This window comes from Gallinula chloropus, assembly GCF_964237585.1.
Source record: "Gallinula chloropus genome assembly, chromosome: 2".
Lineage (NCBI taxonomy): Eukaryota > Metazoa > Chordata > Aves > Gruiformes > Rallidae > Gallinula > Gallinula chloropus.
Window position 1 is genome coordinate 16,486,827 of NC_140086.1, and position 72,089 is coordinate 16,558,915.

Below are 72,089 nucleotides of genomic sequence, written 5' to 3' on the forward strand. Positions count from 1 at the left end.
TCCCTCTTCGCCCTCAAAGGAGATTCAACCTACACAAGACGTGACTTGCCCTCTGGAAGTGCCTATTTCAGGTAATACAGCTATCTAAAGGTATGGGATAAGGTGTTGCCTGCAAATATCACATGCTACTGGCCTGTCCCAGATAGCTGAAATCAAGATTAATTTCCTAAACAGATGAGGAGTTCCCTCTTATGTTTTTACTACAGGTGGAATGGCAGAATGATTTAAAGTCTTCACTGTTAAATCAAAGCTCTATTGATAAGTAAAAACCAGAGCCTGCACCAAGCTTTCTGATAGCTGAGGAACAGAAAGCATTTGCTTTTATGCCACTTCACTGGAAAATGTCACAGTTTACAGTGATGCTAAGTATACTGCAATGAAGAAAGACAAGTGACATAAATCAGCTACTAATTTTACTGTGGATGAAGCAATTATTTTAAATAATTTGTGGTCAAGGTTGCTTGCCACTGCACTTTTATTCAAACTCATTTGAAGTAATGCTTTCTTAACCTCACTAAATAAAACTGGGAAAACCAGAAAGCAATAGATCTTCATTAGGGTCCCATGCATATGTGTCAGCCAAATCATTATCATTAGCAAATCCATCAGACATACCTAAGCTTGGTCCAGCATTTAGATCTAATAAGATCATTAACTGTTTCATTTACACTGTTATTGAAGTTCCCTGAACAACCTTTAGTGGGCCATCCTTCTGTCGATGAATCTTATATATTACCAGTTCAAGACTGAAGGCAACACTCTGCTTATGTCACTTGGATCCTTGAAAAGTCATATGCCAAAACTTTTTCAAGGATGACCCAGATTTCTACTTTTTTTTCTTTTATACAATAGCATATTTTAGGCAAGAAATGATATATTTGTGAACTAATCAGAGAAAAAGTGCTAAGGAAGTCTGAACACAGTCGTAAAATTGATAGATATGAAGAAAGAGGATGAAGAGAAAAATGTCTACAGTTTTTGAGTGGAGCAGAAGAATTGGTACTTGTTAAAGAAAGTAAATCTATCCTTCATATTTGCTCAGTGGAAGGAAAAGATACAATGTCTAGTACCAGGCCAGTCTGGTTAGGTCAGTAATTTTATAGCAACTGTAAAACTGGAAAAGAAATACACAGACAGTGAAATCCAGGTCAAGAAACTAAGGAGGAGTATAAAGGAATAGCACAAGTATGTAGGACAAAATGAGAAAAACCAACACACAAAATAAGATAAAGAGATATAAAGGGTAACATGAAAACACCGTATAACTTCCTTGGCAGTAAGAGGAGGAGCAGAGAAAGCGTTGGCCAGCTAATAAATGGGACAGGAAAGCTAATAACAAAACATGCCAAGAAGGCCAAAGTGTTTAATGCCTTTTATTGCTTCAGTCTTCATTAAAAAGCCTGACTCTAATCAGATGGTTGACACAGTTAACACCAGTCACAAAAGGGTAAGAACTCAGGCAAGAATAGGGATAGAAATGTTTAGAAACTGCTTAGATAAATTAGATTTTCTCAGATCAGTCAGGCCTGTAATTCACCCTAGGTTACTTAGGGAACTGGCTGAACAATCCTGAAGGCCATGGTAATTATCTTTGAGAATTTGGATGATGCTGGGCTAGAAACAGGATGACAGAGTGCCTATTAAAAAAAGAAAAAAAAAAGAAAAAAAAAGAGGACTCAGAGTCCCAGCTGACCTGACTTTCATTTCCCAGAAAGATCCTTGGACAAGGAATCAAAAGATGAGCAAGAGGGCAAAGCGATAGGTAGTTATCAATGTGATTTGTCAAGACCAGATCATATCAAACCAGCCTGTTTGTTTGTTTGTTTTTCCTATGACAGAGAAACAAGTCATGTGGACAGGCAAGAATTTAGTAAGGTTTTTTGACACCGCCTCAAATGGCATTTTCATAAGCACCCAGGGAATTGTGGTCTGAATCATGGGCCTCCAACTTTGCCGGGCTCAATGAACAATACTGAAAAACATGCTGCATTGCTTTCCATGTCAGCTTTGGTTCAAAGGTCTCATGACCAGTCTGCTGCCCATAAGTCCTGGCTTTGGGACCACTGATTCTTGACAAGGCTGCTGCAATATGCCCATGGTATGTCCTGGTGAATGACAGCCAAGAACTTGCTGTCAGCAGTTCAGGATTTATCAGGTAAGGCTCCCTAAAAGACTCTCCTGTGGTCCACATCCTTTGTTATCGTTACACTGACTTAACTGATGGACTAGGGAGCACATGTTATAAATCTGCATATGACTCGCAGCACTGACAAATTGCAAGTGTCTTGGAGGACAGGCCTGAGAAATAGGAGAAATGCTCCAAAAGAAACAGGATAGCACTGGAAATAAACTGGCATGTAGATATGGCTAAATGCCTCCCTGAATACTTGATGGGAAATGAGAGGAGAGGTAGCAAAGATCTGGGAATTGTAGTGGATCATGAGCTCAGCATGACTCAGTAATGGCATCCTGTTGTGAAAGAAGCAAACATTATTCTGGGATATATAAACAGCAGAGGTGTGTAAAATATATATGAGGTAATCGTTCCATTAGTATAGCCTCTGGTAGGGAGCAGATTCCAGTTTTGGGTACTGCACTTCAAGGGAGGTTGCAGAAAGTCCAGGGGAGAGAAACGAGCCCTGTCAGAGGCAGGTGTCAAGCAATGCCCATGTTTAATCTAGGCAGAGAAGGCTGGTGAGAATTGTGCCTGCCAGGCTTTGAATAAATAAAATGCTGCTTCAATGAGGTGGTAATAAACTTTTCTGTGTCTATTCATTGTGGATAATACAAGAAGTGATAAGCTTAACAAAGAATTAAGTTGGCTTTTATGGAAAGCTTTTTCTCTGGAATAGATTCTTTCAGAAGGAGTAGCATCCCTCTGATGGGGACCATTAACACCAGACTGGTAAAATTCCTGCCAGGAATGCTGCAGGTAGAGCTAGTCTTGCCTTGGACATATTGATGGATTATCCTAATTTTCTTTGTTTCTATGGTAATGGATGCTTTTAAAAAAATTCTGAGTTCAGATTGGTACATATTTACCATAAACAGTCTCTGTACTTGTAATGAATATGAACTATGAAGATGCAGTGTGTGATATTAAACTTGTTGACGCATAAATCAATGTGTAAGTCAAGCATATGTTTAGCCTAAGTACATTCACTTGTTTTGAAAAAACTCCCATTGTCTTGCATTTAAAAAGCCATCGTTGGGCAAAGGGTTGCCATGGACACAGGGTGCCTCTGCGCCTCTCCATCCTGAGTCCTCCACATCTGGAGGATGCATTGGCAGGAGTTGTCCTAAACAACTCCCTGGTCCTGGTCCCATAGGCTGGGGAGGTGGAGAGACCTGCCAGGTCCATATCTCTTGCCCTTTCTTGCAGACATAGCAGGCAACCTTTGAAAGGCCTGTGTGATAACAAAAGAGGTGGTAGCTGAAGTTAGCCACCTAAATGCAGGTGCCCAGGTATTTCTCTACACCCCACAGTGAGTCAGTCCAGCTTTGCCCTTTGTCAGTCCTGCTTTCATCTCAAGCCACCACCCAAGGTCCCACCAACTCCACTGGTGTTGGATCTCAAGCCTGCATGGGGGGAGCCCCCTCACCTCAGTGATCCAGCCAAATGGTAACCCCCAGAAACAGGATTAACCTGGGCCAGGGAGATGGGTCAGCTCCACCAGTACCTGGGTGAGCATTAGGTTCAGGTTGAAGAAGAGGGCGGAAACCTGAAGCCAGATGGAGGGAAAAGGACTGGATTGTTTTTTTCAGTAGCAGCTGGCACTTAAGTAAGGCTAAAGTAATGTACAACTGCAAATACCCTCATTTTGGCCTGGAAAAACAGACTTTGGTCTTGTACATGGCTAAAAAATGTGAGCCGGGAGCCATAACACCCAGCTCAGTAGGCAGGGTCATCTTGTTTTGCTTTTATTCCAGTGGATGATGCCAATGCTTCGTTGTTTATTTGGATTGTTTTTATCTTATCCAATGTATTTTGCTCTGGGCAAAGATACAAGCATCAAGTCAACAAAAGGACCTAGGTGTTGCAACACCAAGTGTTGGAGCCCTTAACTGTTAGGCACTGAGCCATTTAGTGGAATCCCAAGCCCCATCTGAAATACCCGGGCTCCTTAAACAAAGCATGGGGTTTAGCACAATGATTTATCTCTAGGCATCACATGGGAATGTGTCTCTGCCATTTAGCCATTTATTATTTCCCAGCCAGGAAAGTTGGAGCGGAGGAAACGGTGTCTCATGTGACTTGGGAGAACCTTACACCCACTGAATAACAAGCAGGGATGGGGGAAGGGGCGGAGGGAAGCCGAGCAGTTTGGAAACAGCCTAAAGGCAGAAATTTGACACAGAAACTCTTTGGCATGAATTCCTCAAGAACAGTTAGGCTGATGGAGAAGAGGGGTTCTTAAGTGATCTGTGAGCATAAGGCAGGGTGCTAAGCTATTTACATAATTTATTCATAACAGTTTGTTCAGCCAGCTCTACCAAGGACGTGGATGCTGGACGCTTTAAAAGTTCCCTGTGGAAGGAGTGAATCTGACTGTTCGAGCAGAGCCAAAGGCTACTGACATCTCCAGGGGCCTTTCTGTCTCCCTCTGTGAGTTTTGGGTCAAGCGCCAGAGCTGGTGCTGCTTGGTCCTGTGCACCAGTGTTGTACCTGTGCGGAGATGAAGCTGAGCCCTCCCACACCCAACCTGCTGCTGGACTTCTGTCATTTTCCTTTATTTTCATATCCACCCTCTGTGTTGTGGGTTAGCACCCCGAGCTCTTAGGCAGAGCTTGCTTTCGCTCTATGCCATCAGTGACTACGAAATGCTCTCAGACGCCTTTGACTGCCTGAGCCTATTCAGAGCAGTGCTGTTCTGGAGGCACACGGCAAAGATAAAACTGTTCCACACAGCTAAGTGAATCCCACATTGTGCTGGGAACAGGAGGGTCCCTCACTGCCCTGCCGCTCCCTCCCGCTTTCTCTTTTTTGCTATGCAAAGTCGCATGGAAATGAATTAGATGCTTGTACTGAGCATTTCAATGGGACTTCACATAATAAAACAGAAACTCAGTAATATTACCTGTCAGTGGGTCTCAGGGAAGCAAAAAGGTCCCTGCCAAATCCTGCTGAATCTTGAGCAATCCCTGCACTGCGTCGGCATGGCAACCCACAGATACAAATTCCATGCATCATTTGTTTGGGGACTAGCCTCTCTCCAACCTTCAGCCTGGAGCTCGACACTGGCCAAGTGTCTAGTTAATCTGAGTCACTGAATTGCTGGAAGGGACTATAGGGTTAAACTAGGATAACCTAAATAGGCTGATAAAAGGCTATTCAGTAAGAGATGCAAGTGCCCAGCATCTCCCAGGCTTTAGCCCACATGCTCTGGAGTCCTGAGCTGAACTTAATCTAAAAGAATAAAGGGTAGGCACTGGAAATTCCCCAAAAACTTGGAAAGATACCCAGTGTGATCTTAGTCTTTGCAAGAGCTGGAAAGATTTATTTTAGAAAGAGGTTCAGATGGTTAAATATTATTTGGAAGTGTGGTTTCATTTTGTATGTACAGTGTTTTTTTCTTAATTCCTTTCCTGTTCTATAATCTCCTCTGTTCCTTCAGTGTAATTAGCCTGTTGTTTTCAAAAGGCTGCTGATTGTGTCTCTTATGTATGTGTGAATTGAACTCATTATGCACTGACTTAGCTCCCTGGGCTGAGTGCGGGTGTTATGTATGCTGCCTGTGCGGCCCGCGCTGGAAGGAGCTTTGCAGGCTCCAAGATTTGGATGTGGTGGAGGGCTGAGGAATAGGATGACTTGCCAGACTCTTGGCTCAGCAGCAGCAAGCCTGGGAGCCCCGGCTGATGGCTCTGGAGTCACAGCCCCCTGTTCTGGAAGCATCAGTCTTCATCCCAGGCCAGTCCCATAATAGGCACTGATTTAAGCATAGGGGTCTGTCAGGGATGTACTTGGGGTAGGGTCTGAGGTCCAAGTGCTCAGCAGATGTACTCCTGTGTCTCTTGCTAGATTGTCTAAATGACGAATCCTTGCAGAGAGCTGATGTTTCCAGACTCTGCTCCACACCAAAGCCTTACCATAAAACCACTGGAAAAAAACCAGTTTCTGCTGCCAGCATAGCACAATTATCCTGGAATAATGGTTCCTCAGAACTTGTATCAGGACTTCAATGTTTTAAGTCCTGCTTTTGCGGATGTTCTATGGGAACAAGCTACAATTGGGCTTTTGAGGGGTTTTACAGCTCCGTAAGTCTTTGTGGCACAGTTGGTTGTCTCAGTCTTGCAGTCATGGGTTCCCAGAGCTGGCATTACTTCTCTGATGGAGCTTTGCCTAATGGCCATGCGGGCTGCCAGGTGACCTCAAGTCTGCCTTGAATCTTCTGAAACATTGATATCATTTGGATTCAGCAGATCACCATTTTTGGAAAAACTTGTGACTAACAGTTCTTCAGTGCAGTACCCTTTACTGGGAGAGAGTGTTCAAGGGAAATAAAAGCTTCCCATTTGACTTCTCAGTATACTTTGAGCAAAGTTCTGGGGGAGCTGCCTTGTCGAAGCACTGCCTCCTTGTCCTTTCCAGTTCACACAGTATGTGACCTACACCCTCGCAGTTCCCGTTAAATATAACAAGCGTTGTCAAATCACATTTCGCCTCCGCATTACGTATTTAATTCACAAGAGTGTAGAGAAGATGCCATTCCTTCATGCCTCTTTCATATCACAAAGTTCTTGACTCATGAAAAACTAGAAAGTATGGGCATGTGTTGTAAAATACTCTCAGAAATCTCCCTAATTTTCCTTCTGTGAAGTGGTCACTGGTGCAGTAAAGCTGCAGGAGTTTAGATCTAGATTATGTTCAGAACCAGGGAAGAAAGCAAAATAAAATTGCATTCCTTTTGTCTTCTACATACAGTCACTCACAGTAAATGTGTTTACTTGGTCTCTGCTTAGGGTAATGTGAATTTTGTCCTTCAAGATTGAGTATTCATTCATTTGTTGGAGAAAGTCGAAGTCAATGTTAATGAGATCGCTCCCCCCATGCAGGGAGGTACTGTTGCTGGGATGAATGTTATCAAACACAAGTGCCATCTATGGATGCCAGGCTCCTACTCCGTGTTGGCATGACAACTTTCAAACTGATACTTGTTTTAGTGGCTGAGCGATCAGCCAAAGTGACAATTTCTTCTTGAAGACAGCTTGACAATCTCGCAACTTCTATTGCTGTGTTACTACTGAAATGCACAGTATGAATCAGCACAGTCACTTCATATTTTCATAAGTGATAGTGATAAAGTATATTGCTATGTAAATACAGGGTATAAATTCTTCTCAGTCCTGCAGTACCAAGAGGAGGAAAATGATGGACAGCCACAAAGGGAAAATGTTTGCAGCATAATGGTCCCTGTTTTTACTTTATGGAGCTCATTCATAATACCTACAGAAATTAATGGCGTGGCAGGGGAAAGAGGGATGTGGACAGCAACTGCCATTCTTGTTATCATGTTGCCATATCAACCTTCAGTTTGATGATTAAATAATCAGTTTCTATAAATCTGAGTCACACCTTTTAGAAGGGAAGGGCTCTCAGGTTCTTGCTGAACAAGAATACAGTGGCACCTCTGGGCTCAGGATTGAACTATGCTTGACTTGCAACTAAATGCTGTTTTTGGAAGTGAATGCTTTTTTCTATGAGTAGGAAAAGGTAATTAAAAGGTTTCAGTTTACAATGACATTTCTGCTAGTAAATTTCACCTTTAACCTCAGAGTCTCAGTGCTTAAGAAGTTTCTCAGAAGAAGCTGAGTGTATGTGAACTTGGGAGGAAGGTGAGATCAGACCTGTCTTACAAGTATAGAGATCTATTACACTGGAGACTCACTCCTATTCTGCCTGATGTCTCTCGTACACTCACTGCAGCACCAGGTATCCATCCTGGGTTGTGACTAGAGTAGTTGCAGTGAGTTGGTCTGATATGCTGACCACCTTGTTGAGTGGAAGGTGCCAAGGAAGAGGAGAAGAAGCATGACATTGCAATCACAACCAGACTGAAACTCCCAGAGACCTTCCAGAGAAGGCATCATCTTCCAGCACAGCCAAAGGCATGGCCACTCCCTGACTCATGAGTGCATGCATGTGAGGGCATGCCCATGACTGCATATACAAAAGTGTTTCCATCACATGATCTGTTGTTCATTCCCAGTCTCATGGTCCAATGTGAATCATGCAGAAAACTATGAGGTGGTATGCTCAAGCCTTTGGGGAGGTGTGATCCAGCCAAAAGAGCATCAGTCTGGGACTTGGAATGGCTACACACATTTTCCTTTCTTGGCCATGGTCATCAGAGGGTGATTCAGCTGTCTAAAGTAATGCCCTCTGAAAGACTCCAGGGTATCCAAGCTATGCATGTAAAGCTGTCATGTCTGAGTCCCACAGCACACCCATAGTCCTCTTTCTGGATCAGCAACTGGAGGCCCAGTGTATACTTTAGAATATCTCAAATGCTGCAATTTGACACCTGTGCATATTAATTGAATTGGATCCTTAATATTTTTTCCCCCAGAAATTTAGGTACTGCTACAGTAACAAGACGACTGTAATTCTCAGTGGTTTAGAAGCTGTGTAGTCCTTTGAATATATTCCTAGCATTAGACATTGGTGAATGGAAGGATGTGGGGCATATGAGTATTGGCAAGAACCACAGATTCACAGAATGATGGGGGTTGGAAGGGAACTTGGGAGATCAGCTAGTCCAAGCCCCTTGCCAGAGCAGGATCACCTAGAGCAGGTTACACAGGACAGCATCCAGGTGGGTTTTGGATATCTCCAGAGAAGGAGACTCTACAGCCTCTCTAGGCAGCCTGTTCCAGTGCTCTGTCATGCTCAAAAGGAAGAAGCTCCTCCTCATGTTTAGGTGGAACTTCCTATATTCAAGTTTATGCCCACTGTCTCTTGTCCTGTCACTGGGCACACTGAACACCACTGACAGGACAAGAGGCAATTGGCATAAATTTGAGAGCCTTACAAATTTCTGTCTTGGCAGTGCTTGGGAAGCCTTGGCATGTGGAGGCACTGGCACTGCCTGCTGTTACTGAGAAAAGCACACTCTTTGAGCAGCTTCAGGCCAACTGGTTTGGGGTCCTGGTGCTTGTCTTAGCTAATGGAGCCTGCAGAAGGCTAGGAGGGTTCCAGCTCATGTCCAGCACCTAGATAGAATGCACTGAGTGTGTCTGAACTGATTGATTAGTCAACCTGGTGAGTTGTGCCATGTGGGTTTACCATTTGAGATACCTAATCACTCCAGTGTTTCTTGTCTGGGCTTCCCAAAGTTCAGACTTTTAAGGACCAGACACCTAATTTCAGCTGACTTGACAACAGAAGTCAGTTCGGTCATACAAAACAATATGGCAAACAATGTTTAGTGTATTTTGAAAGTGCTGTGGACCACACAGCCATAAGGAAGTGTCATAACTATAGCTGTTCTGCCACTGTGAAAATGTTATAGTATAACCTAATGCCCAGGGTAATGGCCAATGGCCCTCTTGAGCCTGTTCTAGCAATATTAAGCCTGCAGAGAAACTGCCTGTGTTACCTGTCCTAGTCAGTTTAAAGTCATCGCAAATCACAACACCTCATTCACTTTGCCATGTGGAACATCCCAGTCTGTCTGTGCTTTTGTGTGCTCGTGCAAACGAGGCATTAAAGTAGTTCTGTTCTTCAGAGGTACAGAGCAAGGACATGAAAGGCCACAGCACACTGAGAAACTGGAGTAATGAAGGCTGAAAGGGAAATGTCGGCTGAATGGTGCTTCAAGTTCAAAAGCTCATGTCCGGACTTGAGACCACTTTCAGAAATGATGATATATTCTTCCTGATGTGAGTTGCATTGGGCAGGACAGCGACCATTACACTTGTCTTTCAAACAGGAAAGAAAAAAATATAGTTTATAAATGGAAGTTTCTGAAGGCAGTCCTCAAATATGAGGAAGATCATGGAAATCTGACCAGCAGTAGAAGTCTGTCAGAACTGAGCATGCCATGGCCCATTCTTCAAACAGTATTGATGATGGTGTGCATAAACTCAGAAACTCTTGTGACATGTACATTGTCTCCCAGTGGGACTGGAGGAGTTGAAATCTGGAGCATTTAGAGAATATTCAGAGTTGAATGAACATAAATCTCAAGCCTGAAATTATTCAGATTGTAACCTGTGGAAGCTCGAAGGCTGAGACTATTATCAAAGGAAAGAACAAGGGATGAGAGATGGGATCTCTGTTGTGATGCAGCAAGCAAATACTTGCTCTGTCTTGTTAGCAATGACGTTCAGAAACTTCGCTAATAATAGCCCAGCCTTCATATCAATCCCCATGGACTGAGCTATCACCAGATCTGATTTGTGCACGAGATATTTAGAGCTGCAAGTACAAGTGATATGAGCCAAATGAAATGTAAAATGTGACAAACTGTCAGATTCCTCTTTTCCTATAATCACACCCTGGTAGAAGAATGACACCAGTAAGGTACTATTTCAGTCACCTAAGTACTGTCTCATGTACACTTACTTACAAGGATATTCGACCTGTGCAAAATAACTTTAGTCAGAGAGCTAATGGTTGTCATAATAAGACATTACGTTGTTGAACACGGGTGACGACAAACACTTCTGCTGAAATATCTGGCTTATACCTACATATGAGTAATCAGTTTTGGAAATGTCAGAAAGGATAAAGGAATGTGGTAAGGAAGAAAAAGTTAAATATCAATCACATCAAAACTCTGAGCCAAAACAAGTGAACAAACAACGTAACCAAAAACCCACAAGTGAGCTGTGTTCCCTTTGAATATGTGCCAAGACAAGAACGTGTCTGATAGTGCTGTTTGAGTGGTATCTCCTGTAGAGACAATTGAACTGCTCTTCAGAGAATGATCAGGGAAGATGAGGACCAGCTCCTTCCTCAGCTCTAAAGGGGACGTTGACAGAATTTTAGGTGTCTAATTCAAAACGGTGAGTCTGAAAACCCTGTTGCCTGGCATTAAAGTACTGAAGTACCAGGATTGCCTTGATTTTGATTTTATAGCTCCCCAGATGGTAACAATTGCTCTAATCTTGACAGAGCTGAGCAGCTCTGCACTGTGCTCTCATTAATCATGCTCACTGCAATCATTAAACAGTCACTGGATAGATAAAGTAGAGGCAGACTGTAGAGTAGTGACCAACACTCTGGACTCCTGCTCTCCACCAACACCACACAGTGGTGTCCAGCATGCTGTTACCTCTCCCTACCCCCAGGCTTCTAGTCTTGACACCCATATAGCCTCTGTGCTAGTGCAAACCACAAGGATATAAGGACTGAAGTCCCTGCAGCAGGCAAGGACCTGAAATCATGTGTCTGAGCTCTGAGAAACAGGCCCGGATATTGCCTCCACTTTGCCTCCCTTTTGAACCTCTTGGTTCAAAGGGACAGAGTGCGTGCTGCCCATGTCTACTGTGATGGCCTGGTGTCTGCTGCTGAGCGAGGATTCAAGGCCAAGGAGCCTTTGCTTCTTACAGAGGTTTGCCTCAGTTGCAGGTGCATACCTGAATTAAAGGGAGATGTCACTTTCCAGGTAGCACCTCCAGAACTCCTCTTGGCTAGGTGGACATCCAACAGTTGGACTGGATCCATGTACATCCCTGTGCTCTTGATGTAAAGGACCCTATTCCCAAAAGTGTCTGGGGTCAACCTGGCACATGTAGCTGCAAGTTCTCTCCAGCCAGCAAGCTGGTGAGATGGGAGGTGGTTCAGAGTGAGGTGCTGCTGGATGGGAACTGCTGGGTGAGCAAAGACCTCAGAGCCAGTCTGTGAGAGAGCAGATTACATTGCTGATGAGTCACATCCTTAAGATACTGGTGGGGCTGGAGCTGGGGTAAACTTGCATGGAGAGCAATGGGAAGAACAGAGGGAGTGGTTGGGAAAACTCCTTTCGTCAACTGTGTTCTGTGTACAGCACACTGTTTTATTCCAGTGTCTGTCTGTCTATCTATCTATCTATCTATCTATCTATCTATCTATCTATCTAATCTATCTAATCTGTATCTATAACCGGATTGCAATCCTGCAGTAAGTGCACCTGAAAAGATAATAGCTTTAATTTCCTGCCTGCTGTGCTTATTCAGCTCTTCCACAGAGTCAGAAAGGTTTAGCACTATGGTTAATAAAAGATAAACACATACAATTTAAGAAACATTTATAAAAAACAAAATAATATCAGATAGACTGCAACCATAGTCTCCCAGATACAGAATGCTTTCAAAGACACTAGTATGTTACCTGGCATGTTGTGATGTTCTTTCAACTTATTAATTTCACCTTCATTTTTTATTTTCTTTTGGAGTGATCAGCAAGTCCAGTCTGTTCGTGCACTGAACCCTGGTGAGGCCTTTCTGCTAGGACCATGCTCCTGAACCATCCTTATATTGGTTTGTTTGTTTGTTTGGTTGGTTGTTTTTTTTAAAAAACAAACAAACCCAGACTAAGTACCCCAAACCAACACATTCAGGGGTTTTTAATGTCAGGCAATAGGGAAAGTCTTCTGAGCTTGTTCAAAACTTGAAAACAATCTGACCTCAGTCTCCTACTACAGATATGTCTAGACTAGAATTTGCTCTCCTGTTGTAACTTGCACTTACTAGTTGTTTGCCAATTAGCTGCTAGAGTTGGTGAAGACATTTGCAATTGTAAAAGCTAATCTAAACATTCCAAGAAGATGTGTTGCAGCAGTCAGACATTCGTGGTTTACCTTTGGTTGTGCACTGAGATAACTCACAAATGTTTGCCTCATGCAGTGAGTACTCATGGGCTGTTTAGACTTTCATTTATAACCATATTAACCAGCTTGAGGTAATTGGCAATCAATTAAGTTGGGCAACACATCAAACCCCATGTAATACCCACGTATTCCAATTTCAAATTGAATTAAAAAGATTGGTTAGTATAGGCTCAGCTAAGTGGTCACAATGCTGAAGAATGGGAGATATATGGAATTCTTCACCCAGAAAAATGTGCTTGAGGAGTCCATGGGCAGAGGGAGAACAGCCTGCTGGATGGGTTCCCAGAGAGAAAGTGGGAACTGGCTGCTTGCTGGAAAACTGAGAAGAGAAATAGGATGCAAGCCTTCCCACAGCGGATAGCAAATGCCGATTATGGCATGGTGGTTTGAAGTAGATTAGAAATGGTATAACCCTCTCATGGAAAGAAAATAACTGGCCCTAACAGTCTGTTTCGTTTAATGGGAAAATTCAGAATAGGAACCGATGTCTTAAGGTAAAGGGGCCCAAAAAATCAGCATTGTTTTTTTCTACAGAGAGGGTGGTGAACCATAGGGTTGGCCGTTGGACTGGACACTAGGGGTAGTTGTGATGGCTGACATGTTTTGGGATGGCACAGCTTGACTACAATATGAGAACTGCTTTACCTCATTGACATTGAACAAATATTTCACAGTAAAACTACCAGCCAAACATAGCTGGTACTGATAATACCCAAATAAAATGGATCATAATGTACATACTGCTCCAATAAATGTTTATATTACAACAAATTGAGCATCCTCAGCCATTTGTTTTCATTCTATAGAGAACAATTAGAGGATAAGATGTTAAGAAGGATATACGAGGCAATAAATGGTTTTCACGGGTGCTTAAACACCAAAGGGAAGTGAAAATATTTGATAACTGCAGCCACCGTTTATGGAATCAAACAGTTCCTTCCTCTACTGTAGGTGCTGTCATTATTATATAACAAGTCACAGGGTGATTTACAAGACTAAAAAAAGCAGAAGAAAAGTGGGGTTTTCCTACCTGCTGAGATTCTGAAAGTCCCATGCCAAAGTCAGCTCAAAGGCAAAACTCACTTTTATCCCTCAAGAACATAAATTCTGAGAGACCAAATGAGTGGTGTGGGAGGCAAAGCATCCAGAGGAGACCCGAGGAGCTGAAAAAGTCCAGGGGGATTAGGCGTGGGAAATTATGAAAGTAAAATTAAGATAACGTCTCCCCTCCCACACTAATGCCCTGACCTCCCTGCACCCCAACTGATCTGGTCCTGTTTTCGGAGGGAAAGATTATAACCTGTCCCCTGGGGTCTTGTGCCCCGCAGCAACGGGAGAGGGGTTCCAACCTAATGTCAGACTGTGATCAAAGACGAAACCTGGGATGCAGGTTCCTGCATCCTTTGACCATGGCTTGGGCACTGCCCCATGAGCTACACTTTCTCCCTTTCCCTTCTCACAGCAGCTGGAGGAAAGAAAAAGAGGTCTACTGTCTTGGGAAAGTGAGGAACATCACCAGCTTGGCAGAGAGGAAGAGAGAAGAGGTCAGCATCACTGCTCTCTCCTACTGGGGCAGGGAGGCCAGGCAGGTAGCACTGGGGGGTGTGGGGGGCAAGGTTTGGCAGAGGAGCACAGTCCGTGGTCAAGCAGCAGCCCTAGGCAGCTGCCTGCTCTGCCATGCCTGCATCCTGATCCTGCCCTATATCCCTGCTTTCTCAGAAATAATTACCCAAAGACAGAGCTAAAATCAATTAGCTGATCAAGGGAGTGACCTGTGTGGAAATTTCAGTGATGTATCTGAACTTCGTCTATGTCAATAAAAGCTTCAGTCATAGCGCAAGTTGAGCCAAGAGTGAGGTACGTTTTCCCATAACTTCATGCATAGCCAATTCCTTAAAACTGAACAGCCATGTTCAGCCCACTTCAGGGTGTAGTCTTTTCCACCCTGACTACGTATTTCTATGGTAACTACTCTTACCAGACTGTGTACATCTGTGTATGTATGTGTGTGCGTAAATAAATACTAGATAAGGTACTAGTAAGTGGTGCTAGAACTGCGTCAATTCCTCCATCGTGGTACAGAATATCCCGTTACGTGCTGCCAGCGCTGTTCTCCATGCAGGTCTGCAGAGCACACATTTAGCAAAGGCTCAGAGTAAAGACGTGGTTTATTTTGACTTGAAGCCTTTGTTGTGGTCTACCAGCAGAAGACAGTCACTGCACCAGGCTGCCAGGGAACAGTTCACCCTCCATCACGATGCCGGCAGAGAAAACTGTATCTTCTCCAATGCCTAATGCACAAACCAGGCAGCGGTTGCAGTTTTGGGCAGAGAAATCAAGTCAGTCAATGTGGTCACCCTGTGTAATGCAATAAGGAAGAGCTGCTTCCTAATTTGTCAGCTTTTGGAGCTGGTATGTGAAGTAAGGCAGCTTTTCTGTCTCTAATAATTAAAAAATCATCAGGGAAAAAGACTTTTTCTCCTGTATTTCCATACTGCCTGGCCCCATGAATCCCGCTTCTCACAGGACGAGGTGGGAAATGAGCAGTGGAGCCAGGACATGTTTAACTGTATGGAATTCTTTTTTCATTTCTTGGATATTTTTTTTTAAACTTTCTTTGCTTTTCTTGCTTCACATTTTCCAAAGCATAATGGCCTGAGAAGTAACAGGCTCTGTCATGCCTTTAAGGATGCTAGAAACTTTCCACTCGCCTCAGAAGTCCGTGTCTTAAGGAACGAGCCTCAGACAACAAGATCCAAAAAACACTGGCTTCTATAATACGGAGGTTGGGCAGAATTTGTCACTGATGTAGGGGCTTACACCTCACAGCGAGTGCAACCCCATGTGCAGCAGTCCACCTAACCTATTCACCTTTCTGAGAAGGGGGATACACTAAGATGCAGCAGAGAACTTCTTCAGCTCCTTTAATTACTGTTGCAGCTTTTGCCTCGAGGTCCCTTCCTCTTGGCTGAGCTAAACACTCAGGTAACTGCTTTTCCGCCTGGGGCCATTTATAATTCACAAAGTAGGTGCTTCTCCACCTTGCTTCCCTGAGGGCCATCCTTCCAGATGTGCTCCCAGACCCTGCTGTTCAGCTGAACGTGTGAAAAAGACACTGAATTTTGTCCATTTTAATAAAAACACCCCCAAACACACAGATAGAGTAGAATTCTGGATACGTTAATGGTCAGAAAACAGAGATGTAGGAGATCTGAGTTTCATTTTTTCTTCTTTTTTGTGCAGTACTTCTCCAGAAGTAAGAGCACAGGGAGTGTTAGAGGCAGAGACATAAGACTCTCCCATCTACAGCTGATTAAACTTGCAATTATGAAGCAGGCTCAAGGAATCCCAGAATCACAGAACATTAGGAGTTGGAAGGGACCTTGAAAGATCATCTAGTCAAACCCCCCTGCCAGTGCAGGAGTACCTGGAGTAAATCACACTGGAACTCATCCAGACAGGTTTTGAATGTCTCCGGAGAAGGAGACTCCACCATCTCTCTGAGAAGCCTATCCCAGTGCTCTGTTGCCCTCACAGTGAAGAAGTTCCTCCTTATATTCACATGGAACTTCCTATAGTCCAGCTTGCACCTTGTCCTATTGCTGGCCATCACTGAGAAGAGCCTGCCTCCATTCTCCTGATTCTCACCCTTTACAAGCTAAGGAGGCCCAGCTCCCTCAGCCTCTCCTCATAAGGAAGGTGTTCCACTCCCTTCATCATCTTGGTGGCCCTGCAGCAGTAACCTCCTCTCCAGCTCCTACCCAACGAGGCTGATCCTGAGACCAGGATGTTGAAGTGTTAGCCAGGCTGCCTGCCGGTTGGGCAGCAAACTCAGAGTCACTTCCACAGAACCATCACACAGCCGGTGGATCCCAGCATCACAGGCTATGGGAGCAATGCTACAATAGCAGGGGCTGAGCTTTTGGCAGAGGTGGCTGTAGGACAGCACCCATAGTCAAGGGACACCCAGACTGTGAGTATCCATCTTTCAGGCAGCTCAGCTCAGCCAAGGTGACGCTGCCTCTGGGCATACACAGCAGCAGAGCTTAGAGATTTAAAGCAAATCTTCAGTGCCTACAGCCTCTCAGGTGCCTAAACAAGTTAGGTAAAGTCTGTTTTGGCTCTCTGTCCTCTATGCAGACATCTAAATTCTGCATAAGTTGCACTTTAGATGCCTGGCTGTTTTCTTTGGATTTTGCCCTCAGCTGTGAGCAGGAGCACAGGTTTGCTCTGGCACATGCTGTGGTAGGACAATGTCACCCAGTGACTATATGCCAGAAATCCACTCCCTTTTGCCTCCTCTTCCCTCTCAGCTCTTAAACCTCATGATGGAGATTACAAATCCCTACCTACCATTTTGTTACTGCTCCCTTGCAACTGAGCCTGTGAACTCAGCTTCCCGGTTGTTTGATCCAGTTTAAATCCACATCTGCCAAAATTTTTCTCTCACAGGTAAAATCTCTGCTTTCCACTCAGCTTCTCCACCCTTCCCATATATATTCATATGAGATTACTTCAGTCTGGATTATTTGTTTATTTTAATAATAAAAGGAAAAAATAAAAGTGCCGCTCTCCTCTTTGAGGTGCCACCATCCACCCCAGGCTGCTGCAGAGCTGAGGAGCATCTGGGACAGAAATCCAGAAGGATCTCAGGATTTGGGCCCAGCACAATGCAGGCCACAAAACTTGGGCTTCTATGATAACATTCTGCACTTGTTTAATGATGGCTCCTTCCCTGTACGATTGAGGATATCTGTGAGCTTTATCTTACTCTAATTAATTTTTGCTCCTCTCTGCTTTCATGGTTGACCTTTTCCATCAAGTCTTATAGAAAAGATGAATTGTCTGTGAAACTGAGGTTGTTCAGCCATTATCCCCTATAGCCGTGCTCCTTTCCTCTTCCCCAGGGAGGCCAATCCCTTGAAGCAAGCTGTTTAAGACATTTGCAAGGGAAACTGTGAAGTATTTGGCCTTGTTTTTCAATTTAAATATTCTGGCACACAACATAGGCCAATTAAAACCCCATTTTCATGGATATTTTATATGCAGCCCTTGTATAGAAGCACATACAATGTGAGCCACTGCTTGTTTTAGATATAAGTGCTACACCGTAATAATCACTTATCATCGCTAGTCAAAAATAATTCTAAACAGACTCTGATTTTGTTTGCTGGGAGAAACATTACTTACCAAGGGAGGAGTGCATGGAGAGCTCTGCTACTTGAGAAATGGCAAATTGAGGCATTTAATTCAAGCAGAAGTTATTTATATTGTTATTTCTGCACCAGTCCTACAATGTATGTAAGAAATTCAAAATCATACAAGATCAAGAGGATTTTTAATGGAATTAAAATGAAGACAATTATTATGGCACCGGTTGCCATCGACACATAACTGCAGTAAAGAGATACAACAGGGGCTCAGCCCTGTAATCTCTCTTTGGCATGGGAATCTTCAGCATGGGTGCTAAGGAGTCAGAGGAACTGTGAAAGAAATGAGGACTGATAGTGGCAGAACTGCCACGGAGGGGTACAGAAAGCGCTGGAGACTCTGCTCCTAACTGTCCCCACCTCCACGTGCACTGTTTTCTTACAGAATCTTGTTATTTCTCTGTGTACTTCTCTGGACACCAGCTTGTAAAATTTCATAGAGCCAAACCATGGTAGCCTTTGAGTGGCTGTTTTGCAGTTTATATTGCTCTTGTGCCTTGCTGGTAAATACAGTAATTGTTTGCTCTGATTTCTGTTTGTTCTTTGTGAATATAATAACATGTTTTTACAGATAGTTCCAGATTTATATATAGACTAAAAGACTTAATTAAGAAAAGTAACTTCCTCTGCCCCAAATATTTTAGTACTGAAAGATCTATTCATGGAAGCAGGCAAAATAAAATCACGTTAGTAGACAGTTCACCATACCTGAGAGAATAAAAATTATGTACATATATATATATACACATTATCCTGAAGAATAACTGAAGATGTGAAATTATATACAGGTGTGACTATCATCATGAGGAGGAAATCAGCCTCATATATAGCAGTGGGCAGGTGGGGATGAACATTTTATTTAGTCTAAAGAAGATGGTAGATAAATTACATATCCCTGAATTTGATCAGTACAAGGAGTATGTTTCGTCTCGTGAAAGGCTGCGTAGTGTCTTTAATAACCACAGGAATTACGACTTCACTTGTGTATTTCGTATAGAGCTTCAACTCCATCAGGGAAGGAGGTTTCAAAGCCAGCCCATGGGAAAGAAAAGGAACATCCTGATGAATGTCGCTGCCGCGTTTCCCTCTGAGGCTCTGGCTTGTGTGAGTAGCAGCACCAGGACTCGACAGCAACAAAGAACTCTGTGTCTCCCGGCAAACCCTGTATCATTATAGTAAAATTACTCCTTGCAAGAGAAATAAGGTATTCCAATAAAAGTGTTGTTTTGTCAGGGCTGGTGCTAGCACAGTTGGGCCAGACAGGGATCCCGGCTCTTCACACCCATAACCAGCATCGTCACAGCGCTGGCAGAAGGCTGCAGTGCGGCTCTGGCCTCAGATGCCAAGTGAGACCAGGAATAGCACTGGGTGGTTCGTTGTGTGCAATACTGGAAAAAAAAATTGTATTTAAATCCAGTGTTTTCCAAAAGTAGCTAAAACGAGGAGGTTATAAATTATTAACCTGTAAGGCAGAAGGTTTAGGAGACTGCCACTTGTGTGTCCTGGAATAGTTTCTGCTACCTTTTTGGGATGGAGCAGAACCCTTCATTTAGTTATGGCTTTCCAGCTGAATTTGCAGCAGCTGCAGTTTATCTAATCCTTGCAGTACATTCTCCTTCTAGAAAAAAACCAAACCAAAACAAAAAAACAACCTATTTTTTCCCCATTATTTAGCTTTTTTGTTGTGCTACCAAGACTTTCATTACTTTTGCACTGAATCCATTAACTCTCAGTCTGCCACGTTTCCTACCACTATTTTTCAAGACCTTTTCCCATCAGAGGAAGGGAGGAGAAAGATGTAATCTGTGGTTAGAAATAGCCAGGATTTAGAAGCAGTGGCTACTTAATACTATTATTAGTGCTTCTTTTTTCCCTCTCTGAAGTCAACGAAGCCCATTATGTTTAAAAAATGAAATATATATTTGATGTAGAAACATATCTATCTGCTAGAATTTACCTGTTAGTGTCCAAAATAAAATTCTTTTGTTTAAAAAAAATAAAAATTTTCAGTTCCATAGTTGATTTGTGTACTACTGGTTTACAAAGACAGAATACATAAGCAGAAAAAAAGGGCATATTCTGATGATAGGGAAAGCCAGGATGAAATTATGAAAACAAACTAACTGTATATGTTTAACCTAAACTCATGATTATAACGTGGGCAACCTGAGGATGAGACACTCAGAACCCTGACAGGGTGGGGTTATTACTTGCTATGCTGTCCCTAGAAGTCTCTCTGTGTGTGTGCATGCGTATTTATGAATAGTACAAGGGAAGGAAGGCGTATGTGCAAGCTTTATGACAAGTAGCATGTGATTTATTTTTATTCGTGTATACCGTGTGTTAGAATTGTCAGATTAGATACAATAGATAGTAACAGTGAATTTTGGAAACACAAAGCTGAAATTGTGGCAGCTTCAGAGGAAGAAAAAATTGCTTCAAATATGGAATGAAGTAATCTGTCAAATATTCTTTCTGTTTTGCAGTTTAATATCACTGCCTATACACTTATGTTTGCCTTTGCTCTCTAAGCTTTTAATTGCTACTTTTTTAAATTCAGGATGAGCCAAACTGTTGATGGTCCAAGCCATTTTCCGAAGTGTTAGAAGAGAAAGTATAATATGTAAGAAATATGGCTATACAGCGTATTTGAGGAAATGCAGATCGAGGTCCAATTATTGGTACACATAGGTATATCTGTCTTTATCAGCACATCCGTTGGAGCTATCTTCCCACAAACAGCTTAGGCGTTATTCTCACAGAAGCAGTATATCATTCCCTTCCTCTGCTTATTTTTGGCAACTACAAATACCGTAGAGGATATTTGTTTTTGTAACACCATAATGATGAAATAGATTTACTGGCTGCAGTCACAAGAATGCTAAGCAGATATTCATTTGTTTAATCTCAGCAGCTTTGTGTAAAAATTCATAACTGTCTTGGACAAATTGTTAGGAAAAAATTGGACATTTGGGTTTATGGTGATGGGATATTTTTATAGTGTCCAAGAAGGTGTGGGAGTTAGAGTGTGTGTGCTCACAGCTGCATAACAACTGGTAGAGAAAAAGTTACTTGTGCCACAGGCTTCATGGCACACACAAGATGCCCACTGTAATGTGCCCTCAGGACTAGTAGGACAGTCTAGCTTCACTTTTTGGGAGGCATTTTCCTTCTGGGTCTTCTTTCCTGGAATGTGCATGTGTTGGGCAAGGTAGCTACATACCAGGAAAAAAAAATCACTGAGAAGTTTTTACTTTTCAGCACGTAAAAACATATGGAACCATAACCACAGATCTGGAGTTCAGCTCTGTGATGCCTTTCTTCTGTCAGGATGGTTTTTTTGGCATTACCTTCCTTAATGGAAAGATACATCTTTGATGTGGCAAAGACAAAGAAAAGCCGCAGTCCCAGATCACCACTGATAACCATTATTTCTTTTAACTATGAGCCCAGACTCATCCTATCTAACTTCAGGCACTTAATGAAAGTGCTTGCAAGTCTGTACAGAAAGTGAATATCCTTCTGCTGAGAGACCTACAGCAACAGAGGTTCTCACTTGATCTCCTCCAGTAAAGCTCTTGAACTGGAAATAGTTGAAAGCGGGTCAGTGTCACAAGGTAGCCCTGAGCAGCAGGTCAGACCCGTGGCACTTCTGAGAGATATGCTTTATTCCTGCCTGCCTACGTGGAGCAGGCTCATCCTGCAAACAAATCAACCCAAAGCTGAAGACGCAAAGAAACACAAGAAAAGAACCGCATGCTCCTCCATCTGCTTTGCCTGTAGTGCTACCACACTTTTTTTTTTTTTCCACTCACTGCTTGGAGTCTAACAAGCCCAAGAGCTGCTAGATACTGCTCAGACTCAGACGAGCTGTTTTGATCTGTCACCTTCTGCTTGTCTGCAGCTCAAGTGCTAAGTTTCCCCTCCTGATTTGTCTGCAGTAATTAGGTCAACCAGCTCCTGCTTCTACAAACTAATTCAGCATCGTCCACCTTGTTTTCCTCCAAGAAACAAAACAAAGGTGAACAAGACAACTCTAGAAAGGAAGGGTGACGTAAGAAATAGAATTTATCTGCGCTTTTTTATTTCATCTCTGCTGTTTGTACCCCAGTCTCAATACTGCGTGTGATATTTCTTCCAGCATATTACAGAGGACCCTGTTGTACATGTGATACCTATGAATTTGCACCACATTGAATATATGAATTTGTTTGTTTGTTTGTTTATGCTCCTTCCCTGAATAATTTCTTTGCTGTTTTTTGTTTTCTTTAACCTTGCCGCTAGATGCAGTATTGATGAAGGAGAAGCAGGCAAACATGTCCAGCTGCTATAGCAATGAAATAAGCTTCATTTTCCAGCTTATTAACTCTGACCTGAAGGGCACTTGTTGCAGTTACCTTTTTGAAGGTAATACACTGTCTGCCTAAAGTATTTAAACTTTACGGTTTCTTTCTGCTTCTTCCCTTGAATAGTCCTTTAGAATTGATTAGGTGTCTGCTAACAAAATAGGTTCTTGTTACGTTCGTATACGAAAATATTACCTTATCAACACAGTAACATTTTGCAGAAGTGTATGGTTTTGGACAAAATTGTTTTTCTTTCAGATTGACTTGGATCTGTCCTTGAAGATCTCTAATCATGTTGCTATTGCATGTGACCAGGTAGTTGCCTCTTCCTTTTTTAGGGGTATAGTGTCAAAGACCCTTGGCTTTGTCCCACTGGGGAACTGGTAAACATTCTGCAACATCAGATTGAAGAGGAAATTCTTCTTGTCCTCCAAATTTATACTCATAAAATATATGAGAATGGGGACTGAGGAGTACATCGGGCCAACACAGGGGAGAAGAATTTCAAGAACTTTTCTAAATTACACCTGCAAATTCACAGAAGCATTGTTACTTAGGACCGGTGTAAGGTCTTAACTGAAGACCACTGCTTTAAGTACTGTGTAGAGAAATAATAAAAGAGGGATCCTGCTTACAGGGCTGAGGGTGTACACGGAATTTGAGAAATGATGGACAATTAGAAACAAGTGGGAATAAAAGTGAAACTGCTCAGCATCTGACATGCAGTAGATTTGAAAAGTGGAAGGGATAATTTTTGTCATCAAATTCGGGATGAAGCATAAGGCAGACCTTATTTTTTCCTCAGGTCATTTGTACATGTATATTTAGCTGCTGCTGGATAGCATTTGGCATAGGCATATCCTTGTTTATTTTGGGGAAAGTAAGATTTTAAAGTCTTCAAGAGTCATTTCAGGAGCAAGAGAACTGGGTTTTTTTTTGATTGTGTTGGTGGTGTTTTATCATTTTTTTTTCTTTTTTCCTTTTTTAAATTGGCCTTGTGAATTTCACATTTGAATAATTTTTTTAATTGTTATTTGGTTTATCATTTATAATGTTAACATCAGTCAGCAGGTATTTAATATGCTATTGCTTGTGACACCTGAGTGACATGGTTGAAAGATCAGGTTGTCATTAGCAAATGATCCTGTCTTGCGATCATGTAAACACATGTTTAGCTTTACATCCTTCAATGGACAAGTCACGTGGATAAGTATCTGCTGTGTCAGTGACTCAAGATTATTTTTGTCAGACAATGAACAGTAGTTGCCCAGCAGAATTTTTATGTTGTTTTAGTATCGCAGTCAATTAGCATTTTACCAGTGTTTACTTTCTATACACAGTTTGCTGGCAGTGAAATAATTTCAAACAGGATTTTAAACACAAGTATAGATTATATCTACTCTACCAACTTGTCTCCACAATAAATACATACAAATTTTAAAATTCATCACTCTGTAATTTTCAGCTAGTGCTTAAAGTAATTACACATTCTGTGGTGATAACACATTCAAGGTTTGTTATTTTTTTATGATACCACAAGCTGGCGAGACACCTAGATCAGGCATGTTAATGCTAATTGGCAGATAAAGCATAAATCTGAGGGACTCTGGATTTCTGCCTTTTTGCCAGGTTTTTTTTGTTGATTGGAAACTGAGTTATTTTAATCCTAGCTTTTGTGATTCAAAAATGCCAGGCAATTCTCTGCTGTCTTTCCTCTATGCATTTTAATCCATCAGTTCTGTTATTCCTTTAATGCCTTGTTGTTTGTTTTTAATCCAGTAGACTAAATCGGTTTTCTTTTTTACTGCCTTTTAAAATCAATCATACAGGACTTCCTAATGTGAAAAACAATTGGCTCTGATGACACAGCTATAACACTGATGAGGTTTTTGTTTGTTGTTTATTTATAGAGGTGCATGGCCTAGTGATAATACCAGTGATAAACTTCATTTGAAATATAATAGTTTACCTTCTTGTCAAGTGAATATACTTAGTTATTGCCTCTACAGTTCCTACATCAAATATTTCAAGCTTTCTGGAAATTCATCTCCTTCTAAGGGTGTGCATCCTACTCCAAAACATGATCCTTAAACATCCTGTGGTCTGAGTATATTCACCTGCTATTCTTTATTATCCCTATTTTTGTTATGCAAGTGAATATAATTTTAAACCAAATTAAGGACTCTGGAGCCTGCTTGGAGGCTCTGAGATGCTAAGGCATACCATGGATCTTCTTGAAAATAATTCAGTAACTTATCATAGAAGGAAAAGTTTGGAAGTTTCTTTTTGAAGCCAAGCTTTTTGTGACCTTAGCCCTGATCCTCATAAAAAATACCTGTCTGTAACTGAAGGATTATGTGATCCCACTAGATGTGGGTGTACTTGCAAGGGCAAGGGCATGAAGCAATGTCAGATGAACATAGAAGACAAAATGACACAAAGGTTATAGATAATTATAAGCAAGGAAGACAGAATGTTTTCAGAAGTTACTGCCTGCAGATGGAAGAAGAGATCCATTGGTGGGTACTAAAAATAATGGTATGGATCTTATGTATACCTCATGAAGCTCCTGTTGGATATATCCCAGACACCAAGAGAATACACCGGGGAAAAACAGTCTTTATTTGCTTTATTTCTTATAGTTTCCCATGAAGCATCCACTGATTGCTGCAGTTGGACAAAGGCAAGTGAGCAAGGTGGACTTCTGAGCTAGGCAAGTCCTATGTTTATGACCACCTGTCAGCGGAGGGACAGTAACTGACTTTGTACACCTTCCGTTGCCTTTAACTTAAAAAGAAAAACGAAGAAAAAAAAGACAGAGGAAAATAATTCACTTTCAAAAGATGAAACAACTTCCAGCTGCTATATCTGCTGTCAGTTGAACTTGACCATTTGAGACTGCATAAACTGATACTCACCACAACACACAAATATGACTATGCTCCTTTCAAAGCAGTAACAGCCTTGAGTATCTTTATTCTTCTTTTCCAAGACAGTGTTTCGTTATGCTAGAGTTGGCATAAAATAGTTGCCCTTGGCTAATAAATATTTGCCTCAAATAATACACAATGTGATAAAACCAGAAATCAAAAAAGGGGTTTAAAGTTGCCAATAGATGTAGGGTGTGCCATTTGTATAGCATGCGGATTTGAAGAAGGTTGTCAAAAGCTGCTTTATCTTAACCACTACATTTTTATTGTTAATTCACCATGTATTATTTTCAGTGGGTTTTAAGACTTTGTGATGCACAGGTGGTAACATCAAACATCTATTAAATTATTTAAATCTTAACTTGCAGAGCTATGGCTGGCAGCCGACAAATGTCCTATCCATTGTTCAGGAGAAATTAAACCTTCAGGAAGTTTGAAAGCACCTGATAGATTTGCAGTCTTTGGGTGGCAGGAAGAGAGCCTCATCATTGTGTAGACCAATGACTTCAGCCTGCTTTGGTCACCTTTGACACTAAATATATCTATGTGTTTGTACTGTAAAGCTATTGCTGTTCAACTGATTGAGCAGTATATATGATTTAAGGGTAAATATATGTACCCACTGTGTCTATCTAAACAGACTTCCTTAAGTGTCTTCTTCCAGTAGAGCATCATATGGTCTTGGTTATCCTTTCTGTGGTCTCTCAGGGGGTCCTCTGAGCAGGGGACTGTGACTTGCAGTATATTGCCATCTGTAGTGTCACTCAAATGTCCTTTCTTTTCATCCATGACCTTATGCACAAGACAGACCACGGCTTTGTGCTATGTAATTGTGTTGGTTGCAGATAAGCCTGGATTTCATGCAAGGGAGGATTTAGTTGTGTGTCTCAGCTCAGTGCAGACAAAACTATGTTGAAATAAATGTGAATGGCATTTCTGAAAAGTCTCATTTTGTCAGGATTTTGGATGTACCACTGATACTTTGGTGCCAGTATGTGCAAAAAAAGAATTTACCTGCTGGTTGAATTTTGTTCTTTTCTGTCTCCAGAAGATGGACGAGCATTTAGTTACAGCTAAAGAGTCATTTTAATTCAATTTGCTTTTGGCATCTTTTTGCTTAATATGAGATTTTAACAAAAACTTACCTCTCCTAACAATTTTTACATGACTGATAGAAACAGGTTCAATTAAGTATTTTTATTATATATACAGTATTTTATTAATGATCTCTTCTTTACCAGCCAGCACCATCAAGTCAATTTTAGTTTCACTGCATTGGATGGATCTATTCTTTTCTCCAACCTTTTGGCCCCCTTCAGGTACTGGAAGGCTGCAATAAGGTCTATCCAGACCCTTTTCTTCTCCTGGCTGAATAACCCCAACTCTCTCGGCCTGTCTTCACAGGAGAGGTGCTCCAGACCTTTGATCTACTGTGTGGCCCTCCTCTGGACTTGCTCCAGCAGATCCAGCAGATCTATGTCTTTCTTGTGTTGGGGACCCCAGAGCTGGATGCAGTATTCTAAGTGGGGTTTTACCAGAAAAGAGGGGCAGAATCACCTCTCTTGACCAGCTGGTCATGCTTCTTTTGATGCAGCCCAGGATGTGGTTGCTTTTCTGGGTGCAAGAGCACGTTGCCAGGTCATCAACCAACACTCCAAGTCCTTCTCCTCAGGGCTGCTCTCAATCCATTCTCTGTCCAGCCTGTAGTTGTGTTTGGGATTATGCCACCCCCTGTGCAGGACCTTGCACTTGGCCTTGTTCAACTTCATGCAGTCCATATGGGCCCACCTCTCAACTGTCAAGGTCCCTTTGGATGGCATCCTGTCAGCTGCAACAAATGGCTTGGGGTGACTGTCAAACTTTGCAGAAAAAGATGTGAAGCAGTCCTGGTTGCAGTACTGATCTCTGAGGAATGCTACTTGTCAGTGATCTCCACTTTGGGTGGTTCTTCATTCTATTAGTCCCCACCTTTGCCTTCTGCCACTTGGGAAGTGTGGCTAGAGCACTTCCTGGTGAAGACTGAGACAATAAAGTAATTGAACACCTCAACCTTCTCCATATCCTGGGTAACCCGGTCTCCTGTTTCTTCCTGGAGAGGGCCCACATTTTCCCTCATCTTCCTTTTATCACTGACATACCTATAGAAACTTTTCTTTTTGTCGTTGACATCCCTGGCCAGATTTAATTCTACCAGGGGTTTTGCTTTCCTAACCTGATCCCTGGATACTCAAACAGTTTCTCTGTACTCCTCCCAGGCTACCCGCCTTTGCTTTCAGTCTCTTCCTGTTTGTGCTTTAGTTTGCCCAGGAGCTCTATGTTCATCCATGCAAACCTCTTGGAGTTTTTGCCTGACTTCCTCTTTGTTGGGATGCATCACTCCTGAGTTTAGAGGAGATGATCCTTGAATACTAGCCAGCTGTCTTGGGCCCCGCTTCCCTCCAGGACTTTGTCCCACAGTACTCTACCAAGCAGGTCCCTGGAGAGGCCAAAGTCTGCTCTCCTGAAATCCAGGATAGCAAGATTGCTGTGTGCCCTCCTCACTGCCCTGAGGATCTTGAACGCCACCATTTCGCTGTGATTGCAGCCAAGGCTGTCCTTGAGCTTCACATTCCCCACCAGCCTCTCTTTGTTGGTGAGAACAAGGTCCAGCATGGTGCCTCTCCTTGTTAACCCCTCTGTCACTTGAAGAAGGAAATTATCATTGATGCACTCCAGAAACTTTGTGGATTGCTTGTGTGCTGTTGTGCACTTCCTCCAACAGATGTCAGAGTAATTGAAGTCCCCCATGAGGACAAAGGCTTGTGTACATGAGGCTGCTCCTATCTGTCTGTAGAGGGCTTTGTCTACTCAGTCTTCCTGTTTGGGTGATCTGGAGCAGACCCCTATTATAGTGTCCCTTGTCACTACCTTTCCCTTAATTCTGACCCGTAAGCTCTCAATCAGGTCCTCATCCATCTCCATGTGGAGCTCCATGCATTCCAGCTGATCCTTGCCATCCCCTCCTTGTTTCCCCTGCCTGTATCCTTCCATTCCAACACTCCAGTTGGGAGCCATCCCAACACATCTCTGCAATGCCAATAGGATCATAGCCTTTCAGGTGTGTATACATCTCTAGCTGTTCTTGTTTGTTCCCCATGCTACATGTGTTTGCATAGAGGCATTTAAGTTGGGCTCCTGATGAGGCTGACTGGCTGGTTGGATTTCCTCTGTGCTGCACTCTAGGTGCTCTCCTGATAACCATTGATCCTTCTCCCAGCTCTAGGCTGGTAGGAGTCGGATGGATTGAGGCTCCTGTTCCCTTGCAAATCTAATGCCCTCCAGCCTATGACCAAAGTTGCTCTTTCCCTGCTGTGACAGATGGACCCCATCAGCCCCCAGTAGACCAGGTTTCTCAAAGCAAGTCCCCTGATCTTAGAAGTGGAACCAATCCTGTAACTGGTGTTTTGCAAATTCAACTGGCCCTTTCAAACCCCTTCCTTGTGACAAGGAGGAAAAGCTACCTGTGCTCCAGAGCTCCTTACTGCTGCTCCCAGGGCTATGTCATCCTTCTTGATGCTTCTCAGACTGCTCCTGGATGTATCACATGCAATAACAGCAGTAGAAATAATGGACTGTATGAGGCCTAGTTGCCTCTCAGTGGCATCCTTGATCTGACCCCTGATAGGAAGCACACCTCTCAGGTTGGCAGATGGGTGCCTCTGTTCCTCTCAGAAGTGAGTTGCTTACTATTGTCACCTGTTGCCTTTCTTTAGTTGTGCTGGTTGCTACATGGGAAGAGACTAATCTGCCTTACTCAACTCCAGCACATCTGCTGATGTGGTGGGTCTTTCCTCTTCAGTCTGCAGACTGGTGAAGACAAGTCAGATCTAGGGGAAGTTTCCAGCAGCTTCTCACAGAAGCCACCCCTGCAGCCACCCCCAACCCCACACCCCCACGCCCCGCTACCAAAAAATTTGCCACAAAACCCAAAACACTTACTCCTACAACTCAGCCAGCTGTTGCAGGAGGTCCTCCACCTGGGCACACCTTTTACAGACAGGCTTGCTGCCTATCCCTGCCCCACAAGAGAGGTCTAGGCACTTCCTCCAGTCTCCTTCCTCAGGTCTGTCTGGGTGGATGCATCAGCTGCTGCTGGGATAGATGGTGCAGACCCCACAGTCAGACCTAAAGCCTTTGCTCTCAGACAAGTAACATGTAGAATAGGGTTAACTTACTGGAAAGAAGTACTAGGTGGTTAACTTTCCATTGCCTGTGATGTGTGGAAACCCATCAAGTTTAAATGATTATAATAAAAAACGAGGAGTTTGTGATGATTGTGAAGCTGGGCCATATCTTGAGCCAGAGTTAATAGAGATCTGCTCATGCAGTGACACAGGACCATTGAGCTGCAGAGCTGAAAAGACCCGCAAGAGTCTAATCTATCCCTTCTATCTCAGGTAGATCCAGAAAAGACTTCATTGAATGGAGGTCTTGAACAAGAGTATACAACATTGCACTGTGCTATGTTTTTGCATTTCTTTTGTGCAAGCTGTACTCCTACAAGGCAATTCAACTATTTAATTGTCGAACGTAGTATAGTAGTTTTTCTGGGACCCATTTTCCTTCAGACACTGGGTCAAAACATCCTTGTTCTTGAAGGCATGGTCCGTGTTCCCTTCTACATTTCAGGCTATTACTTGGGGTAAATATCCCTGAAAGGTGGGAATAGCTCCAGCCTGAGTGCAGTCCAAACCAAATTGTGGCTGGCTGTACTGACAGAGCAGCAAAGTCCATTGACAACAGGTGGACATATAGCAGTGATAGGTCCCTCAGTGAGAGCAGTAGAGATGTTGATGGCAAATAGTGTCTGCAGTCTAGTGTACCTAAGCATGGACACATCTGTCTTCAGGTAAACCACAGACATCGATTGGGTTCTGCAAAAGTGTTGTGTGAACACATTCAGAAATTATTTGGAATGTTAAGACACGTATCTTTTGTGTAAATCTTTCCTCATAATATTCTAGCACGCTTTGTAGAGGTGGCCAATGCTATTATCAGATTGTGCATTAGGAATCTTTTGCATATAAGGAGTTTCGGGCATTAAGAATATAAATTGAAATTTGACTTTTAGTTGGGTCTATAAAACAGGAGAGCAAGGTGACTGTCAGTATCAACACTTAGAACAGTAATATTTTTGAAATTAAATCTGTGAACATTTCTGAAGTGATGACTATGCTGTGTACCTTTTGCTAGTCAGGGTTTGACTTATTTTGAAGCAAGATTTTGTTTTAGCAATGGGAAGAAGCTAATATTACTGGTGGTCAACAGGATGGAAATCAGCAGCGGATATTATGGTGTTGGTTGAAGAATTGTACTGGCAAATGAATGGACATTGTCCCTTGGATGCTTATTTTCTCTCTGCTACGGTAGACAGCTCCACTTGCTCTAACTTCAAAGAAATGAGTTCTCAGGTATTCACAATGGACCTATTTTCTCTGGAAGCTGCTGTTTAGTGCTTATCTGTGTATAGAGAAGAATCCCCTTAAAATAGTGGTATATCAAGGGGGTTGTTTTATCTGCTCTCAGTACACACTACTAAACTGCATTTATTCTCCTACCACAAGAGCATTAGACATGGTAAGATTCTTCAGGGTTTCACTGATATACCAGTACTGTTTATGAGGAATAGGAAATGTGTATTTTGCACATTAAAAGCAGGGTTTTGTGCCTATTTATTATCAGAAGGAAGAAAGGGTTTATCAGGAATATCTGGTCAGGTATGAGAAATAATTAGAGCAGAGTAGGATGTAACAAACTCAGTGAGAGACCTTATGGGAGAGGAAAGCAATTATTTTAAACTGAACTGATGTCACTCCCAAACATGTTTTCTCTTATGTTTCAGCCAGAGAGACTTCCAAGCACTGGGTTGGTCAAGATCACTTGGAGGACATGGAGGATACAGGACACCACCCACTGAGTCTTCTGTACCTTTTGATTAGCAACAACAAACTTCTTTTGGGATAGGTCTTTTACACTCTTACAAGAGTCAGGTATTATTATATGGTCACACTTTACCTCAGAATCTGGCTTATTTCATCCTGCACATATTTTAATCACAGCTGCTACTGTTTTTTTTTCCCTAGTTTTGGGTACCTTTATGGCTGCCTGGGTTCTTCTTGAGACAGCAGGAAGAGGAGTGGCACAGGTGAAGGGCTGTAACCTTATGTCTTTACTTTTGCCATCACTGTGCAATTCTCCTGTTGGAAACTCATTTGTGCTGTGGCTTTTTCTTCATGTGAAGACACAATGGGAGTTTTACAAAAAGGATAGGGACCAGAAATAAGTGTGGGGTTTTTTGAAGGACTTACTCTATTTGGAATTTCAAGGCAGGTCTAACTTGCAAGTGGAGTGATGGACTTTGGGTTTGTTGGATTTTATTTGCTAAGCACTTCTATTTGCTTTGCCCTGCTTAAATTTTATCTTTGATCTCTTTCTTATTGTCAATTAAAATTTTACAGATCACAACTGTATGAGATTATATATAGGATATGTTACCTGCATATCAGATCATAGTTATGCAAGCTCTCCCACCCATCTAGGCAAGACTATCACCTAGTGCCTAAAAACCCTGAGACAGTGGCAATAGAGCTTTCATCTAGGCAAGTTGCTGCTGTAATCACGCAGCAATCCCAGCCTAAGCCCAAGAATCACAGATTTACATCGATTATTTAATTAGTGACTGATTTCAACAGCGCTTTTTGTTACAGCAAAGTCTAGTAGCTTTCTGTTTTGCAGGAAGAGGAAAGGGCTGAATTCACGGCCTTACTGTCCGCAGCACTCTGACTCTGAAGGCACTGACTCCAGGTTGGCACACACAGATAATGTACACCCTATAGTACTGAAGCTGCTGCAATTTCATTTAATGTTAGAGCCAATGTAGCATGAAAATTGTCACAGTGATAAATACTGTGTACGATGTACCTGCGTGCTAACGCCAAGCCTAGTGAAATAAATTCCCCCATTTTGTTCTGTTACATCAAATCATCACAGATGAGTGGTCCTTCTGCAGTCAGTGCTGTTGGTGGAAGCGGTGCTGGGAACCACTGCTCTTGAAACCCGAATCAGAGGAAAAGTGCAGTTTATGGCTTCTGCCTTAACTTGGATTCAGAGGTTTAGAAGGATTTATTCTATACCTTTATCTGGCACACTAGGTACAGAACCAATAGAAGACAACAGTGATTCTGAAACTGTGGTTTGGATAGTCACAGAAAATGGTCCTCCATGGTGTAGCAGGCCATGTTAAGGACTAGGTGTTGCAAGTGAATCCATTCTATGAAGTTTCACTGCTTATTAGTGGAAAAAGTTTGTACTGATAGCGGCTCAGTCACCCAAATGAGTCTCTTAGTGAAAATCCCTTAGCCCTGCAGTGGATTCTGGCAAGTGGGGATGGAAGGCAGGTATGCAGAATGTGGATGGAAGTGAGACAACAAGCAGTGAATGAGGTCTCCTCAGGACTAAACTTTCCTGGAGGCATCCCAAAGTCTGAAGGCTCAGAATGTCACAGGTTACACTGAAACAAGTTCTGCCAGATCATTGCATTAGTTTACTCATACATTATCCTCCTTTTACTTGGCTTTGATGTGCAACCCTTGGCTGCAATGCCAATTCTACCTGCAAGGAAAAAGAAGGAAATAGTCCACCTGACACGAAATGGGGTGTATCTCCAACTATAAGTCAAGTAAATCAATGCCAAGGCTCAGAAGCAGTTTCTGTCCTGAAAAGCTAAGTATCTTGTTTTATGTTGTGCACGGACTTCTGCTACAGGACTACGTTCATTGTGTTCCTCTGCCACTAACTGAAAAGGAAAAGCAGTGTTTTGTAACCATGACATACCCTGTTATCTTCCCCAAGTGATGAACTCATCCAGATTACTCCAAGGGGATACTTATATTTTATCAGTGGCGCCTTGTTGCACAATTTCCAGTTTCTTTCTTGAAGATACAATAAAAGATTTATGTCTGAAGGACTATGATGTGGTTTCCATCTAAGAGCAAAACAATTCCTTCTAAAAAAATACCATATCCCCAAATGATTTCATAATTGCAAACAGTGTTGATGAGCTCTGTGGCTTAAATGAGTTTATAACATATTTGCTGTGTTTTCTAGTGAATATTTTTGATGTGCTTAGTAAGGAAAATAATTAAAATCCCCCTGCCACTTCAAATTGACACAAAATAAATGTGATCCATTAGTCGATGTCTACTGTAAGTAATTTTTCTCATTTCATTCCAATTTTTTTCAAAGATCTCTCTCTTTTGTGTGTGTGCGTGTGTGTGTGTGTGTGTTAAATAGTTTCAGGTCTGAAAGTCAACCATGTTTCTCATTATCAGACATCACAAAGGCTTTCTTCTCTTTGTGTTTTCATGCCACTTAAGGATAAGCAAGTCTCAGAATACTGCGTGCTTTTGATGTATGGGTAAAATTCACATCTTCTGTTCTCTGTGCAGAAAGCTTATCTGCACTGCAGATCTCAATTGCATATTCTGTTCTCATCCCCTGAGCTGGGCTCAGGTTGTTATCACCACGATTTCCACAAGCAGAATATTCATGATTCCTGCAGTGTGGACTGGAGAATGTGCTTGTATCAGTAACGTCCAAATGCAGAGAGTTATTTTATAATATGTCCAGGATGAAAAGAATTTCTGAATTGAAGCTTCTATCAGAGAAGAAACAAGAGATATCAATTTAAAACACCAGAGAGACAATTTTAGACAACACTGTCTAGTTGGTTATGATTATTTTCTCAAACTGAATTATGGCAGTGGTCTTAGTACTTCAGTGATTCTATTTCTTTTTACACTGCTAGAATTTGATGTTAGGAATTTGTTATATTTTAGCCAGCCTGTGGTAAAATCTTGATTTTACTTGATAACTTTCGAGTGCTTCTTAGAAATTTACTGCGTAGCAGCTCTGATTTGAGTTACGTTGTTCCCTTATTCTTACTGCTATGTAGAGTAAAACAAAACATATTTTTTGGTGGTGGTGGTGGTTTTGTTTTTGGTTTGTTTTTTTTTTTTTTCTTCCAGAAATATCTTAGCTGTCTTGGATCAAATCTGTGCTCACGATGTCTATCTATCATCTAAGACTGGGTATTCTGAGGACTAAATTAGGGGCAAAGCTTGTAAGATGATGTTCTCAGTATTGCCTTGAAGTGGGCAGCTCTACAGCCTAGTAAGAGGGAATTTCAGCTGCAAAGGTTATGTCATGATGCTGATATTCTCAGGATTAGTTTCAACCTTTGTATCCACATATTTCACGCAAAATAAAATAATCACTCTATATTTTGATCAGAGTCTAACTTTTGCAAAAGTTTCTGAACTTTCACATTTTGTATTTTTTATCAAGGACTTCCCCATGTCCCCTTTATAGCCCCTTGGTTTAATTTGTGCTTACATTAAGCCCTAGCTATTAAACTAGAATATCACTATTAACAGCTGACAGAATGGGGAAAAGTGAAGGGAGGGTTTTAACTTCAGATGAGAGGAATTTAACAAAGAAGACATGGACCCACTGTCCCTCTTAGCACTTCACTGTGGAATTGAGTGCACCCTCAGCAAGATTGCTGATGACACCAAGCTGAGTGGTGTGGTTGACACAATAGAATGAAAGGAAGCCATCCAGAGGGATCTTGACAGGCTGGAAAGGTGGGCCTGGGTAAACCTAATGAGGTTCAACACTGCCAAGTGTAAGGTGTTGCACTTGGGCCGGAAGAATCCCAGACACAGATACAGACTGGGAGAAGAGCTTCTTGAGAGTAGCTCTGCTGAGAAGGACCTGGGTGTCATGGTAGATGAGAAACTTAACATGAGCCAGCAGTGTGCTCTTGCAGCTCGCAAGGCCAATGCTATTGAGGGCTCTATCAGAAGAGGGGTTGCCAGCAGGGACAGGGAGGTGATTGTCCCTCTCTACTCTGCCCTCGTGAGACCCCATCTGGAGTACTGTGTCCAGATCTGGGGCCCCCAATACAAGAAAGATGTAGAACTGTTGGAGAGGGTTCAGAGGAGGGCCACAAAGATGATTAGAGGGCTGGAGCACCTCGCCTACAAAGAGAGGCTGAAGGAGCTGGGCTTTTTCAGCCTAGAGAAGAAAAGGCTGCAGGGGGACCTCATTGCAGCCTTCCAGTACCTGAAGAGAGCTTATAAACAGGAAGGGAACCAGCTTTTAAAAAGGGTAGACAGTGGCAGGACAAGGGGGAATGGAATTAAAGCTAAAGAAAGGAAGGTTTAGATTAGATATTAGGAGGAAGTTCTTTGAGAGTGGTGAGGTGCTGGAACAGGCTGCCCAGAGAGGTGGTGGATGCCCCATCCCTGGGAATGTTCAAGACTGAGTTGGATGGGGCCCTGGGCAACCTTGTCTAGATCATGCCTGGAGGCTGGTGGCCCTGCCTGTGGCAGGGGGTTGGAAATATATGATTCTTGTGGTCCATTCCAACTCAGACCATTCTGATTCTAAGTCAGTGGAGCAACTTGTGAAGCCCAGACATGGCAAGGTCCTGCTCTTTGGGGAAGTGACTTCTCTGGGACACAGCAGTTTCAGGTAAGATGTCTCTGGCTAATTATGTGATGTGTTTATACTGAAAGACCTCTTGGGTAGTCCAGATCTAGAGGCTGTCCTATAACTCGCTCAAGGACCAAGGAAAACTACTGTTCAAGATAGAGTGGGAAAAGAACAGCAGATCAGGGTATAGGCTTCAGAAAAAACATGAAAGCTTTTCAACTTCTTATTATAACTCCCAGAATACTGCATGTCTTTGCATTCAGATTCCTCATTCATGTAACTAGGATTGCAATGGGAATGGAAACAACAGAACATGAATCCACGGAAACAAAAGCATTTGTGTTATTCTGTGTGGCCCTCAGAAGCTGCAGTTTGGATATAATTATGACTCAAATGAAAGGACATTAACAAAGCAAATGAAATATTTTGTCTCTAATCTGTTCCAAAGAAAGCTTTATGATTGCAGAGTTCATAGATCGTTTTGGCTGTTGGCTTTCAGACACTTTATTTAAAACACAGGTTATTTACCCTTATGAACTGATCTATCTTCACTGGCATCTGAAAAATTAGATTAAAAATGTCTATTACATAGACAATTAGTCAAAATCAAGTAGAAGGAAAATAAATTAGCATCAGTATCATTAAGGATAAAGCCACGGTACAGGGAGAATTAGGACAACATTGTGCTGTGAGGAGTTCATTATGAATTTACTTTGCTCTTTCAAGGATTCTTGGGAATGCATAGCAGAAGCACTTAAACAGACAAGTCTTCTAAGGTAACTTCTGCTTTTAGGTGTTTACAAAAAGACCTTGGATTCATCCGATCTAGTCTTAGGTGCTTAACTGGGCTATGTAAGCTGGAAATGTAACTTCCTTCGCGTCCTGTGATAATCCATGGAGAGACACCAGTACCTGATGAAAGTGATTCAGGACTGAGAGGTAACCATGTGGTCAAGAAACTGGCCCATAAGGGAATATATTTTACTGACCTCTTCTTTTATTTCTTGTCTAGTTTAGTTGCATTAAGGTAAATGCAGTGTAGCCCCTTCAGTTTCGAGACTTTGCCCTTGACTACCGCATACCTGTAGTTTAAAGACTGAGGGCTGTTTTGTTTGTTCCTGTATAAACTTAACTGAGAGGTTGTTCCTGCCCAGAAGAATGTGTAATTCATCATGTAAACTGGGTGTTGGACCAGAAAGAAAAACTTAGAAACTTAAAACTTAACTTTGAAGTATTTCGAACACCTTGATGATGCAGAGGTAAATGGTTGGGCAATACAAGAAAAATCTTCCAGGATCTTAGTGTGCTGGTCCTTGCTTTACCACATACATGCTGTAATACTTTTTATACACCATTTTGGGAATGGCTACACTATCTGGTCGCATTCTGCTTGCTCAACATTGTTAGTTTTGGTCCCCAGAATACTGAATTTTCAAGCGTCCTTGCTAGGTCTGCGTCGAGGTTCATAGATATGCCATGCTGAGGAAGGGATATCCCTGCTTGGTCCTATGCAGGCACACCTGCGCCTGTTCCTCTTCACACACAGACAGCTGAACACCAGCCATCCCCTGCCCGGAGGGTGAGCAGTTACAGTAAGTTCTGCAGAGAAACAGCCCCAAACTAATAAAGCTTCGCAACCTTTGGACCAGCACTTGCTTGCATCCAGCTGGCTTGAGGCAGTCGTAGGTCTGACTGCAAAAGGTTGTACAGCCATACCATGCCCTGCAGCCAGGCCGACTTCAAACCTGCTACAGTTGTGGCCTTGGCACTAGTTTGGAGGGCAACCTACTGGAAACTGGTTCTTGTTATTTAAGCAAAACAGTAATTCGCTCTGTAGAGCAATAGGCTGCATATTGAGACACTTGGGATCTTTTCTCAGCTTAGCCCCAATTTTCTGAGAGAATGCAAACGAGGTGCTTTCCTTCCTTGTTCTGCAGTTTCCTCGTTTGCAGAAACAATGGCAGGTACCTGCCTCTCGTAAAACACCCTGAGAGCAGCCAGTGGGAAGTATTGCAGAGGTGGATAATGGGAAGTTTAATTGGGTTTTATCTATAAAGTGTTTTGACATCCTGTAGTAAAGGCTGTTGACTGTGAGTTATTATTAAAATATGATTAATATTCAGAATTAAACTAATAAAATATTAATTGTATTTTCTAATTAAAATGGCAAATTTTTACTGTGTAACACCCAGTGTCGTTCTCTTTTCTGATGGCGTTACCCAGGTCTGAAGGGTGAGAGCTTTCCTCTCCAGAAGCTGCCCCAGTCTTACTGGGTGGAGAAGCGGAGGCTCCATGCCATGCCAGATTACATAAAGTGGTGTCAGAGTTGGACTGCTGTCATCCTTGCTGATTTCAAACACAGAGCTACCCCTGGCACATTCTCAAGTTGTGCCAGGAGACCAGTCTGAGTTAGTAATCACTATTTGTCTTGTGCTTCAGACTGGATGTCCGAATGATTCAGTCCATACATCAACTGGGTGACACAGTGTTTGACGTGAATGACCAGAAGAGCTTGCTGGTCTGTAGAACCACAGTTCTGAGAATCAGACACCCAAAACTTTACCTTGCACAGATTGGTGTGAATAACTTCTCTAGGAGCCTTTGTTCAGTGGGACACTAGACACTGACATTTGGCAGTGTGTTGTCTGCTGGATAACAGCCACCTCTGGATGTGTCTTCAGAAAGAAAAAGCTGCAGGAATGCCATTTCTCATCAGCTGGTGTCACTGCTTGGAGCCAGATGTTAGCAGCTGGGTGTGGTAGTACAAAATGGTCTAGGAAAGAAAGAAGAAAATGTTTAATAGGAAACATTAACTTTCTGGCTAAGCTATGGGCAAATACAGCAATCCCTTGTTTACAACAATAACTACTGGAAGCTGCAGAAATAGATCTCTGACATTTTAAAGTAGTATGTTTACTCTGTTTGATCAGACAGGAGATAATGTCATGTGCTTATTTTACCATAAACACTCCTAATAAAGACTCAGCATTTCAGCTATTGGCAAGAAATAGAAGAACATGAAGTATCTTTTGAATATTCAAACAACAGGGTGTTTGGAAATATGCAGTTGCCTGTAATTGCATTTTGTATTTCTTAAACATTCTTCACAGTAAATGCCTTGATTTACGTATGTGTGATAAACTGATTACTGGAAATCTCAAAAGTAAGACAATTTGACTATTCTGTTTCTTTCTAAAATAGTCCAGTCTGTGGGAATGGGGAATGTTTATGGTGAACAACAAGGACTATATTAAAATACAAAAATATAAATAAGGGTGTGCTAAATTTCCTTTGGAAACACAGAAGACAACGCACACACAGTTCTCCCAGGTTTTAAGAGGATAGGCATTCCCTTTTCCTGTGAATATCTGAGCATCTCACAGTGCCTAATGAGTCACCCGACCTGAAGCAGGGTAATTCTGGTAGGACAAGTTCAGAGAGTGAGAATGGAGTCATGGAGGGTTAAGCACCTAAATACGTACCAGACCCCGCACAGGAGATGAAAGCAACCACAAAACGTTGTGAGCACTGCTGGGTTCACTGTTGCTGCACCAAGATCCCATGCACCTGCTTATTAAGTGAACATATAATTCCCAATTAGAGACCCGGACTGCTTATATAAATAAAGGAAGTTGGGGATGCAGAGTGTGATGTCAAACAGCCGCAGACACGTTTTGCTCACTGGCAAAAAAGGTTGAGGCCAGCTGGACATCCTGAGCCCTGGGTTTGGGCTAGAAGAGTGCTATCGTATGTTCAAAGTCCTTCAAGCCTTTAGCTTTCTGGAATGAGTACCCCGAGAACAGATATGCTTTGAAAAGCAGAGCACAGATCTTTCTCCCTTTTAGAAGAGAGCTGCTGTGGGACAGTGCTTCTTTTCATTATTATTTATTATTCAGCTCGGTGGTTAGTACACTCATTCAGGATGTGGGTGACCAGAGTTTAGTTCCTTCCTCTGCCTGAGGGGCTGTAAACTCACATCCCATACTTCCTTGGAGAGTTCCATAACCACCAGCCTATGGACTATTCTTAGGGTGGGGGACACTGAGTCCATCCTCTTGAAGTGGTTCCTTTTTGCATGCTATCCTTTTTCTCTGGCCCAAGGACTATGCAAAATGGAGCAGCTTCATCAGGAAGGCTTCACAGAGACCTTCTCTTCCCATCCTTTCTTCAGATGTACCCCACAGTCTAGAGTTGAGATCAGTTTCCTGAAAAGTGGAGTGTTTGAGTCTGATTCTGCTCAGGCTGAGGGGTAATATATCTTCCATGTTGTGTGTTAGTCCTCTGATCACTTAGCTGTAAAGGATAAGACTAAGGATGTATGAAGGACAATGCCTTTGGAGGATCAGGCTCTGAGTGACCTTCTGGTTCTGGAAGATCTGTGGTCAGAACCCCAGTACAGATACAAATGTATTTTGAGAAGCAGTGCATTATCTGTAAAGACACACACATTTTGCTCTTGCCATGAAGGAAATACTTTAAGACTAGCATTTGCTAGATTAAAAAGTAATGTATTCGTTTAAACCAGAAACACATCTTATGCTTTGCCTATTGCCCAGCTATATAGATCTGTAGACAGGAAACACTGAATTGTAACTCCTTCAAAAATCTTCCCTTCTGTGGCACTGCCTAGGACAGGGCATTTCTAAGCATCAGGTATGAGGCAGAGGAGAAGCAGATTATGATCCCAGGTACCAACAGGGAAACGGCCTGTTGGAGCCCTGGTGGCAACCTGCTGAAGCTTGGGCTCAGGCTCAGGAAACTGAGCACCCTAATCTACACTCTATCTCTGGATGCCACCCAGCAAAAATGAATTCTTATTTCCAAGGAGCACTGGAAATGCTGTCCAACTGGATAAAAGCCTCGCAGGGTCTGGGAAGCCATGTGTGGGTCAGACAGTCCACTTCAAAGTTAAATAACTTTTCTTATAACCATGAGCAATTAAACTGAATTGCTATATCTCAAGCTTACCTGCTGCTCTTAAACTACCCAGTTACCAGGCTTAGAGGAGATGGATTTTTTTATCATGTAAACAAATGGAGCAGACAGCACAATGTGCCAGAGAGATTGGGCTTCATTATTTTTAAATACCCTTTTCACTGATGGCTTGCACTGTTATCTGCAGATTGTCCCTAAAATAAGGGATACATCTAATTGATAGCTGATGCCCAACGCAGGTAATATTGGTTGAGCTGCTGTGCTAATGAACCAGGGTGCAGCAGATAAGCTATTGGGCAACTTACCCAGCTTGTTAAAACAGTGATAAATAGGGTATCACTTGTTGAAGCGAAATGAGGCTGACTTCCCAAGGTATCTGAGGTAAAGCCAAGTGCAATTTAATCCAAGCCCTGATCTGTATTTTATTTGAAAGTCTGAAGATATCTGACTATCATCATTTGAAATGGCTCTTGATAAGGGTCCACATACTATGAATTTATAGGCCTGTTGTTCCCACCTCATTTATAACCTCATCAAGTTAGGGTTACATTTTTCTTACTTTTCTGCTTCGTGAAGAAGTCTCTAGGGGATCATTTCCAAGCAATCGAATTTAGTTACTTCATACAATGGTAGGTGAAATTAGTGCAAAGTAACAGGAGTTAGATTAATGTGATTTCAGGAAATAATCCATAAAAATCTTATGAGGCCTTTAGCAGGTTGTAAATTGGATTTTAGGTGCAGGGAGAGAGAAAGAAAACGAAAAATCCTGAGCAAAATAATCAGTCAGTAATGAGAAGTACTAACATTTTAGCATTTCACGCTGAAATAAAATCCCAGAGTAAAAAACATAAAATTGACTAACAGTGACATTTTTTAATGGCATGAATGATGAAAATTGTGATTATAAATGTAAATAAATGCCTTCTGCTTTTCTCACCAAATAATTAATCCATGTATGACCAAAGAGCTGCAAACCAATAAAAAAAGAGATTGAAAGGAAAGAAAAATATCTCTCAAACTGTTGCCCATCCCATTCCTTCAACAGGCAATGATTTTCTTCATATTCTAAGCATGAATTTTCACAATGTATTGATAAAGTTTTATAAGTGGGGAGCAATAGGTTTGGTGCCTTCAGTTTGACAGGTGATCAGCTTGTGCTAATTGAAAAGAACTTATTTTCAAGTATTTTTCACACTTTATGGAACTCCTTTAGTCCTTCTTTCACTGGGAATAAGAAATAAATTTTTGAAAAATTGTGTACATTCCTATGTTATAGCTGCTTTATGGCTAGGTTGGGACAGAATAAAAAATGCCTGAATCAGCTTGGAATTTTGATCAGAGTACATCCTTACTGGTATACTCCAGCCAGTTTTCTTGTATAGAAGTAGTTGATGTCTCACTAAAAGTGTCTCACCAGAGAAGTAAGAGAATGGCTGACTGAATTTCACCTTCTCAACACCAGCATTTTAGGAAGATAAAGTGGGTTGCTTCTCCAAACAGGGACAGGGCAGATCCCTGTCCCACAGAAACAGCTTGTGCAGGGAACACAAAGAAAGAAGGAGCTCTTTGGCTATGCCTTCATTAGCAAATTAAACAGATCATGGGCTGCTGGCCAATCTTCGTAATGTGCTTGCATTCATATGGCTAAATCATCCTTCTTTTTCTCCCTAAAAAGCCCAGCATTATACCTACTATTTTTTGGGATTGACCCTTGATCAGTGCTACCCCAAAAAGTGTGCTGGCATTAGATGGTGTACTGACAGATGGTACACATCAAAACTGTGCCAGGCTACACCAACACATGAACAGTGATAGTGATTTTGAGCCAGAGCTCTGAGATCCCTTATTTTACTGCCATACATGGCAGATGTAACTACTCTGTCCTGATTGTAGGTGTTCAAAAGAGTCTTTTTATACAGAAAAAGACTTTTTCAGGTGGTGATGAATCTCTTCCATAGATGGGCAACTGAAGAAGATTAAATGAACCATCCTTCCTATCCTTTGACTTCACAGATAACCAAGATGCCCAACTATGATTCAGACATCTAACTTCTAACTCATATTACAGGAAATAAACTCCACTATATATGTCCTGATATGCAGTTACTGGAAATCTCATAGACCATGAAACTGAACTAAGACCCAAGATTTTTGTGATTTGCAAAAATCTGTTTTTATCATCCTTTAATAAAGAAGGATGGTCATTTGAAGGGTAACCCTTTCATAGAGGCCAAGACCTTGGTTTTGAAGCTCTACAGGGTTTACAAAAGGAGTGCAGAGTAAGAGCTTTTATTAGCTGTAGAGTCTGTACTGAGCAAAAGCAGGAAAGGGAAGCTGCTGGCAGGGGTGACCTGCTGAGCTCCTTCCCAGAGAAGGCTTGCAGTGGGGCTGTGCTCCGACTGGGGACAGTAATATGCATAAATCCAACCCATTTCTGAGAGCAGATTCCACCTGCAGCAAACAGCAGACATTTGGGCCAAATGATGATACAGGCTTTCAGCTATGCTTAGTTATTTCTCATCCAGTCTCATCTACCTGCCAGGTAGAAGGATGTTATATAGTCTTATAGTAAACACCTTGGGAAGGATTTGATTGTAAGGGTACAATTTTCTTTCCCACACAGGAATAGCTTATGAAGATGTTAGATACATACTTCGTGTAACTACAGCCATACCAGAGGAGGGAAGGAAGGGTTATGCAGTTCATTTGCTGGGTCAGTATATTCTGAACAGCATTTCCAGATGTTCATGGATTTATCACTCACAAACAACGACATTAATTTCTGAATGCCTGTTTGAGATGAAGGAGAATCAGAGAAACAGGTGCAAAAAAGAAGAGCTGAGCCCTCTCCTAAGATCCTCACGTTGCAGAGGTATGTACACAGTGAGGGATGCTGGTCTTCTAATGAGGAAAAGGGGCTGAAGCACTTAATTGAAAGATTTTAGAAGCTGAATGCATCAGAGTATGGGAAGCTAAATAAACTAGCTGAGAATTATAATAAAGGACCTAAATGCTGGCTGGCTGTTTAATAGAGTTTTATAAAATTATTCGAGAAATCCTTTCCTTTATTTCCTCTGTGTTTGAGGAGATTTGGTTCTACCTAAAAGATGGGAAAACAGTTTTCAAAGTCTCTCTGCTGCTCCAGTCTTCTAAATGAGGAATGTATTTCTTGGGGAACAAGGGCAGATAAAACAGAACTGGACAAGAATTGAGCTATGAAATCAGTATCTTCTTAATGACCTGCCTGAAAGTCCCCACTGGTTGCAAGGCACCTCTTTAAGACCAGAAAGGGGATTTGGATGCATGCAAGAATAGAAGAACAGAATGCAATCTGATTAATCTGAGCCTAGGAAGGAGACACAAGTGAAAGATGTCAGATAAGGTGACTGCTGTAAGAAGGTAATGGTGTTATCCTAGCAGATTAACAAAAGAGGTTTATGTATGGCAAGCTTCACCTACAAGATGAGTAGATGTATTTTTCTGAGTCAGGAAGATCTTGGACTGTGGGATCTGTTGAACACAAAATTTAAAACATTAAGACCAGTACCATACCCTCAGCCTTCTCTCCCATTTCTCATTTTATTTCTGAATTGCTAGCCTCATGAATAACTTATTTTCTTCTGAGGTAGGAGTTTAGCCTTCAGAAAAACTGTTTAGCTGCAAAATATAAGGGGATAGATAATTGAATTTTCCAGTTGGTTATAATGTAAAATGGCAGAAATTTTCAGAAATTTTCTGAAAAAAAGAAACTTTCATACTCATTTAAAAAAAGCAAATTCTGAAGACTTTGGGGGGCATTGGTGTTTTGAGGAAAGGACAAAAAGAATCTGCAGGGAATGTTTTTAGAATAAAACAGGTAGAGAATGTAATTTGCAAATAAAAGAAACCGTGCAAGAACGCTGGAGCCATAAGTCCATGAGTTATTATATCTGGCACATTTTGTGATGCCCTTGTTTTCCAAGGGATGAAGGAGTAACACAGCTCTTCCTTTCATTTGTACCACTCAAGTGAGGAACCTTTAGCTGTGGACCTTTTCAAAATAACACAGGTTTTCTACCAGGCAGGCAGATTGCATGGGCAGAGCACTTCTGTCCATGTAGTTTATACGAGACTGGAATTTATTAGCACAGTGTTTTTAAAGTGTAATAAAATGCAGCACTCAGATCTCTCTGGGGATCTGTATTATGTAGAGTGTTGCGACTTAAAAAGAAGTGCTGTCATATTGTACTGTACCACCCAACTTGCCAAGCAACTGTGTTTGACTAGTTAAAGGATATACTTTTGTATCTGGAAGAGAGTCCTTGATCCCCAGCAGACCAAACCTGCAGCACAGCTGAAAGAGAGCTCCTCCTAACCAGGGGAGCCATCCACCTGCCTGAAAAGCTTGGCATTCCCAGGCAACTGTCAGATGCTGTCTTCTCAAAAAGTGCAGGAGAGGAGGAAACGACACAAGCAATTCCTCTTTGCTTCAGCACAGCAGAAGGCAGCACTTCGGCTACATGAAGGTAGATGTTTGTAATGCCTGTTTGAATAAGAACTGTCTTGAACTCTCATTCTAATCTCATGGGTACATCATCTGGGAGCCTTGTCAATGATGGGTGCTGCTAGAAGCCAGATCACACTGTTGGCTTCTCAATCATTCTCTGGAGCTCTGTGATAAATGGGTGGAGCATTCTGCTTTTCGACTGCATCAGAAGAAAGATCTCCTTGGATAAACTGTGTGTGCAAAAACAAACCTGAGGTTTAGAGCTGCTCTAGATTGCAGAGGCATTGAGTCTACCTGGATGAGATCCATGTGGTAGAGAGTTTATCTGCCCTGGATGAATCAGTATTGTGCTCAAGGCTGGGCTTCCAGAACTTGTGATAGCTTTGCCTTCAGTTCTAGTTTTACCTGAATAGAAATAAGCTATTAATGAGAAAGGGAATGTTGTGTTTGGATAGTTCCAGTCTGAAGAATTTTAACAAGTATAAAAAAATAGGGATGTTTTCTGGAGAAAATCTATTTGTGACCTAGTTCTTTAAATAATTGCCGTGAAGTAAGTAGAACTTACCGGTATTGCAGATTCTGTTTGAAGATCAAGAATTATTTTTCATCAAAAGTGGGACACTATTTTTGGTTTTTCCTTTAGAAATATTGTGGTGGGTGTTCGGAATTTCTCTTTGGCAAGATGGAATTGTTTCATTTTTTATAGCTCTGCTACTAACTGTGATATACTAATATATACACACATATAATATATCTGTATGTGTTAGTGTCTGACCCTGGTGAAATATGTCAACCCAAAGGTTAGCTTTGCTTCATCTGTCTCTGCCTTGGTAGGTTTGGCTTCAGTTTATAAGGAAAATTGTAAAGAAATAAGATAATGGAGGCTTATTTCCTTATTAGAGTTGTAGTGGAAGAAATGAACTTTTTTCTCATTTACCTCCTCCCTGAGAAACTGAATATTCCTATATAAACGTCTCAGCAGGGAAGTGTTTAGAAAACCTCTGTCCTGGACCCTAGTTTTTATTTGTAAGAAACCCTGGAGATTTTGCTTAATTTTATCTCTGTATTGCTTTATACCCTTCTTTTCCCTCACCTATTTTACCAAGTTCTCCAAGTAGAGAATATCTGCCAGCAGGCAGCATATATTGTGGTCCAAATTAGTGGATTCTTGTATTTTCCTTTGGCAAATATCTGTTGGAAAGTAGGAAAAGTTTGCTTTCACTAGTGACTGTGTGAGTGGTTTTGTGTCACTACGAGCTGTGATTCATGATCATTGTCAAATTTAGCTGTGGCAAATGAAGAGGAAGTATGCATGTGTGCCCGAGGAAGTTTGTCCTCTCAGCATTTTGAGTCATAACAATTGAAGCTGCTGGAGATAAAGGAGTTCAATCCATTTAGCAATGGCCTAAGTTAGTGTGGACACTGTAGGGAAATGTCAGAAATCCCTCTTTTGAAAGGATTTGTATTGGGATTCTAGTTTTATTGCAAGCAATGTGGGAGGGAGCCAGTAATTTTTCTCTGCTGTGTGTCTCAAAGAGAACAACGGAGCAAATAAAGTAAAGTGTTTTATATTAATTCCTTCTCCTGTCTCTGTCAGATTCAGAAGATAAGGAGCATAGGAGGCATAAGGACATTTTCCCCACCATCCAGTTACGTTGTTCCGTTTTCACCCTCCTCTGGAGTACCAGGTACTGGGCCTAATAAGATACTGGGTAAGACAGGGCAATGGCTATATAAGTTTTATCTTCTTAAATTCATCTTAGTTATCCCTACTGGGATCCTGTAACCAAGTAAAATGAATTACGTTGTATAGTGACAAAATACCACTCTTCATTTGGCTCAGTTAAACTGTTAGATGTTTAATTGTTGTGTGGACATGGTTTATAATAACACCTGTTCAAGGAAGTATGAGTAGGCCTCAACATTTTCAATGTTCTATTAATGTATTTGGGAATTAATTATAGATTCAGAACACAAAAAACCCCAAACCCATGAAGATTGTATAATTTAGATGTAAGCACGTCAGGAAGGAAAAATAAAGGTAAGAATTCATCTGTAGTGCAAACTTGTCCATAAAGAAGCAAAATCTTAATATGTGAAGAATCAGACAACCTTAATATTATGTGGCTTTACCAGCTGTTCCTTTAATTACAATATGGAATTTCACATACATTAATGGTAAGGTTTTAATCATCTAACCAGAGAAATAGAAAACACTATGGACATGACTATATTTATACAGAATCAAAAATGAAATTGTCTCAAACTTATTTAACCTTCCCTTCTCTGCCAACAGCAACAATAACAGAAAATCATCTGTGTCCTGAGGTTAAATAGTCTTTCAGCCTGAAATGTGAATGTTTTGGCAATGCTGTAAGTCTATTAAAGGAGAAGTTTTGTTTGAGATTGTTTTGGAACCCAAGCTATTTGGAGCTCTATTAGGCCCCATTATAATGGAGGAGTGTGTGGGCAGATGTTCAAAAGCAACAAGGTTGCCACATCTTACCAGGGTATTGCTCATCAGCTGAGCGATGGTAACTGGCTAGTTGCACAAACTTACCCTCCCTGGTTGTAAAGTAAAACCTATTAGCTTAAATAATGAGTCATTAAACCAAAGTAACTCATTGCTTTTGCTTGTATGCCCATAATCACAGGCTGCACTGCATCTTAAATTTTAAGTGCTAGGCAGTATGGGTAAGTTTTCAAAACATTTTAGTGATTTTGGATACTAAATCACATGTTCAAAGGTGGTATGGTGTTTTCACTGGCTGAGAGGTTTATCTCTCTCATGTCTAAGTGTCCATGTTTGAAAAGGGAGCCTCGTCTCTCTCAAGAGGGAGCTCAAGTCACTCAGAGTGGGAAGAAAGTGATGAGAAAAAGCCCTGAGGTTGCTTGCAGGGGAGGGAAGAAGTGGAGGAAATGACGCAGAGGATCCTGACCAACTTGTGTGGTTGGTGAACTTTGTGGAAAGATCTGGGAAGTCTCCAGTTTCTCATTCAAGGGAGAAATTCACCCAACATTTCCCCTGCTTTGTTATACCACAGCTTTGGTTCCTAAATCATTCAGACACTTTGGAAAATGCTGTCCTAAATGTCCACTCCTACTCATTAAAGTCAGTGGGTATCAAAGATTTTTGGTGGGAATGGCAGTGAGGACTCTTATGAAGTTGCACTCCCCTTGCTTGTGACATGAACAGAGCCTGTTGTGTGAATGTGGTGTTGTGTTCATTCCAGGGCCATCTATTATTCTCTGGGTAACAGAAAATACCATTTATTTCCATTTATGCAGATCATAAATCAACATGATATTAGCAGCATGTGATCTAATGCTGCACAGTGTGCATCAACATGAGAAGAACAAATCTGTTCAAAGTTTTGGAAGACTTAAATGTCCCTTTTTCACTCCCTTTTTCTCCTTCCCATTGTTTTAAAACTGTTTAAATAAGACCTTCTACAATCATTACAGGGTGGGCTTTTTCTCTCTGGGGAAGAAGAAACATTGCTGGAAACTGCTCTCTTCTAGTTTGCATGGGAGGAAGCTTTTTAACATCTCTCTGGTTTTCTATTATCAGAAGGACAAGTATGTTACAAATCAACCTCCCAGATGTAGAAAAAAAAAATATGATGACATTTAATAACAAACCACTGTATCCAAATTGGGAGGTTTTCAGTTACATCCTGATTTAAATACTGGGAATCAAGCTACTAAAAAATAGAAGAGTATAGCCTCTTCTCATTGGTGTAGTTCATTGATCGCTAGCTGCTGTTGCTTAAAAAGGAACATACTCGGATGCCTATAAGATTAGGGAGCCAAAGCTGATACTCTGGTACTTGTGAGAGAACATAGTACCTGCTCCATGAAACATACACCTGATGGCTCCAGTGAGGTGCCACGCCAATCCCAAAATGAGCAGGCTCCGAGGAGGTGCAGGGTGACTTGAAAGATCATTATCTAACTCCAAACTGGTGTGAGCTCAGACTTAGCATGTGCTAACAAGACTAAGGCCATGTTTACCTTGAGAACTGAGCTTCATTCTTCCCAGGAAACACATGCCTTCATGTCTTGACTGCTTTGTAACTGAATATAGAGATGTTGGGTTTATCTTCCAATTTCTGTGTCTTTTGGCAGCTCTGAAAGAAGGCAAAAGTATGGTCTTGACTTGGTGCTGGAAATAGTGCAAAGGGTTTTGAGGGAAGTCTACTTAAAAAAAGGAAGAATAATTATGTGTTTATTGCATGGCCAGGAGATGGGGAGTTGTACAGCAGAGGGGCAATAAGGAGGAAAGGACAACAACATCTTTCAGGCATCTGCATTGCGGGAGTATCATAGTGTATGTAATCCTCTTTCCATGGCATGGAGAGGCAGAACAGTGTTTACAAGTTGACGTACACAGTGAAAATTATGTGATGTGCTTAGGGGATCAAAAAGATTCTGGCAGAAGGACTGAACCAGAAGGCAGTTTAATCACTTGGTTGCTCTTTGTTTCTGGAGGACATAGGTAATGCTACACAGTATTGTTGGAGCATCCATATACCTTAAAACACCATTCTGTCAAGTAAACAGAAAAAAAATACCCTTTTTTGACTGCTTTCAGGTGGATGATGATACCAAAGAGATAGTTAATTATTTCATACTTAAGAGGGGGTTTTATGATTGATCTGTATGTAAGCTTGAGAGTGACAGTGAATAGAAAGTCCTGATGTGTCAGAAGCAGTAAGGGCAATGAACTGACTTAACAAATACACAAGTGCACACATTTATAGCACTCCCCAAATGGGCTTCCTAAATCTCACTGAAATGCAGTTAATCAAGACAACCCAAAAAGGCTTCTATCATCCTTTAATCCTGGTTAATAAAATCCACTTTATTTCTTTGGTAGTGCTCTCTATTTCATTCCACAACATTCTTTAATATTCACAGCAGGGTGAAGGGTTCATGTCGTTGTTTCAGCTAATTGGTACTGCAATAAAAGAATATGAGACAGAAAAAGATCCTAGAGGAGAATGTTGTAAAAAGAACACCAGGGCAAAGTCTCTAAATAGGCATGCCTGGTACAAAACACCTGTAGCCTTTAATTTAGAGCCTCTCCAGCCCCTCTGGTGTGCTCCAAGGGGAGATTTTAAATATCTTCATCACACTTGGCTATGAGCAAGTTCTCCTCCCTGCACTTGGTATGCACCAAATGCAGCTAAATAGATATTCTGTGATTTCATGTGACACATGAGGAATGGTGAGGTCCCGACTTCTTTCCTGTTAGATTTTCTGAACTGATCCCACAGGAAAAAAGAGCATGGAAAATCTTGGTGTTAACTTAATTTTGAGTTGGATTGCTGTATGTTTTAGAGAGGTGCAGAACAGGCTATAACAACAAGAAGGCTGACAAAACCCAGTTGATTCTCCATGATTCTCCTATCCTCACTGATGGCCCTGTTGGGCTCTCAAACAGCCATAAGACTTTTTCTGATATTTCCAAGTACAGAAATCTTGTCTGGAAAAAGTTTGAGAATTCTGGAAATTGATCTGTCTTTTTCTTGGGTCATGGGCAGTGGGTCTTACAGGTGCCAATCTCATGGCATGTCTTCACATACTTCTATATAGATATCTTGTACGTAAATAGGCTACAAAGATACAAGAGAAACAAAGCATGGGTTTCCTCTTTCCTATAATATTCTTCCCACAGTGGCCAAAAGTACACTGGAGGGTAAGCTAATCAGGAAGATCCAACCCTTTTGTGCACTGGGAGACAGATTTTTTTTTTCTCTGTCTTTCAGATGAGGCAGTTGGACTACATGGAGGGGTTTCTTTGAGCATCAGTGGCTGGATGGCATAGCTGAGGTCCTGAAGTAAAACTGAGCCTTTAACCATCTAATCTGGACGTCATCATTACTATTACAAACTGTGAAAATATTAAAAGTGTAAAGAGAAGAGCTATATAACCTTTTTCTGTGTAGGAACATTAAAATGGGATTTAAATTTTTTTTAAGTAATTGAACCTTCTGGTTGGAAGAATCAGTCTTTTCTAATAGTACATCCTACTTCCTGCCTTTGAGAACTTATAAATGCAAGTGTTACCCAGGCAGTCTTAGCTACAGGTGGTGCAACTGATGTTCCCTGCTCATTTGCATGTTTTTTTCTCCTTTTTTTAATAAAAGCAGATATGTTTTGTTCGCATTGACAGAGAGAACAGTAAAAAAATAAAAAAATTAAAAAAATGAAAAAACCCAACCAGTGGCCAGGAGTCTGGATTGCTGAAATCTGCTTGCAGCTAATGCTTTGAGGGATACCCAAGCTGAAACAGCCACCAGTCTCCTGACTGATTCTGTTATTGTTGGGGTATGACACTTTGTGCCTCATTTTCTTATCAGAAAAATGTGGTTTGTAATATTTGAAGCATCGATTGCATTGTTGCAAGGTGTTTTGATCTGCATTTATAATAAGGAAAACAGAGAGAGCAGCTGAATAATCAACCCAGACTCCCAACATAGTTCTTGCTTCTCTCCCCAAAGGACAGGAATGAATCAGCTCTGGGAGAATGTGCACCATCTTTTCTGTCACAAAGGTGGCATTCCCCATCCCATTACTACACTGATAGAAAAAGACATCTCAATAGCTGTCTCGAGATGTATTCTCAGTCTTGAGAGATGTAGGCATGGTGATAGGGCCTTATTAGGAAATGCTGAGGGAAATAAGGCAGTTGCTTGAATTGGTGGTAAGCTGATTTTGGACAAATAGCAGTAGGTTGTGCGTGTGTGGAGTTGGACTGTGCAACTCACTTTCCTGGGATATTTTTCAAGCCAAGGGTTTAGCAAACTCATGAAAGACCGGACATTTATGTGGATGGGTTGCAATAGAACCAGCATGAAAAGGACACAGGCTGGAGATAACTCACAAGATAAAGCAATTTATAATGGTATTAAGGTTGTAAACTTTGTGGGAATGGAGTTTTCTGTGTATGCCAGGGATTTTCTTGCATCTTCTTGCAACAGAAGGTATTGACTGCTGTTTTGCATCATCGCATCCAAAGATATAAACCCTAGCCTGACCATTGCTTCTATGCTTACATACCGGTAAGCTTTGGGTGTTGAAGAAAGAAGCCTTACAGTCATCCGAAAGAGCTCAGATACTAAAAAGCTTTTGTGTAGACATGGCAAATAAGCGACTTAAACTGTGTACTTGAAATTTACAGCAGGAGTCAGATAACTGTTGCAATCTGGCACATGGTAGGGAAAAATGGGCAAAAGGAGGTGTGGAGCAACAGTTATGAAACAAAAATGTTATTCCTGAGAGCAGTTTAACAGCTTTGCTGCTAAAGTAAATTGCTGATGTGAAAATCAAATTGTAAATCTGGTAAAAAAAAATGGTCAATTTTTTGTCCATGAAGAACATTGCTTTTGTTGGACTTACCCTTTGTGTTCTTGAAATCACAGACAAGCAGTGTATAGCAATGGTAAAGAGTCCCATAATTTCTGATATAAACAGAATTGTGTCTCTTCTGGAAATAAGCAGGATGTACATGAACATGGCAGTAGGGACAAAACTGCAAGTAATTATGTTACAGAACAGCGAAAGAAACACACCGCTTGAATGACGCAATAATTTGTACACTATGAAAGGACACTTTGCGACTCTTAGGCATTCATTTGCTTAATATTTTGCCAAACAACATTGCCTAACAGGCTTTAAACAGGTAAAGAAACATACATAGCATATAGCTCAAGGATATTATAATGAATGGGTGGAGGTCTGGGAGGTGAAGGGAATAGACATGGGGTGCTGATGTTCCTTGGCTTCAGCAGAGGGAGGAAGGTGAGGGTGAGGGTGAGGAGAGCGTAGCAGTGCAACCTGTCCTAATGCTGTTGCTTATTTTGCAGTGGCAGCCCACAGGTGAGGACTGCAACCCCCAATGTGTCTTTGTGTCTAGAGACAGAGTGAGAAGGCAGCCCAGCTCTGAAGGAATGAAGTCTTTGCCTTTGAGAAAACACAGTCTTCTTAAAGGAAGTTTGGAATAACTGGCAGTATTAATGCTTCAGGCACCGAGTTAAATAGTACTGGGAAGTCCTTCAGAGTGTGGAAGAGAGGATACCCATCTCTTAATCCCTCTTCGGAGTCTCCAGTTACCACATGTGATGACCAGCACATCCTTCGTTCTCCATTTTGCTACAGTGTCTCCAGACTCTTTAACTCTAGTTCATAAGCCTAAACCTCACAGTCTCCAAAACCTCAGCTTTCTGTGCCTATCACACAAGCTTGGCTGGGAGTGACCTCTGTGGTTTGCCTTTCTGCACTGGGCCCAGGGTGACACAGCTCCTGCCCACTATGTGTCTGCAAGTCATAGACCTCCTCTGGAAGCTCAGTAATCAATAATGGCTGGGGAGCAGGAGGAAATCCTGCTTGGTATGTGTTAGCAACTGCCATAGTAGTATCTGTAAACTGCATTGGGACTGTTAAAGACTCTTTGTCCAGAACTTCTGAAGGTTTTTCCAGAGCTGAAGAAGTACAGATGTGTGTTAAAGCCTCCTTTGTGCTCCTTGATAACCTTTCTCTGGAAGCGCACAAGAGTCTATTTCTTAGCGTACAACCGAACAAAAGGTGCTTTAAAAAGGCAAGGAAATACAATAATGCAGAGAACACCACAAGCTGTGATCATAATCTAGCTTCATTTTGCCTTTACTCACAACTATTTTTCATCCAGCTTCAAACTCTGGCATTTCCTAGACGTGGGCTTTAGAGCCAAACTTTGCTAGTGTGAACCTATCTCTAGTTTGAGATATTTATGGCGATGTTGAAATCTTACTGTACTAGTGAATGAACGGTAGCGTATTTTGTAGGAATAATGAAATCTCAGCAACATGAGACCTCAATAAAGCACATTGTTGTTAAATCTTTGCTGACTGCTGTTTTTATGTGTGAATTATAAGGTGTGCGGATAAGCGAAGTGCGAATTAATGAGGTTTCGCTGTGCTGAAATGAAACTGTGGTGGGACATGAGCTAAGAAATATGGTGTTACTTACTATTTTGTATTCAAGAAATTATGTTTTTTGAGCAGCTGCCAGTCAGAGCATGGGTGGCTACACTGAGGGCATCTTTGAAACCATATTTTTGTATGAATATTCCTGGAGGATATTTTTATCCATCAGTTTTATTCCCATTAACCAAAAAGAAATCTGAATAAACTAAATCTGTATTAAAGCCTTGGAGGAAAAAGACCTGCGTCCAGGAAGCTTTCAAAAAGCCCTTATCTGCCTGGCGTGCTCAACTAAAGAGACCATAGGGAAGACCTGCTCCCTTCTCTGTTTTCCTTCTGTGGTTTTGTCATGGAGTGTCATCCATATTCCTCTCATTGCTCAACCAACTACTGGCCAGCAGTGCTGCGGTGTAGCAGGCACAAATGCCTTGTGTGAGGCAATCTGATGTGCAGTTTTCTCAGCACCTCCTTATCTGTCATTGGGATTCATTGCATTAGTTGGGCTCGTAGGTAGTGGAAGAGCTCATGACCATGATGTAGTGGGCTTCTGTCTGTGTGAGATGTTGGGTGCAGAGCTTAAACTCTTGATGGAAAAACTCCTTCCATAAAAGTTTAGTAAAATGTAATGGATCTTGCTGCACCCTTGCACAACTCGGAGCTGGATTTCCACCTTGCTGTCTTCTCCTCCGGTCTTTTTGTATTGCCGATGCTGACCGAGGTCTCCACTAGCTGCTGCAGTCACAGATATCATTGCAGTAGCTTGCTCTTGTGGGGAGACAATTCAGAGGAATCTCAGAGCCAGATAATCAGCAGTTTTTTCACCCTAATTCTATCCATCCTCTATTCACTGCTTTGCTTGTCCCATCTTCTTTACCTGTGGTAAAGCTAGTCATCCTGTTACTCTGCCAATCCTCCATTGTTCTCCTTACCACTTCACCACCTGGGGACCTCTGTCTGAGCTGATGTTGAAGCTTGTAGATCCATTTGGCAGAAAAATCCCAGCATCTTATGACCAATCTGCAATTCCTTTCTTCCAGACTGTGTATGTGGAGTGAAACAGCCAGGAGCAGAGAAGCTGAAGTGCACCAGTGCTTGCTTAAGTATGATGGTTTAGCTTTTATCTACTTATTTGTTTCTTTACAGTAGGACAACCCACCACAGTTGGATTTTTTAGGTGAGGTAGAACATGAAATATGTTCTGGGAGATGAAATGAATGCTTCTGTAACATTCATGGGCTGGAACAGCATTTTTCTCTCTAGTAGATACTGTAGAGAACCTGTTTACTAGACATATCTAGCTTTAATAAAAGACACGATGTTTTAAAGAGTTAAATAGGTTAAACATAACAGTTTGTCAGATGTGTTTGTCATGTTTTGAAGCTCAGCTAATCATGGGCAACATCCAAAACAATTCTTTTACTTCAAAATTGGACTGCATTTATTTGAGTTAAACAGTATGAGGCCTTTTCTAACAAGTCTGGTCTGTCACTACCTTTGTGAGCTCCACATTCTCTGGATTTTAGATGAAGCTGCAGCGTTTGAAAGCAGTTTTACAGTGAGCATGACCAGGTCAGAGTGAGGGCTCTGCTGAAATACAATTTTCCTTCCCTTCTCCCATAACACATTCCCATCCCTTCCCTCACATGATGTGTATGCTCATGTGGAGGACTAGTCAGGTTGTAGAGTAGAATCAGATTATTTTTTTTAAACTGCTTCTGTGCCCTAGAGAGCTGACAGAGCACTTCACACATGCTTCAGCTGGCTTCAGCTGCCATCAGACTGCACCCTCAGACAACTGGCCAGAAGCTGTAGCAGACTGAGCACAATACCATTCTTAAGCATTTCCCATTTAAATGTCAGCCACTGCTTGAAGTACCAGAAACTTCTCAGGAAAGTTTATTGCTCTTTTCCTCCCAAAATTTCCTGCCCCAAACTATGAATGAGGCAGTGCACAGCCCATCACCCTTTTGCCTTCCATTCCCAGATCTTTTTCCCTGTGGCACACTGCACATATCATGGAGTCCTCTTATCTGTGGTGCACTCCCCCTGCAGCAGGTAGCACCTATACAGGTAAGTGATACATTTGGCAGAGGTGGAAGGGTGAAACACAGGTAAGCTTGTGGCAGCCGAAAGCCACGCAACTCCTGCAAAGGTTACCTGCCTGACAGCACTAAATTACTTCTAATTAATTTTACAGAGCTGCAGCAGTAACAGTGGACTCCTGATACACTTCTCATTCCCAAAGACCTCATCAGACATGCTGCCATAGACAATGGTGATCAAGCATTAAAAGGCACAAGCCAAAGCTGTAGAACTTTACCAGGACAAGGGCTTTCAAACAAGCATGACTCACTTGTCAAGCATGGCGCTCAGCCTGTGGAAAATCCTTCTGAGGGAAGTAGTAGAAACACCGCGTTGGAGACATTTAAAGAGGTCCCAGGAGACATTTAAAACTAGACTGGACAAAGAAGTAGAAAGCGTACTGCAGGGAACAATCCTGCATTGGCATGGGGTTTTGGTCTAAATGACCTAATAGGTCTTTTCTGCCTCTAATTTCTATGATTTTATGACTGGAAATAACTTCTAACTTAAGAGGATTTAGATGGCAGGCATGGGCATGCATTATTTACAGCCAAACCTAAAGTGAGTGCTACATTATGGAGTGTGTGAGCAGTGCTGGTGGGTGAGGGACTGTGCAGGTAAATGTAGAGAGGAAAGCACGGGATTAGGCAGCAGTGGTAGAGCTGGGATAATGAGAATAGTTTTATTTGCAAAAGTGGTACTTCTAATTAGAAGAGATGTGTAAGAGTCCTAACTACCGTAGGTACCTTTTGATACTTTTTACAGTAATTTCCTAGCTTGTTGTTGACTTCTTTAACCTTTCCAGATGCTGGCAGTGGTTGTTTTGAAGGCATATACATGAGAACGCATAATTTAACTTTCTCTGAGAGAATGTTGCGGGGCTTCCTCTCACAGAGGCTGAGCTTTCACAGCTCCTAAGCTTGTTTTGCCTATTTGGGAGGGACTGCTAGTTAAAAAGAAGCTGCTGTCCTAAATTGTGACCTACTGATCACACTCTGGACAAACCAGTTTGTAAATACACACAGAGAACAGTTTTGTCTTCTGTGCCTGCCTGCTCCCTTCTTATCAACTGTTCTTGACATTTACAAGTAATTTTCTCCCTGATGCATGCATGAAGCAGGGTTATTTATGAAAGGTTCTTTCTTTTGTGTAGTTGAGGAAAGGGGGGACTGGCACAATGAGGAAAATCTGCATGTGGCACGTATGTGTGTGCGGACTTGGCTAAGGCATGTGCCCTGACTTTGTGATTATCTGGCCATAACAAATACATAGCTTATTTAATCAAGTAGCATCCACACTGGTGTCTTCATTTTCTTTATTAAAAAAAAAAAGGAAAAAGACATCGCTAATTATCAGCTAGACATGTGGAGCTAATTACTGTGACTTTGAGGTTCTGTTTTTTGCTTCCTGACTTTTATGTTATGCCTTTAAATGTTTCTGCTCAAAATGCACTTTTTATGTATGTGTGGAACTGGGAAACTTTGTAAGATCTAAACTGAAAAGGGATGCATTTCCCGTCTGTTTGTATGCACATCAACTGAGACACTCCTACATAAGGATTCTGAAAATGTAGTGGGATTAATTTACAGTAACCTTCCTTGCTTTCCCCTTTTCCTTTGCAAAGGGAGGGAGTTTGGTATCAGGATTTCATGGATGGGACTGAAATACCAGGGATGTAGAGTCTAGCTCTGACTCTACTGTGGTCTTGGGTAAGTCATTTAACCTCTATCTGTCTTAGTTTCTCTTTCTGGGGAAAAAAAACCTTAAGAAATCGCAATCTTTTCCTCTTGCAACTGATGTGATGCTTAACTCGTGTTTGTGAAGCACTTGTAAATCCTTAAATTAAGCATGGAACAGAAGAATAAGTAACTATTAATATCAATCTCAGCAGAATAGGTGTGTTAGCTTACTCCTAGAATTCACTGAAATGTTGGATTTTCCATATGTTGCAGTTCGATTGAATGACCAATCCTCTTCTCCTTCCCTTCAGCTTCATTAACCTGTTCTGAAAGAGGAGAACAAAGAATCAATTGAAATATGTAAGACTGGAAAGTTTAACATACTACAGCACTTAACTGCAGTCTGCAGAATATTTAAAGTGTGGTTCCACTCTGAAATTGGCAAGCTGAGGCAATACCTATCTGGAGCACTAAAGCCGTTTGGATGCTGCATTTTGTTCTGTAGAAACAGAACTTTCAACGTTTGATGTTTATTGCCTTTCCACAATTTCTGGATGAGATTTGCTCAGCTGACAAATGAAAGGGGGTAGCTGCCCAAATGTCAGCTGTGCCAGCTTGTCCTGAGACCCCAAATCAGGCTGAGTCTGTTCTGTGCACTGACAGCGGCAGTAAATGTTCTGACATCCACGTTAATTCCTTTCCCAGAGCTTTTCTGCTTGCCCGTCCTCAAATGCAGTTCTCCCTCTGACCGCCTTCATTGGATCTGTGCAAGGGTGAATGAACACAGCATACAGAGCAGTTGTACAGATGAGACATAAATGGAAGTTGTGTTAAAAATGCCCATTTCTGGTCAGACCAAACGGAAACTGTAGGATCCTGCCTCTCCTTTTGCAACAGAAATATGTCATTTTTATTGTTATGTGCTTCACCCCGCAAGCTTAATGAAAGTGTCATGCTTCTGCTTTTCTCCACTCAGTTCAATTTTATCTGAATTTTGTCCCATTCATCTGCAGGGCTGCTGTCTTTGTGTTTTCACTGCTTGTAATTTGTAATCCCTCCTAGAGAGTTTGCCTGCAAAATAAAGGCTGGACACACCTGTATCAGGGAAATACAGGGTTTCAGTGAGTCTTCCTATGTCTTTTAATTGTTCAGCTACTGTTAGCTGTAGGCAACAACAGTGGAAGGGGCGCATTTATAAAAGGTATTAGAATAATTCTCTTATTGCATTTTCTTTCTTTTACTCATTCAGTTTGGAAATCATTATAAGCTACTCTACATGTTTATATACCCACACATTCACGTTTTTTTATTGGATACATAAAATCTTTTTCCCCTATGTGTATGAATCCATAAAAGTGGCACAGACAGTGAGAACACGACAGGTCTGAAGAACTTATGTACACAAGAGTGCTGCAGCCTGGAGGGGAGAAAATACACAAATGCTTCTTTCTCAATGCATGCCACATCTTTAGTGATCACACACCCTAGAACTGGGTGACAGGTGCTTGTCTGCCATCATTTTCCAAATAGTCAACCCTGTCCTCTGTCACATGGTTTGTTTGTCTTGGCGACCTACCCACTTCTTCAGTTTAATTAGGTCTGTGATAATTTATACTGTGAACTCCAAAATATTTCGGTCAACATATTTTGACATCCATAGACCAGAGCAACCCAAAACATGTATTTTCTTTTTTCCTTGCAAACAGTCTGGAATCCCTTTTTTTGTTTTTTCCCCAGCTTTTCTTTCTTTTATTTTTTTTTTATTAGAATTAGCTCCCAAGTTACAGTTGCCAAGTGTCTAGGCTGTGGGGGGACCTCACTGCAGCCTTCCAGTCCCTGAAGGGAGCAGAGAAACAGGAGGGGAAACAGCTTTGTAAAAGGGTAGATAGTGGCAGGACAAGGGGGAATGGATTAAAGGTTTAGATTAGATATTAGGGGGAAGTTCTTTACAGAGAGAGTGGTGAGGTGCTGGAATGGGATGCCCCCTGCCACCCTGCGGGTGTTCAAGGCCAAGTTGGATGGGGTCTTGGGCAAACTTGTCTGTATCATGCCTGGAGGTTGGTGGCCCTGCCTGTGGCAGGGGGTTGAAATTCTATGATTCTTGGGGTCCCTTCCAACCCAGATCATTCTATGATTCTGTGAATTGCCCACTAACATTGTATTTCACTGAAAACCTAACATCACCAGCTGCTAAATCTGCAGTTTTCTGCAGATCACAAACATTTTAAAACAAAACCCTCATTGCTCCAGTGGTAAAAAGAAAAAAAAAACAGCACTCAAAACTAAATCAAACCAAAAAAGAAAACAAGCCTTCCCCCCCCAAACAAAAAACAACCATGTGTGTTGCTCATGATTGTTTAAACATCAATGAAGACTATGTTTTTATAGGTCATAGCAGTTGAGATAAGTACTGTTTCGTATTGAACAATTTCAACATTGTATATTGTAAAATGCACCAATACCAGTTAGGAATTACTGTGATTATTTTTTTTGTGCATAAGCTCGGAGGAGAAGTAGATGAGTTGTGGATCTGGGTGTCCATCATTCCAGTTTGTAGCTCTTGCTGCTGTGGAGCTCTCTGCTGGGGGATATTGGGTAATCTGCCTCTTCTGTGCTCACTTGTGACTTTTCAGCTGTGTAGGAAAATGGTACTTTGTGACCTTAAAGAAGAGGCAAAGATTAATTTTCAGGGCATGACACTGGCTTAAACCCAGATTTGGATATTTTATAGTTTCCCGCTCTGCTCTCATTCACTGTCCTTCAGTTTGTACTCTTAAAAATCAGCCATTCAGCATTACTTCTCTGGAAATGTTTCCCATTGGCAAAGCAAGAACAACAACTGTTGCCTCTATGTCTTTGACATGTTTCTCCAGTCCTCTCAAGGAGATATTCACATTCAACATTTCATTATTGCTGCTGTAAATACTGTGTAAATAACATCTCAGTCTTCAAAAATAAACATCTTTGATAGATTTAGGCTTGGTTATCTTAATTGAGAAACTGAAACTAGATCCACATAGATATGAAAATGCTGTGACTATGCTACAGTGTCCCATAGAGACAATCCCTTCCTTAAAATGCTAATTGTTCATTCTGGTATGAAAGCATACAAAGAACAATAGCATATCTTGTGATGGAAAGAACAGCTTTATATCAAATGACCTCCCGGAAGCTGAATAAAGAACCCAGAACAAGCCCTTTGGCGAGAGCTCAGATGTTCTTGTATTCTTCCTTAAGGAAATCAGATCTTATGGTTTCAATACTTTCTCTTTCCAAATTTCCAGACTCAATACATTTATGGTTCTGAATATTCCAGATCATCTGGAATGGGTTTAAAGAACAGATTGGAGAATGGAGCAGATTAAGACAAGCAATCTCTTATCCCACAGAGCAACCTCACAACATTCTCTGCTTCGAAAACCATTTGGCACACAAAGAATTGCATCAGTTTAGCTATTTTCCAACTAACACAGCTATATTGTTGTGAAGTCCTGTGCTAGGTAGATTTTAAGAGTTCTAAGAGTGCTTTATATTGATATAAAATTTGCTTGGCTTTGCATACTCTAGTAAGAAAAAAGAAATTCAGCACACAATATGTGTTTGTCTACTTTGAAATGTTTACTGCTTTTTGCTAAATTCTCTAAAATGAAGTAACATAGTGGGCTTAGATTTTGCATAAATCAGCTCAAAGTTTTAGGCAGACAAGTTTTAAAATAGGTCAGATACAAACTCTTAAAACAGAAATCTAAACATTTTAAAATTATCCAGGGTCTTTTAGCTTTCTTCATGCTTTTTTTTCTTTTTTTCTTTTTTCGGTGTGTTTCTGCTTTTACAGTGTTTTAAATGTGGAAGGTACATTTTTTACATCAAACTTTGCTGAATAAAGACGTTATATCCTTGGAAGATTTTAACTGAAAGACTGGTTAATCATAACTTTTTCGAATGATTCATTCAAGCTTTAGTCTATTGTCAGATGTGGTTTGTAAAATTCCTACCTTTGCTTATGATGAGTTTCTGAACCAGAGGCAACCAACCAAACAACATAGGAAATTCAAATTAACTAACAATGTTAATTTCATGCTTCTGAGAAAGGAAGGAAAAAGATTTGCTTTTAGTGCTGCATCTGTCATTGTCCTTTCAAGTATTTTCATTCCAAAGGGAGGAATGGAGGGAGGAACATGTTTCTTTACGCTTATGCTCTGTAATATTTGCTCTCGTTCCATTACATACCAGTAAATCTGGAAATAAAGAGATACATATAAACCTTATGCTGCAGATTTACTGAGACAACTGGGTATTTTCACTGTTCTGTTGGTGTTGACCAAGGTGGTACTGACTGCTGGAGTGTGTCACATGGTTATGGCCATTTAAGCCCTATCTCTCCCTTCCTACCCCATTTCTGAACTTCTCACTTACTCTGGGATGCGTCTGCCTCTGCACATCACCCACCATCTCACATCCCATTCCCCCAACTCGATGGTTGGGTTTTCATTGTGGGAGAGCAGAGATGAAAAAAATACATGTGCATGTTCAGCCTGTGTTGATTGATTGTTCTTTAGCTATGAAACAATTTTCTGTACCAATTATGTCTTTGCAGATGACAGAAGCCATTTAGTCTAATGACCATAATAATTAATTTTCATTATAAATCAGATTAGTTAATGATGCTGAAGGCTACATTCCTCACAGAACTAAAGCACAATATCTTATGTGCACTCCCAGAACATATAATTTGCTATATAAGTTACCGCTTTAAGTATTTTTGCCTCAGTAAGAATAGCATTGACTGTCTTTGACCTCCAGGTTTCAGTGGGAAGTGCTACTCTCCCAGTGTCAGCTCTTTGCTAATAGCTCTCTGTCTGCAGCCACAGGGACAAAGAGCCCAAGGTTGAAGATTCACCGGCTTATAGCACGTTAGTGGGCAACATGCCTTTAGCCATTAGTTTCTTTCTTTCACTGTCAAAAGTTATAAGAGAGCACACAGTATTCTGGGGAGAAGGTAGGGATTTTTTTGTTTATTATTTTCAACATAGTGTTCTTGCTGAAATTTTCTAAATTTGTGGTCCTATGGTCACTTTAATCCACATAAAGAGAATCTGTAAAACTTCTACATGTGTAGTAAGCAAATAACCAAATCTTAGTATAACTATTACTTGGTTCTGTATGACGTTTCGTCTTTTGCAAAAGGCATCCTGTACGTTTTCTTCTTGGATTAGAAAATGTGAGAGGTGTTCTCTACAAAAAATTTGCAGGAAAGTTGAATTTATTTCAGGCAAAAAGCCTACTAAATCTGGTCAAATGCCTCACTGATGTATTTAATTTTCTCTGTTCTCAAAGTTTGTGTGCTGAGCTGAATTAACTGCTTTTATTAATGGTAAGAAAGCAGTGAAGGATGTGGATGATCACTGTGTAGTTTGTGGCTTTTGATGATTTTAATTTACAATATTAACTGTCAGTTATTTTTGGTGTTAAATGTGCCACCATTACCAAGTGATGTTCTTCTCTAACTGAATGCTTGTAAGTTCTGCAAAACACTGTCAAAGCAGAGATCAACAAACTGTGATTGGTGAGTAACACACAGTGAATCATTTGGTTTGCACATAAGTAAAGGGGGAGCAAAGCCTTGCAAACATAGCCTAAGCCACTGTATCATTGTACACCCTCACATTTCTGATAGACTCAATGAACATACTTTGGGACCCTGTTCTGTTCACTTGCTTCAATGAAGGAACTGTACTGGGGTGCAAAATATGTCTTTTAAAAACAAAAGGAAAATTGTTAGAAAGGAGAGAAAGGAAAACACAAAGTAAAGATCTATGAGAAAACTAATAGCACTTTGTTAATAGACTGACTTTAAGAAAAAGAAAGAAAGAGAGAAAGAGAGAGAGAAAGAGAGAAAGAAGGAACGTAGGAACGCAGCAATGCAGGAAGGCAGGAGGGTAGGAACCCAAACTTGAAGCATAGACAAGGAAGGACAAGAGAGTGGAGGAGGAATTACATAGACAATGTGAAGAAAAGAGACATCTTTACTGGAGGGGATGCAGCTATTCAGGGGACAGAGGTGACCTGGCAAATCTGTGCCTAACCAAAGAAAGCCGGGAAGTACCATTTCATTAAAAAGTGTCACATTTCTATTCCTACAATTAGCTCATAACTGATTGAAATAATATTATATAAGCTGGCAAAGCCTTGTCAGCTCCTCTTTGTACAAATACTGTTAAATGTGGTGCTCTTCTCCAGCAATAACCTAGTCACATCCAGCTCCTAGGTTAATTTATAGACTTAATTTTTAATCCACATATTCCATTAAAAGGGGATTTGTTAAAAGAACATCACTGTCACTATTGTGGTATATTTCCTAGTTAACTTAGACTTTGAATATATCAGACTATTTAAGCATCCTAGTTTCTCAGGTATCTTCTAAAAGGGAGGAAGAGTTAAAACCACCCTGCAGATCTGTAAATGTTGGTGGCTCTGTGATGATAGAGCTGGAGGGAATGCATACATCTTCCTGCCTGGGCACAATATGATTGCAGTGCTGCTGGCTTGGCTGCTGAAGAGCTCTTGCCTCTCTTGGGGTGCAAGGAGTGAGGCTGGCTGCAGCAGGAAGCCTCTGGTCTGCCAGGTGCAGCCAGCTCCAGGGACCGTGTGGGTACATGGCTGCTCAGGCAACCTGGAAAAACCGCTTCTTACATTTTAACTAAATGCATTTTTATATTAAAAAAAATACTGGTTTCAAGTTGTTAATTTTAGCCCCCAAATATCTTGCTGGCCTGCAGCTGGGAAGTGGTTTCTTAATTAAAATAAAAAAAAATAAAGCAAGGAATGTAAGGACATAAAGTGGACTTGGTTGATTTTCCAATACTTAGTTTCTAACCCAGAAAAGGCCCTGACATGTTTACAAGAGTACATACAGCTTTTGAGACATCTACTTTTAAATGTATCTCTGAAGGCACTTTATAATTATTCTGTAATACATGCCCGTGCTCTATACAAGTGAGGGGCTTTCAAGGGGCAAAGAACTAGGTGCAGAGTGCACTTTTTCACTGTAGGTGAAGAGCAAAAGCAATAGAGCCACCTTTTATTCCTTTTACTTCAAAACATCTGAGTGTTGTTTCTGTGTCTATTTGCTTCAAATACAAAGAAAGTTTTTTGAGTTTTCCTCTCCCTTTCTCTGTTGTTAAAAGATGTTACTTGAGAAAAGGAGAAGCAGAGGGGTAAAAAGGAGTAGGAAGTCAAGTATCTTTTCTTTCTTTTTTTTTTTTTTTCTCCAGAAAAATAATTACAGTTGTTCACAGAGAAAGCTTATGCAGCTGTTTGTAAATAGGAGGAAGGGCCCCAATTCCGATCATAAAATCAAAGGGAGGCCGTGTCTGATGTCAGTGCATTCAGTATTTTGGTTTTATTCCAGCTGTGGCCACAAAAGGGGTGAAATATTCCCTCTCTTTCCAGACTTTCTCCCCCTCTGTAGCTCTCATTCAGGAATGCCGTAGCCACTCAGGCATCCTTTGCTGGGCTTTGGAAATGAGGCATACAGAAAAATGATGTTTTAACTGAGAAGGTAGGTTCAAATCCTACAGGAACAAGTGACAGCTTGAACTGTCTGCAACTTTGTTACCTCATCTGTAAAGTACTCTTTTATATTAACTTTTATACCGCAGCCATTGCTACTGCAGCTGAAAGTCTGCCAATCATACATTAAGCTGGATGACTATGAATCGTTCGGATGATGTTGGGCTTTTTATCCTTTTCTTACAGGAGAACATGTGTACGTAGCGTGGGGGCTTGGGGTTGCCGTTTGACTGATTTTGATCTTGCTATTGCTATCAGCTCTGCTAGTCCTCCTCAGACGGATCAGCAAGGCGAAGCAGCTGTTGCTCTGGGCACCTGGTGTATGTTTGGAGGTGGCATCGTCACCTGGGTTCAGTCACATTTTGAAGAAGTGCTTTATTTCAGATAGACATCTCCTGATATTTGTGCTACAGAAGGAAGGGCAAAGAACCAGGGTTTGTGTTTGCAACACTATGTGGTTAGATTTGCCACGGTCTTTTATTGGTGGAATGGATTCACCATTGCTGTCCCTAGAAAGTCCTCCTTTACAGAAAGTGACCTGTTGTCCATCTCACAGAAAGATGCCTTGCACTGGGGGAGTGAAGGTCTTAATCATACTTTACATCTTAGAGGTATGGACAGTCATTCAGATCTGCTGGGCTCAGCCCATCGCATGTCCAGGTCCACCTCAATGCGATGCTGTATTAGTAGCATCCATTACTGACTGTGGAAGGTTCAGAAACTGCAAAATAATATCTAAGATGAACAGACATGATTTTTTATTTGAAAGGAGTCTCCAAATAGAAGCAACCTGTGATCTATCCATGCAGCACAAGTGTGATGAAGTACTGAGAGACAGAGAGGTGAATTAGGAGTGAGGTGACAGCCAGAATAGCTTTGCTTTTACTCACATGTGTTTCAACATTAATGTTATTATAACACTCTCTCTCTCTCTCTCTCTCTGTGTGTCTAACTCACTCTTTCTGGATAAAAAATCTCGGCACTGATCCAAACCATTACGCCACAGTCTTCACTTGGGCAAAATTACCAGTTTCTGCAATGGGTGCTCTTACGGAACTTGAGTTTTAGAAATGGACCACTACACAGTATCTCCTTTTTGGTTTTCCTTCTGCTAGGGAACATCCTTATTTGCCTATCTGGCATAGCTATTGTGAGTTATATTTACTGACTGGAAACTTGGCAAGTCCAATATTTGTTCTTGGTAACAAGATACTAGCCACAGTTTTTACTTACCGGGCTCTGCAGCAACCAGGTGGAACATACATCATTAGTTTACTGAATAAAGAATATACTTTAAATCATGATTCAAAAATGCTCAGTTACAGTATATTAAATTAGAAAAAAAGTTTAATGTAAAACCAGCTTTCCATAGTAGAATTAACAGAATCAAAATAGGCTTTTTATCAACTATATTGAAACTAATTCAACTTTCCAAGAACTAAAAATTGGTTTCCTGTCTTGACTGTTTTGGAATTACTTACTGTCATCTGTTTCAGACGTTAAAGGATATGATTTAATATCAGCAATAAGGCCTCTGTTCCTACTTTGGCAGGTGTTAATTATTTAAACACTACTCATTTAAATTTGTTTCCAATCACTCTTTTGAGTGATTTGCTTTACATGTTTCTTCGTGTGTATTTTCTGCACACACAAATAAAACCAGTGGGAAAGTCCCCCAATTAGTAGTTCTATTTCTCCACTGTTCAATCTATCTTTAGATAGTCAGGTAGAGACAGAGGGATATATCATGTGTTATGGTCTTCAGTGATGGAATATAATATATAATACATCATTTTAATCTCCTTTGTAATAATAAAAAGTTGTTCTCTTAGGCAGAGTGCTGTGGTTTCTGCATGCTAATGGCTGTACTCTGTGAGAATGAATTGTGAAATGGGTCACAGTTGCTGAAGCATTCATTCGGGTTGGAACAATATAGGCAGACTTCTTCGGAAAAAAAAGTGGGGTAGAAAACCTCTACAATAACTACAGTGGTTCCTCCACACATACAATCCCACCAGTTGGTTTACTTATGATGACAAAAGATAAGCTGTATGAATATTGTCTGGTTCTGTCCAACTACCTATTCATAATGATGAAAAATGTCTCCCTTGCTGTATACACCTGAATTTTCATGTTAGGATCATCCTGGCATTTTTAAATTTAACCTGTGCCTTTCTTTACAACGCTGCACCAGAGTAACAGGACCTCTGGGGGTTGGACACGATGATCACTCGAGGTCCCTTCCAACCCCTACAATTCTGTGACTCTGTGATTCTCTTAGCACTGTACAGCAGACCTCTGTCTTGTGTGAAGTAAAACTCTCATTCTGTGACAGATAACTAGTAATTTAATATAATTCTTGTCAGTAGAATAACATAAGGGAAAGCTCGACCAGAGGGAAAGCCAGCTGTAAGAGAGGGAATTATATGCACCACCGGGAAATGAGAAGCTGACAACTATAGGTATTTCAGTTCTACAAGTCAAGTCATTTCATCCTGGTAATAAATGGAAAAGGTGGGTGTTTGTTTAGATTTAGGCCACTCAGTAATGATTTTAACACTCAGCCAACCTGCCTGCCAAGACAAGCACTCCAAGGCCAAAATCTGTAATGAACTCTCATCTTCTCAATTATAGATTCAGCCCTGACCAAAGCGATATCCAATATTCCTCTCCCCACTCTGTGAGCACAGAGGCACACTGATGGACGTGCAAGCAGCGCAGATCCACATGGCTCCTGCTGTTCTCCAGCCTGGGCTGTCATGTTGGGGCACCAGCACCCGCTACCTCCCCTTCTCCCTTCTCCTTGCCCCTCCTCCCTATCCCTATTTCATGGAAAGAGTGAGAGCAGAGTGAGAGAAATAGTGCCAGCAGTGTAGGGGAGGAGGAGGAGGAGGGAAGGAGATGATGAAGGGATCATCCTCCATTTGCCTTCAGACCCTCCCAGACCCTTCCAGTGGGTGGGAGAATGAATCAGTGGAGCCAGCTTTGCCCCTGAAATTGTACACAGTGATTTCATTGGCAGGTTTTTGTTTGCTAGTTGAGCCTGGCCATGGCATCTGAAAACTGTGACAGTGTATAAAGAATACATGATTCTGATCATAGAATCATAGAATGCTTTGGGTTGGAAGCTCATCTAGTTCCAACCCCCTGTCATGGGCAGGAACACCATCCATTAGACCAGGTTGCCTCAAGCCCCATCCATCCTGTCCCTGAATACTGCCAGGGAGGGGACAGCCACAGCTTCTCTGGGCAGCCTGTTCCAGGGCCTCACCACAGAGAGGATTTTTTTCCTAATATCTCACTAAATCTACCCTCCTTCATCTTAAGTCCATTACCCCTTGTTCTATCACTACATGGCTTTGGAAACAGTCTCCATCTTTCCTGTAGTCCCTTCAGGTACTGGAAGGCTGTTGTAAGTTCTCCCTGGAGCATTCTCTTCTCCAGGCTGGACAAGCCCAACTGTCCCAGCCTGTCCTCACAGGAGAGATTCTTCAACCCTATGATCTTTTTTATGGCTCTCCTTTGTGCTTACTCCAAGACCTCCATGTCCTTCTTGCACTTGGGACCCCAGAGCTGGACACCGTACTCCAGGTGAGGTCTCATGGGAGTGGAGGAACAGAATCACCTCCCTCAACCAGCTGGTCACAATTCTTTGTGATACAGCCTCACTCCTCACTCACACTTGTCACTAAGCTCCCTCTTTCTGCTGCTTGTGCAGCAAAAATACAGAAGGTAACATTCTTTCCAAGACTTATATTTCATAATTCACCCTTCTGACACCATTTCCTGGCTTATTATCTGCCACCTTTGCCCATTGTTTTTGCTTTATCATATATTTTCTTTATCCTTCTTGAAATGTTGGCATCTTGATCTACTGGCTGGTCCAACTCCACCTTTGTCTTCCTTCTTATAACTCCATAAACATTCTGCCTACCTCATCCCAACTCTCCCATTGACCCTACACCCACCAAAGACCTCTTAAAACCATGGCTCATGTTTAGAAGCTGGAGGCAATAATATTAAAAAGTATTTATTGTTTGAAGAAGCAGATAAGTATCTACATCAGAGACAAAAATGTATCTGTAGTTGCGGTGTTTAAGGAGTAGAAGAAGCTCCGATACAGGTTTTCCATGCTGTTCAAGGTCTGTGCAAATGCACAGGATCAGGGGCTCTATGCTGCTGCAGTGGATGCTTGCTTTTTACAGTTACCCATTGTAATCTGTCACTGAGCTAAATGGATCACTATCTCTCTTTCAGCAGACTTTTCAGCTCATCTTCCATGTTCTTGACAGAAGTTGAGGTGTGAAAAGGAAAGGAGACATAATAAGATATGGAAGAAAGAATAAATTATTTGCCATGCAAGGGGGCAGAAGAATGTCTTACAGGCAGAGAGTGTGGTTAATTCAGAAAATAATAGCAAAAAAATAAATAAATGAGAAAATCAAAGCCAAAACCCCGCAATCCCAGGCTAGGTCTGTTTTACTCAGAAGTTCTCATTTTTTGCTCAGAACAATGTGTCTGTTGCAGCAAGAAAGCCTTCCATAGTCCTTTGTGCTTCCTTAAATAGTAAAAGCTCCCTTTATATGGCTTTGTGTTCTTCATTTATACTGTGTGTTACAGGCTTTTTTTATGCTTTTCAACAGCTGGAAGTGGGTGACAGAATTCTAGAGGGTAAGTGCTATATACAATACCTAATCCAGTCAGTCCAGTCTTCCAGTTGTCAGTTATGGGTAGTCAGGCTTTAGAGCTCTGCTCTTGAGTTCAGTGTGACTCCTGAACAATTAAGAATTAGAAGTTCTGCTCTACTGTTCATTGGTGGGGGTGGGGGCGGCGGGGAGGAAAAGTAAAATGTGTTTGTCAAAACTCTAGATGAAAAATGAAAAGAAAGATAATGATAACAGTTATTTGTATTCTCAGATTAAATACGGTTTTAGTTTCTTTTTCTTCTAGTTACTTGCTTGTGTACAGCAATTTTGGCAGAAGGCATTAAATCGTATGTAGGTTAATTGCTTAATGTTTCTGAATTGCTTTGAACATGAAGTGAGTGCCAAGTATTACTAATATTATGTGAGACAACATTGTAATAAGCTGGGGGTTTCATCTTCAGTTTCTTTTATCATCCATTAATGCATGAGCTTTGTTTGGTGCTATATATAGTTTGCATATATAATTATTCAAATTCACTGCAGCTTTAATTCCTTTCCTTCCCTCACTGCAAAAGAGGAAAGATATAAAATGAGAAGAAACAAACATTCAGATAGGAGAATGTTCCTACCATAATCTATGACTGAAAGGGATATATAGGGATCCCCAAGTCCAGGGAAGAGCAGTACCGTCATCTAACATGAAAATAAATTAGTTAGCTTGCTTTAGAAAAATATATATAATTAGGTTTTAAAAATAACAAGTTCTCCTTCCAACGGGGTGATCAGCAATTGGATTGTCTATATCATTTGGTAGTTGTACCTTGTTTGCTATGGGCTCAAGTTCTGAACATCAAATTTTCAGAAATAAAGTTAATATTACCTTGTTAGTTCCCTTGTCCAAGTATTTCTGCATATTAATTAACTAACTCTTTGAAGACTCTTAGATGTGAATCACTCAGGTCTGCATTTTGGAAAAAACATAACTTTTCTGGGCAGCCCAGAATCCTCAGCATTACAGACAGTAATTTTCTGTTCCTAAGTAATATTACATGACATTGATATGCCTTACAGCTTAATTACAGATGGAAACTCTGATGAAAGTATTTGCCTTTTTCACATAATTCGCAGATTTACCTACAAGGGCCAGCAGTAGACCTGAACCTGCGGAGGGATTTCCACTTCTCTGTGTCTCGGGTAAGTATAGGGATTTCTGTGGTTCTTTGGAGATGTGTATGTTGCTTTTGTTGCGATAGTGGTCAGACTGTTGTAATGATATGAACCTACTATTTAGTAGCAGGAAAGCAAAGTGATCTTTCGAATTCCTTTGAAGCAGCTTTGAGGTTTGGATCGGTTCAAACCGAGTAGTGGACATTTTATAATCCGAGTAAATATTACTTCTCTTTTTACTACCAGGCCTTACACCTTTCATGTGACAAATATATCTATGTATCTGCAAACTGTAGAGTAAGGCATTTCCTGGTAGGCTGGTATTCAGTGCAGACATACACTTGTCCGAAGGTGTGGTTTGGACATTCTGATGATCTGCTTCATGAAATAAAATTAGTTTGGGTTTTTTCCAAGAAAACCAATTTTTTTAATCATTCATGTTTCCTTTCCATGAAAGCATTAACTTTTTGTCAGAATTAAGGAAAAATAACCCTATGAAAAACTTTTTGAAAAACTATTAATTTTTTATCAAAATATTTTCATGGGCAGAGTCCTTCTTTTTTGATCAATATTACTATTAAGATTAATGTCTAGTTTTAGGAGACCAAAAGCTAGAGCATGTGTCTAGCAGACTAATAGTGTCTGTGCAAGTACAACTGCTTCCCTAGCCAGGCTCTGAAAATCAAGGCCTCTTACACAAGGAGTAAGTAAGGGTTTAAAAT